General features: G+C 42.3%; 9 protein-coding genes across 20 annotated transcripts in view; 4 read left to right on the top strand and 5 right to left on the bottom strand.

The window, feature by feature from the left end:
• The window catches only part of lrrc3ca (leucine rich repeat containing 3Ca), a 5,355-nt gene extending 3,296 nt beyond the window's left edge, over positions 1 to 2,059 (bottom strand). The window contains exons 1-2 of the mRNA XM_053640617.1: positions 1,865 to 2,059; positions 1 to 66 (exon numbers count right to left, since the gene is read on the bottom strand). The exon at positions 1 to 66 is cut by the window's left edge and continues 3,296 nt beyond it. Of these exons, the coding sequence (XP_053496592.1) occupies positions 1 to 7 (7 nt within the window). The 5' untranslated portion in view covers positions 8 to 66; positions 1,865 to 2,059. The remainder of the gene's footprint in view (positions 67 to 1,864) is intronic.
• Positions 2,060 to 12,618: 10,559 nt separating this feature from the next.
• On the top strand, positions 12,619 to 18,276 carry LOC128617041 (putative C-type lectin domain family 20 member A). Its single transcript, XM_053640004.1, has 6 exons — positions 12,619 to 12,753; positions 12,879 to 12,966; positions 15,640 to 16,017; positions 16,557 to 16,889; positions 17,001 to 17,089; positions 17,215 to 18,276. Exons 2-6 carry the CDS (start codon positions 12,930 to 12,932, stop codon positions 17,323 to 17,325), a joined length of 948 nt encoding a protein of 315 aa, XP_053495979.1. The 5' UTR covers positions 12,619 to 12,753; positions 12,879 to 12,929; the 3' UTR covers positions 17,326 to 18,276.
• A 1,725-nt stretch (positions 18,277 to 20,001) lies between these two features.
• On the top strand, positions 20,002 to 24,075 carry emc9 (ER membrane protein complex subunit 9). 2 transcript variants are annotated; one of them, XM_053640170.1, is made up of 6 exons: positions 20,003 to 20,696; positions 21,121 to 21,343; positions 21,524 to 21,600; positions 21,730 to 21,799; positions 21,941 to 22,035; positions 23,590 to 24,075. In XM_053640170.1, exons 2-6 carry the CDS (start codon positions 21,128 to 21,130, stop codon positions 23,768 to 23,770), a joined length of 639 nt encoding a protein of 212 aa, XP_053496145.1. In that variant the 5' UTR covers positions 20,003 to 20,696; positions 21,121 to 21,127; the 3' UTR covers positions 23,771 to 24,075. The 2 variants fall into 2 exon arrangements, with proteins under 2 accessions (XP_053496146.1, XP_053496145.1); XM_053640171.1 differs by having other exon boundaries at positions 20,002 to 21,343.
• An 89-nt stretch (positions 24,076 to 24,164) lies between these two features.
• Positions 24,165 to 31,653, bottom strand: irf9 (interferon regulatory factor 9). Its single transcript, XM_053640169.1, has 10 exons — positions 31,558 to 31,653; positions 28,255 to 28,311; positions 27,809 to 27,931; positions 27,321 to 27,501; positions 27,059 to 27,210; positions 26,887 to 26,971; positions 26,723 to 26,785; positions 26,233 to 26,613; positions 24,673 to 24,785; positions 24,165 to 24,578 (listed from the first exon to the last, which is right to left on the bottom strand). The coding sequence occupies exons 2-10, from the start codon at positions 28,309 to 28,311 to the stop codon at positions 24,405 to 24,407; spliced, it is 1,329 nt and encodes a 442-aa protein (XP_053496144.1). The 5' UTR covers positions 31,558 to 31,653; the 3' UTR covers positions 24,165 to 24,404.
• Positions 31,654 to 33,354: 1,701 nt separating this feature from the next.
• On the top strand, positions 33,355 to 37,485 carry psme2 (proteasome activator subunit 2). The gene is made up of 11 exons (XM_053639501.1): positions 33,355 to 33,510; positions 34,419 to 34,451; positions 34,640 to 34,702; positions 35,219 to 35,305; positions 35,394 to 35,442; positions 35,567 to 35,664; positions 35,772 to 35,840; positions 36,694 to 36,761; positions 36,855 to 36,909; positions 37,000 to 37,086; positions 37,251 to 37,485. The coding sequence occupies exons 1-11, from the start codon at positions 33,472 to 33,474 to the stop codon at positions 37,329 to 37,331; spliced, it is 729 nt and encodes a 242-aa protein (XP_053495476.1). The 5' UTR covers positions 33,355 to 33,471; the 3' UTR covers positions 37,332 to 37,485.
• Positions 37,486 to 37,569: 84 nt separating this feature from the next.
• lsm5 (LSM5 homolog, U6 small nuclear RNA and mRNA degradation associated) lies at positions 37,570 to 40,433 on the bottom strand. Its single transcript, XM_053639502.1, has 5 exons — positions 40,347 to 40,433; positions 39,246 to 39,341; positions 39,117 to 39,144; positions 38,934 to 39,006; positions 37,570 to 37,849 (listed from the first exon to the last, which is right to left on the bottom strand). Exons 1-5 carry the CDS (start codon positions 40,390 to 40,392, stop codon positions 37,817 to 37,819), a joined length of 276 nt encoding a protein of 91 aa, XP_053495477.1. The 5' UTR covers positions 40,393 to 40,433; the 3' UTR covers positions 37,570 to 37,816.
• Positions 40,434 to 40,921: 488 nt separating this feature from the next.
• On the bottom strand, positions 40,922 to 48,966 carry avl9 (AVL9 homolog (S. cerevisiase)). 3 transcript variants are annotated; one of them, XM_053639491.1, is made up of 16 exons: positions 48,763 to 48,962; positions 47,176 to 47,293; positions 46,706 to 46,791; positions 46,493 to 46,564; positions 46,321 to 46,410; positions 46,148 to 46,214; positions 45,567 to 45,607; positions 45,386 to 45,424; positions 45,197 to 45,266; positions 44,620 to 45,050; positions 43,974 to 44,108; positions 43,617 to 43,836; positions 43,355 to 43,472; positions 42,375 to 42,428; positions 42,183 to 42,271; positions 40,922 to 42,083 (listed from the first exon to the last, which is right to left on the bottom strand). In XM_053639491.1, exons 1-16 carry the CDS (start codon positions 48,844 to 48,846, stop codon positions 41,965 to 41,967), a joined length of 1,833 nt encoding a protein of 610 aa, XP_053495466.1. In that variant the 5' UTR covers positions 48,847 to 48,962; the 3' UTR covers positions 40,922 to 41,964. The 3 variants fall into 3 exon arrangements, 1 of the variants encoding a protein (XP_053495466.1); XR_008387473.1 differs by lacking the exon at positions 43,355 to 43,472 and having other exon boundaries at positions 42,033 to 42,083; positions 48,763 to 48,966; XR_008387472.1 differs by lacking the exon at positions 40,922 to 42,083 and having other exon boundaries at positions 42,189 to 42,271; positions 43,074 to 43,472; positions 48,763 to 48,965.
• Positions 48,967 to 52,424: 3,458 nt separating this feature from the next.
• Positions 52,425 to 59,017, bottom strand: kbtbd2 (kelch repeat and BTB (POZ) domain containing 2). The gene is made up of 5 exons (XM_053639490.1): positions 58,970 to 59,017; positions 58,430 to 58,458; positions 56,894 to 57,238; positions 56,617 to 56,782; positions 52,425 to 54,889 (listed from the first exon to the last, which is right to left on the bottom strand). The coding sequence occupies exons 3-5, from the start codon at positions 57,064 to 57,066 to the stop codon at positions 53,258 to 53,260; spliced, it is 1,971 nt and encodes a 656-aa protein (XP_053495465.1). The 5' UTR covers positions 57,067 to 57,238; positions 58,430 to 58,458; positions 58,970 to 59,017; the 3' UTR covers positions 52,425 to 53,257.
• Positions 59,018 to 59,416: 399 nt separating this feature from the next.
• Positions 59,417 to 66,895, top strand: LOC128616724 (bucky ball-like). Of its 9 annotated transcripts, XM_053639496.1 has the most exons (8): positions 59,417 to 59,520; positions 63,379 to 63,528; positions 63,778 to 64,099; positions 64,293 to 64,391; positions 64,495 to 65,826; positions 66,064 to 66,150; positions 66,239 to 66,387; positions 66,554 to 66,895. In XM_053639496.1, the coding sequence occupies exons 5-8, from the start codon at positions 64,518 to 64,520 to the stop codon at positions 66,593 to 66,595; spliced, it is 1,587 nt and encodes a 528-aa protein (XP_053495471.1). In that variant the 5' UTR covers positions 59,417 to 59,520; positions 63,379 to 63,528; positions 63,778 to 64,099; positions 64,293 to 64,391; positions 64,495 to 64,517; the 3' UTR covers positions 66,596 to 66,895. The 9 variants fall into 9 exon arrangements, with proteins under 9 accessions (XP_053495471.1, XP_053495474.1, XP_053495472.1 ...); XM_053639499.1 differs by lacking the exon at positions 64,293 to 64,391 and having other exon boundaries at positions 63,778 to 64,051; XM_053639497.1 differs by having other exon boundaries at positions 63,778 to 64,051; positions 64,293 to 65,826.
• Positions 66,896 to 67,790: the final 895 nt, after the last annotated feature.

Genomic DNA, 67,790 nt, shown 5'->3' with positions numbered 1-67,790 from the left:
GCGCCATGGTCAAATGGGGGCATACTCCCTTCAGAGCACTAGCTGTGTGGGTCAAGACGAGGTGTCCTGGTAAAAAAAAAAAAGAAAAGAAATATATAATATTACAAGTTAAACAGGAATGTAGTGCTCCGAAATCATCACATTATTATTATTATTATTATTATTATTATTATTATTATTATTTGTTATTCATATGGTTTTACCATCTCGATATACTATACCATCTGATCACTGTCTATCTTTCTGAACTGGCTGCTGTATAAAATCTGCCTCTGTTGCCAGTTATTTCACAAACCACACTTACGTCTCTTTTAGTGTGTGTGTGTGTGTGTGTGTGTGTGTGTGTATACATAACCTACATTGATTGCCCTCTAATTAACACAGAATAAATTACATCCCTTATACCTACCAGCACACACACACACACACACACACACACGCACTCACGCGCACACACACACACACGTGCAGAATAACAAGCTGCCGATTGATGGCTGAAAGCTCCTCTGAGCTGGAGTGTGTTATTTCATGCACAGATGGAGGCTAGCTGCTCTAATTGCTGTAGGCAACAGGGATCTCTCTCCATCCCTTTCTCTCTCTCTCTCTCTCTCTCTCGTCTTCTCTTTGCTTTTTAACGTGGTACTGATCCAACAAACTTATGAAGCTGGTCTTGCATTTACATAAAGTACACGCAGAAACGTCCACTTTTAGCCGGAGGACATGAATTAATACTATCCCCTTGTTGACTGAAATCCCTGCTGCGCTGTCCTAATTCACAGCTCCACCTCAGGCGCTCGTACGTTCCAGGTTTGACGAGGTTCCAAAGCCACTAAACCCAGTCCTAAAAAATATCGTCTTGAACTTCATATCCTAGTCCTGAGGTCGTGAGGCACCGATAGAACAGTCCAGACTTATCTGTTATATTATGTTAGAACAGTCGCATGCAACAGTCACAAGTCTCGAGTTGGAATACTAGAGATTTCACCCGAAGAGCGCTTTGTAATTAGGCTCATCCTGTCCATTCTCGTCGTTTACTCTTGGTTTGTTTCCAAAGACGAAAACCAGACGGTACGTTGGGAGAAGTCATGACCGTAAGTCTGACTGCTATTCAAGCTGCGGCTGCCATTTTGGTCATCCTATCCCACCGTCTGCGAGGACTGTAATCCGTGATCGTTTCACGCAAGACGTGGCTCGCTTTGTCTTAAGTGCAAGTAACTGCGAGTGGCAAATTGTTCTGTCTTTCACACTGTCGGCCCGTAAAGAAAGCCGCTTCCACGTTCCACCTCAACTAATTAATAGTTACAAGACATGGAACAGCCTCATACAGCCTGGAAGACCTTCCCGTGATGGACACCGGAGACGGCGTACCTTTTTCCAATCCTTTTATACGGAGCGTCCGCCGTACGAGTTCCCTAGAACAAGCTGTTGCTATAGAAACGATAACGATACAGAGAGACGCTGTTAAGGAAAACGAATTTTCACCGATCGAGAGTTCGACAGCACTGTCGTGTGACTGGTTTTCAGCAGACAATCATGGGGACCGAAACCAAAAAGCTAAAATAGTTCAACATCTGGCAAGATAGAGCTCCTGGTGAATTCCTTCTCCCGGCTGAGACGAGATAAAGAAGTTCTGTGCGTCTTCGAAAGAGAAGACAAACGACCGAAGGCCCAACGAAATCCACTTACGCTGATTAAAAAAAAAGAAAAAAGAAAATCGATCTCTGAGTACTCCGAGTTAGCGTTAGCGGGGGCGATAATACTCGTAGCGCTACGAGACGCCAGGGAAATGAACCCCGTATAATGAAGCCTGAAAAACTGAGACGAAGACAGACAATGGAAGAAAGGAGAAAGAAACAGTCCTGACCTTAAAGCGCCGTATGGACTGCTCTGTATCAGCCGTCGCCAAAAAGGTCCACCAGGAAACAAGCCCAGATGTTTATCGCCTCTCGAGAGTGCCGGATCGAGACCGAACGGGCGTCGCAGGATATTTCTGGAAAAAAAAATGAGCAAAAGTGAGAATGAACACAAGACGCAATCGGAGGATGTCAGGTATACAGAGGAAGACACGGCAGGAACACAGGGGTTGAGTGCGAGTTTTTGGGAAGATAAGACAGGGTATGAGACCCAAGAGTACACTAAACGCACGTTGAAACCGTTAAGAGCGTTATTATATTCGTGTGATTGGTGCGATTTGTGACCCTGAGCTTTTATTCGCCACCATTAAAGCCTTTCAGGAGATTTGTGTTGTGAGAAGAACGTTTAATACCGATGAACATGGTTTAGGAATGTTTAGGCGTACTCGACCAAATCGAGTTTAAGTCAATTGGGGTTACATTGATTGTTTTCCTATAACACCGTCAACACAGTGTTTTCTTCCCACTGCTGTCGGATCGTTCTGACCAATCAGATTGCAAGCAAGATCGATCAAACAAGGCTTAGAGCATCGTTGTTGGTTTATTAGCAGTACCGATAGCAGGAATGAAACACTTGTTGGACACGGTGCTTTAGGAAAATAATTAGCCAGTAAAAAATAAACACAATGTCACATATTTGGCTATATGATGTCAATTGAGACATGACGCTTTACAATATTAAGAAGAAGAAGAATTACTCATTACATATACATTACAGCACAGTGAAATTCTTTTTCCACATATCCCAGCATGTCAGGAAGTTGGGGTCAGAGCGCAGGGTCAGCCATGATACAGCGCCCCCTGGAGCAGAGAGGGTTAAGGGCCTTGCTCAAGGGCCCAACAGTGGCAGCTTGGCAGTGCTGGGGCTTGAACCCCCGACCTTCTGATCAGTAACCCAGAGCCTCAACCGCCAAGCCTCCACTGCCCTATTATACAGTATATTATCATATGAATAATAAAATGGGTCTGTGACCATGGGTTTTATCGCTGAGTTGGTGCAAATTGTGGAAATACGCATTAGCATGAAATTGTCCAGTCATATAAAAGAGACTTTGGCATTTTGTTATGCAAATTAAAATGATTTGGAATTCAATTCTAAAACGGGTGGAAACATACAGTGTGCATGTTTAGGCCACCATGAAAAAACTGGTGTTCTGATATTATATAAGATCTATATGATCAGCATAAACAGTATAATAATAATAATAATAATAATAATAATAATAATAATAATAATAATGAGAGGAAACCCATAATGAAAAGCCAAGTTAGCCCATAGTTTGCATTCCACACACACACACACACACACACACACACACGCTTTAAGTTACATTAGCCTTAAACCACGCGCATGCCGCGGACTCACGTTTCCCTCGCGCTCGTGACCAGAGCCTTGGAAAAGTTCCCCTTCACATCTTCACTTCATGAAGCGCAACACAAGCACGAGCGCGTCGCACAAAACAGCGACAGCACGCGCGAGACAGCCTGTGTGTGCGCGAGGGAGAGATACAGTAGCTTATGTGTGTGTGTGTGTGTGAGAGAGAGAGAGAGAGAGAGAGAGAGAGTGTGTGTGTGTGAGAGAGAGAGAGAGAGAGAGAGAGTGTCGAGAATGAGGGAACCTCTCGCTCAGTTTCCACGCAACCAGAAGAGCGTCACTGGCGAAAGGCGCGAGCGGAGGGAGTCAGAGTTCCTGTCCAATCAGCGACCGCGACTCGCACTTCATCATCACGCGCTTCTTCTTCATCTCGGAGTGTGAGTTGGATTCAGTTGAGTTTTAGTTTCCTGCACAAATCTACAGCAGAGTTACACTATAGCATGATAACAATAATATCTCTCTCTCTCTCTCTCTCTCTCTCTCTCTCTCTCTATCTATCTATCTCTCTCTCTATCTGTCTATCTCTCTATCTATCTATCTATCTATCTATCTCTCTATCTATATATATCTCTCTCTATCTGTCTAGCTCTCTATCTATCTCTCTCTCTCTCTATCTATCTCTCTCTCTCTATCTATCTCTCTCTCTCTATATCTATCTATCTATCTCTCTATCTCTCTATCTATATATATCTCTCTCTATCTATCTATCTATCTATATATGTCTCTCTGTCTATCTATCTCTATCTATCTCTCTATCTATCTGTCTATCTATCTATCTATCTCTCTATCTATCTGTCTATCTGTCTATCTCTCTATCTATCTATCTCTCTATCTATCTATCTGTCTATCTATCTATCTATCTAATCAACTCTACACGTATTGGCATAATCTATCTATCTATCAGGGGTCGGATTGTGTAGGATTGTAGGATTGAAATGGCAAGCACCTGAATGGCCTCAGGATTTAAATGGTCAGATGTTAGGGTTAGGATTAGGGTTGGGGTTAGGATTAAGGTTGGGGTTGGGGTTTGGATTAGGGTTGGGGTTGGTGTTAGGATTAGGGCTGCGATTAGGATTAGGGTTGGGGTTAGGGTTAGGATTAGGGTTGGGGTTAGGATTAGGGTTGGGGTTAGGGTTAGGATTAGGGTTGGGGTTAGGGTTAGGGTTGGGGTTGGGGTTAGGATTAGGATTGGGGGTTAGGATTAGGGTTGGGGTTAGGATTGGGGTTGGGGTTAGGATTAGGGTGAGGATTGGGGTTGGGGTTAGGATTAGGGTTGGGGTTAGGATTAGGGTTGGGGTTAGGGTTGGGGTTGGGGTTAGGATTAGGGTTAGGGTTGGGGTTTGGGTTAGCGGTTAGGGTTGGGGTTAGGGTTGGGGTTAGGATTAGGGTTGGGGTTAGGGTTAGGATTAGGGTTGGGGTAGGGTTAGGATTAGGGTTGGGGTTATGGTTAGCGGTTAGGGTTAGGGTTAGGATTAGGGTTAGGGTTAGGGTTGGGGTTGAGGTTAGGATTAGGGTTGGGGTTATGGTTAGCGGTTAGGGTTAGGGTTAGGGTTTAGGGTTGGGGGTAGGGTTAAACCTGTGAACTGAGGCAGTTAACGATGTGAGGCAAGAAGGACAGTTGTTGGTCCAGGAGAACACTAAGGTTGCATGCCGTGAATATTCTGGTACTTAACAGTAATATTATACAGTGTGTATCAGGTACTTTTCCTTGTAGTCAGTCTCCATTTTGTCCCTGATGGTGTGTATGACCAAAGCTCCGTCTTCCTATTCCGTTCAGGATGTCGCTCCACCTCCCTGCTTTTCTGGATGGCACTGTAAAACTTTCATTCCGTCCCATTAGGAGGCAATAACCAACAGAACCAACGAAACAACAAAAGAAATAAAGCTAACCTGCCGGAAGAGCAGAATGAGACGCCTGTAAATAACCCCATAAAGCAGCTTCTTAGTTACGAGAGCTTTTTAATTAGACACGAACCTTCCTCTAGACATCAATTTCAATTACTTTTTTATTTCCTTTCAGGTGATAATGATCTCTATCAGCTCTTCTTTGAAGGTCAGGCTGTGAAAAGATCACGGGGACCTCCCAGTGAGCCGGAACGCTCCAGTGCTCTTTACCTTGCATTAAAATCCAATGCTGAGCTGGCGGCCATATTGCACGCTCACTTCCCGTCAGCACGACATTGTCATTTAACAAGATGTGATGACAGGTCCTGTCTGAGGCTTTTCTTCATTAGTGATGTAATGGTGGTAGCAGACATCTAATCCATGGTTATGCTCAACACACACACACACACACACACACACACACACACCACACTGGCAACATAGAGCTTCTAATCGGTCAGGTTTGGTACATTAGGACTTGGTGATACAGGGTGTATAAAACAAAGAAGAGACAAAAATGGTTTTCATGGTTTTGATCCGCTTCTCGTCCTCGTTATTTGATTCCTGCCTGAGCCTGGTTCATCCTGTGTGCCGATCTCCTGACCTTTGCCTGTTTTTCCACCAACTTATTGATTCACGTTTTGGATTTGTCTGCTCAATTTCCTTAATAAAGCTCTTCACTGCTCCTTGCTAATCGTGACAGAGACAGACTGCTGGGATGGAGATCATACATTTGTACAGGAATTAGATTTCATTCTGATAAAAGAGGAGGAGATCAATATCCAGATATAGCACAAAGTGATTAGAAGACAGAGACAGAGGGATATCGTAGCTGAATGAAACAGATATGTGTGTGTGTTTATGTACAGTACAGTCACATCCATAAATATAGATTTTTTTAAGGAACCAAATTCAATAACTGCTGGAAGTCTGGAACCCTGACACCTCACCCGACGCTGGGGTTCTTCCCTGTTGGTGCTCGGCCAAGCCTTTACTGCAGCTGTCTTCAGTTCCTGCTTGTTCTTCTGGCGTTTTTGCCTTCAGCAATTGAATTTGGATTCAGATCAGGTGACTGATGGTCTTCCATGGTCTTCCAGGCCTAAAGAATGTACACTATATGTCTGAAAATACGTGGAAGGCTTTCTTGTACATTTTGAAGCATGACTGTGAGGATCTCCGTGTTCATTCAGATACAGATCCGGTTCATCTCGAAGGTGTTCAGTGGCGTTGTGGTCAGGGCTCTGCGCAGGACACTCGAGTTCTTCTACGTCTTCACGGAGCTAGCATTGTCATGCTGGAAGGAAACCATTAATGCTAATATCTAGTGTGTTTGTCTAGCAGTAGGAATGACGTCAAGTGCGCAGTCCTGAGAACTGACACCGTAACCACGCCTAAGAATATTAATTTCTTTTCAGTTCCTCTGAAAGCGCACGTTAATGTGAGAGTTCTCCGTCGAGATTGACCTGGAAATGTGATCAAAGTGAAGCATTAACTCAGCATTCCTATTCAATCATCTTCCACCAAGAGGTTGTTTTTGCCTCCACCTGCCCACTGTGAGATCAAACACGCCGGTAAGAGCGACCTCAGGATTTTTTAACACGGAGCATGAAAGCAAATATTGCGCAGTCGCTGGCGCTCGGGAGCTGCGGCGACGCTGGGGGATTTTTTTTTTCCCAAGACGCATGGAATACAACCTGCTTAACGAGATCAAGGTCTTCCTCCTCTCTTTTCATCCTCTATAACCATCAAGCTATCTTATCTTTTACCCACACCTCTTTCGCGTTCCTAAAGAACATCAAAGAACGCCTCTGCGTTTTGAATGTGAACGTGACATTTTTATACCAGGTCTCTAAACCACAACGCGATAACAGGAACCAACTTGTCTCGCAGACGTTCCACTACATTAAAAGTAACTATAAACGGATAAAAAAAAAGTACGACGTGTCTGTCGTCGTAAAACATGTACATTTTAGTTCATTCTCCCAATGCTGTTACGTGAAAACGTTTACCGCTCTGGAATATTCGAATAAGTCACGTGTTCGAACAGGAAGTTGCATCATTCAGATCAAATTTACTGAAGATTCTCTCTGAAGAAGTTCTCGTATTCCTTCTCTTTTTTTTTTGTGAACATGTGCACGTTTGCCAGATGTCAGTCTCCTCGCACTTCCATTCGCACATCCGTTCCAGTCCCTCAGCCATGATGGACGAAATCACGTCGGCTGTCTGCTGTCCCCGTTCAACGTTTCCGCACATCTCTACCTCTTCTTTTATTCTATGCACGTCCTCTTATTTCTCTCCCTCTCTCGCTTGTTCCCTCATCAGTCAGTCTGCATTAGAGTCTGCGAAAAGAACTCCGGCATCAATAAATGAAAAGGACAGTGCATCTGTTTCTGTCTTGCTACTAATGCACTTAAATAACCTTACATTTACTCCTATTTTATAACAATGAGGGGTTTTAAACCCCAACAAAAAAAACAAAAGCAGAATGTTAATCAGTTATGGATTCATAAAGCATTGCTCTGAAATGTACAATGTTTGGTGTATGATGTGACCTATACAAATCTCTAGCTCCTGGTTGAAAATATATTTGAAATTTCTGCATAAAAGTGACCTAAGACATCATTAGATTATCACACATGTCCTAAAAGTCCTAAAAGTATGTGAACGTCTAGGATTAGCAGTTTAATCTGAAGGTGAGATTAGAGTCAGGTGTTTTCAGTCAGTGGGATGATGATCAGGTGTGAGTGAGTGAGTGTCCTGTTTTATTTAAAGAACAGGGATCTATCAGAGTCTGATCTTCACAACACGTGTCTGTGGAAGTGTATCATGGTACAAACAAAAGAGATTTCTGAGGACCTCAGAAAAAGAGTTGTTGAAGCTCATCTGGCTGGAAAAGGTCACAGAACCATCTCTAAAGAGGTTGGACTCCACCGATCCACAGTCAGACAGATTGTGTAGAAATGGAGGGAATTCAAGACCATTGTTCCCCTCATAAGGCGTGGAGACCAACAAAGATCACTCCAAGAGCAAGACGTGTGATAGTCCATGAGGTCTTGAACCCAGAGTAACTTCTAAGCAACTGAAGGAATCTCACATTGGCTAATGGTAATGTTCATGAAACCACCATCAGGAGAACACTGAACAACAACGGTGTGCATGGCAGGGCTGCAAGGAGAAAGCCACTGCTCTCCAAAAAGAACATTGCTGCTCTTCTGCAGTTCGTTAAAGATCACGTGGATGAGCCAGAAGACTAATGGAAATTTTTTGTGGATGGAGGAGACCAAAGTAGAATTTTTGGTTTAAATGTGAAGCGTTATGTTTGGAGAAATGAAAACACTGCATTCCAGCATAAGAACCTTATCCCATCTGTGAAACATGGTGGTGGTAGTGTCAGGGTTTGGGACTGTTTTGCTGCATCTGGACCAGGACGACTCGCCATCACTGATGGAACAATGAGTTCTGAATGATACCAGCGAATTCTAAAGGAAAATATCAGGACATCTGTTCATGATCTGAATCTGAAGAGAAAGTGGGTCATGCAGCAAGACAACGATCCTAAACACACGAGTTGTTCTACCAAAGAACGGTTAAAGAAGAATAAAGTGAATGTTTTGGAACGGCCGAGTTAAAGTCCTGACTTTAATCCAATAGAAATGTTGTGGAAGAACCTGAAGCAAGCAGTTCATGTGATGAAACACACCAACATCCCAGAGTTGAAGCTGTTCTGTACTGAGGAACGGGATAAAACTCCTCCGAGCCGATGTGCAGATGATCAACAGTTACCCCAAACGTTTATCTGCAGTTATTACTGCACAAGGGGCTCACACCACATACTGAAAGTAAAGGTGCACATACTTTTACCCCTCACAGATATGTAATACTGGATCATTTTCCTCAATAAATAAACAACCAAGTCTAATATTTTTGTCTTGTTTGTTTAATTCTGATCTCTTGATCTATTATTAGGACTTGTTTGGAAATCTGATGATGCTATAGGTCATACTTTTGCAGAAATATAGAAAATCCTAAAGGGTTCACAATCTTTCAAGTGCCAGTGTACCTGTACTACTACTACTGTAGATTGGGCATGGCTTCGATCCAAGGACAAGCCGATTGAGCCTATAAAGAAGCTCTCATGGCCAACGAGTAAAAATTACTCACAAGCTTTTCTGGGGTTTGCAGGGCAGGACGTTGTAAATATAATGATGTTTACTAAAGGAAACACTGGAGAGCATTCCTCTTCGATTTCTCCTCTCACTTGGTCAGCTGACTCACCACACAATCTCGTATTCCTTCTTGCACTCAGCAGAGTAATGTTCTCTTTCCTCTTCACTGTCAATAAATCCACCGTCTGGGACTGAGACCTGCCTCTTCACGTGAGCGTCTGTGTTCACGCTCAGCCCCATTTCCCCCCGCTGGCCTTGTCCCTACATCACACTTCTTACCAACCGCAGGCTTGATGATGGTGATGAGTATGGAATGATTGATGATGGAAATGAGGTTGACAGAGCTTCTGATATTTGAGCAATTTTATGGATTTATTTCCCCATAGAGGTCTTCTCTTTGTATTCAGATCTGTGTTTTTTCACTTGTAGGTCTACACTGGACCGACCCTTAGTGTTCATCCATCATTCTCATCCATCCACTGATTATTTACAGAAATTGAGGGAAAAAAGAATAAAAGACAGTGGAAATTGGTACCATAGAGTTGTACTGTTGTTTTAGGACCATCAGAGAAACAGCATGGATGTGTTCTTTAACCGAGCTACACTGCCATCTACAGTTTCTTTCGACTACGTGCACTGAGACAGTAGAATGACTGAGAAGGTAGTAATGAATTGATCCTACTAAATACTGAGAACTGAACACATTTTGCATTTCTTTAGAACCGAATGAGACCGTGTCAGATCATGAGACTGATTCTGTGAGCTGCTGTGGATTTTTATCAGTAGAGTAGTAAATGCCAAACCAGTTGGAAAGGAAATAAAGTAAGAGTGCTTGTTTAAGCATTAAAAAATATATATAAAGTCAGGATTGCCTTAGTCAGAATATCATTTTTTAGCTATAGCCTTTTTATATTTGTTTTAGGCCTCTTCGTTTCTTTTTTGTTTATTTTTTTTGGTTTTTTGTTTGCACATACAGTTGGGTCCATAAGTATTTGGACGGCGACGCAATTTTCATAAATATGCCTCCGTACACCGCCGCGACGGATTTGAAATGAAGCGATCGAAATATGATTTAGGGATTACAGCCATTTTCACAGGCTCAAAAGTAACTGGACAAACTTAACAGTCATACATGTTTAGGATTCTTTTTAATGGTAAGGACTGCCTGAAACCTGGAACCCACACACATGACTGAAATGCTGAGTTTCCTCCTTTGAGATGTTTTGATGCTCGTTTGTGGGTCTTTCCGCCTTCAGTTTTGCCTTCGGTAAGTGAAAAGCATGCTCGGTTTGATTGAGGTCATCGGACATTTAAGGAAATCGAATTTTTTTGCCTCATTAAAAAGGTCTTGGGTTGCTTTCACGGTACGATTTGGGTTATTATTCATCTCTACTGTGAAGAGCCGTCCCATCAGTTTTGCGGCATTTGACTGAATCTGAGCAGATAGTATAGCTCTATACACATCAGAATTCATCCTGCTACTTCTGTCATCTATAAACACCAGTGACACGGTTCCGTTTGCAGCCGTACAACCCCATGCTATAAAACCTCCTCCACCATGTTTGACAGATGCTGTGGTATGCTTTGGATCATAAGCCCTTAGTTTCCTTCTCCATACTCTTCTCATGGGCCCGAGTCCACCTTTGTCAAATTCAAGTCCTTAACCAATCGTACTTCTGTATAGCGAAGTGTACTAGAGGCAAAACTCTTTCATATGATTGATTTGACAACGATTAAACAATATAGTCACGGTAATCTGGGGAAGCTCTTACAAACAGCGAGTGTAATATGTCGTACTTTTCTTGTAAATTTTAGACACCTCAGAGGTTGCAAATGACATGCAACTAGGTTTGCTATCAGGCGCCAGAGAGGAGTGCGTCTTTCAAATGAAAAATTTGTGTATGTTTTGCTTGTTTGTCTTGGGTGTTTTTAACCTAAACGCACAAAATACAGTCGGCGTCTACCAGACCAGTCTATGACTTAGGTTAAAATAATCAAAATAATCCGAAATTTCTTAAAAGAATGACATAATATTAGTTGGTTTCGTGTTACAGTCCTGTCTGTGACTATCGGAACAGCAAGGCCAGTTCACTTGTTTTTTTGCTGTAGACTGAAGACATTTGGGTTTGAGATCAAAAGATGGACATGAGAAGAGAGTTTAGAATTTCATCTTTTATTTCTCTCACAATTTGGTCCATAATATGAAAAAAAAAAAAAAAGCTCAGAGGAGTAGTAGCCTTATCACCTCCAGTACCCATTATAGGTAACCCAGACTTTCTTCCTCCGATATGGACTAGTGTCTTTAGTAGATGGGAAAAGAGTGGTCTAAAGATCATTTATTTCGATGTTTGCAATTACGACACTATATCACAACTCATAGACATTCAGACATAATTAAAAGAACTCCAACAAATGTTGAAAAACAAAAATTTGATTCTTATAATTGATCATCACCTGCCTGCTAAAAATCATATCAGCTCATATTTACAGGAAACTAACGCTGGACCTGAAGATCTGATGACACGTCTCATGTCAAAGGAAACTGGGATTTAGAGTTAAAGGATGTACTAGAGGACGAGATGCGGATGAATATATATGCGCTTCTTGTCATAAGCCAAGTGTGGAAGGAATTTGATTGGAAAATGAAGTTCCATTGGTGGTTGCCAATTGTGATAGGACCTCCCCTTTATCACAAGATAGAGGACTACTGGAGAAGGACGTTATGATGGGACGCATCGAAGGAACAAGAAGAAGGGGAAGACCAGCAACCCGATGGCTCGACACCATCAAGACAACGACGGAGAAGACCTTGGCCCAACTTATCCAACTGGCACATGATCAATCTTCCTACAGATCGTTCATCCATCAAGTCGCCATGGCTCGGAATCGATCCTAGGGCCTTTAACTAACTGAGAGGACTACATACATATATTCTGGGAATGTTCCAAAAATACATTGGCAGGGGGTTGAAAGGGAACTCAGTAAAGTCTTAGGAAGGATTTTACCAATGGTCGTAGTGTTTTTTCTGCTTGACAGATTCCCCCAAGATCAGATTAGTAAATCCCAAACGCTTGTATTGCACTTGTATTATTAATGGCAGCCAGGAACTGGATGAAAAAGTGACAGAATGGACACAAAGACTGAAACAGATATAAATATATATATATATTTTAGAAGATGGCTGCAGATCTGCAGTCGAACTTGGACGTCTTTCAACAAAAACAACCTTTAAAGTGAATAAACAACTCAAGTGAGTCAGGGATCAGTTCCATTCCTTGGTTCTTGCAGCAGGGAAATAAGGACAGGTTTGCATAATCTCTGAGGGTTTTCAGAAAGTTTTTCAAGTTTTTCAGTAACTTGAGAAAGCTCTTTGAGGAAGACATAAGGGTACAAGACTGCATCCTTTACGTTTCAGGTATCCTTCAATGCTACTTATTTCCTCGATCTGAATAAGGGGGAACTCAGAACTTGAAATAAATTCTTCTTTTAATTATATTCATGTTCTTTAAACTAATTTGATGAATTTGGTGTTTCTGTCAGGACCGCTGAGGGATATCCATCGCACTTCTTATTTCTTACTGAGCGACAACGATGGAGCAGCATCTGTTGATAACCCTGCTTTTTACCGGTGAGAGAAAACATACCCGTGTATGAATTTACCTGTGTACTTTATAGTCACGTCTTAGGTTAATAACGTTGATTGTTTTTATTTGAGTTTAAAAAAAAAAAAAAAGTTTTATTGAATATTCATCAGCAAACACGACACGTTCTGTAAAGATGCCTCTTGAGCACCACAATAACTGTTCGAATCCAGCTGTAGCTTTTCCTTAATTGGTAGAAATCTGTTTATTTAAATATATTAAAATATTTTAGATCTCGATTTTGTATTTGAGCTCAAAACATCATGTAGTGTACAAAAATAGTGACGATGGTATTTCCCAGGAAAAATTCTGGTGCTGTGGAGACTGTCTTGGTGTCCTTCATATGGCAATTTTTTACTAAAATGATCACGTATGACAGTAATATAAAAGAGAAATAAAATAGAAATATAGTTAAAATAATTTATGAAGCACTGCAAACACCTGTTTAAAAAAACAAAAGTCATCAAACCGTCTAGAAACTTTCATTTTCTCAAAACTGAGGGGGAAAGAAAATCTTTTTTTTTTCAGGTCTTTCAGCCAATGAGGTGGTACAGTGTTTATATTTTGTAAAATATATAGCATACACTGCCCTCCATTAATATTGGCACCTTTGGTAAATATGAGCAAATAAGGCTGTGAAAAATTGTCTTTACAAAATCCTGAAAATGAATATAATAAAATAAAATCCTTCGTTGTAGCAGTACGATAATAAGAGTAATAACCTTTTAACCTTTAACCTTTTGATCTTTTGTTAAAAAAAATTCACAAAAACCAGTCGGGATGCTCGGTAAAATGTCACTAAATGTAAATAAGAGCAAACTGCAACGATTTGGAAATCTCATAAACCCGTATGCTATTCACAACAGAAGAGAGAAAACATATCGAATGTTTAAACTGTGTAAATGTACCATTTTAAGAAAAAAAAAAAAACTGGTAATTTTGAATTTGATGGCTTCATCACATCTCAAAAAAGCTGGGACGGGGCAACAAAAGGCGGGAAATGTAAGTGTTACTAAAAAGAAACAGCTGGTGGTTAATTTAGCAATTAATTAGGTTAATTGGAAACAGGTCAGTAACATGATTGTGTATAAAAAAAAATAGTGTCTTAGAGAGGCAGAGTCTCTCAGAAGTAAATATGGGATGGAATCTGGATGGAATTGTATGTTGCTTCCATCCATGCAGGTTTTCTATGGGATTCAGGTCAGGGGACTGGGATGGTCATGGCAGGACCTTGATTTTGTGGTCAGTAAACCATTTTTGTGTTGATTTTGATGTATTTTTGGATCAAAACATTAAAGATCCACCTCCATATTTAACCGTGGGCATGAGGTACTTTTCCATACAGCTACCTCTCTGTGTGTTCCAAAACCACCTCTGTGTTTATTACCAAAAAGCTCTATTTTGGTTTCATTTGACCATAGAACCCGATCCCATTTGAAGTTCCAGTAGTTGTTTTTGGATGAGAGTAGAGGCTTTTTTCTTCAAACCCTTCCAAACAGCTTGTGGTGATGTAGGTGACTTCAGATTGTAGTTCTAGAGACTTTCTGATCCCAAGACACAACTAACTTCTGCAGTTCTCCAGCTGTGATCCTTGGAGATGTTTTATCCACTCGAACCGTCCTCTTCACAGTGCGTTGAGACGATATAGACACCCGTCCAATTCCAGGTCGATTCATAACATTTCCAGTTGACTGGAACTTCTTAATTATTGCCCTGATGGTGGAAATGGGCGTTTTCAATGCTTGTGCTATTTTCTTATAGCCACGCCCCATTGTCTGAAGCTCAACAACCTTTTGCTGCACATCACAGCTATATTCCTCGCTCTTACCCATTGTTATGAATGACTACGGGAATTTGGTCTATGTGTTACCTCATATTTATACACCTGTGAAACAGGAAGTCATGGTTGAACAATTTCCTGTTCCTAGTCACCAAAAATATCAATAGGAATATACTTCAAATCTATTTTTCTCATATGAATTCATAGGGGTGCCAATAATTGTCACACACCTATATTTAAATAAAGATTTTTTTCTGTTTGTTGGATAAACCTGTCTTGCGTTTGCAATTGTTTGATATCCATGGGAGCAGAGTATTTTTGTGAATAGTTTTGAACAAAACGTTAACCAATAAAGACGATTCTTCACAGCCTTCTTTGCTCATATTCAACAAGGATGCCAATATTAGTGGAGAGCACTGTAAATAAAAGATTATGCATAGACCCAGCATAAAACTTTCACCTTTCAATGCACCTTTCCTGGTTATTTCAAGCTTATTTCATTTCACAATAATGGAGCCCACTCGGGTGGGACAGATGAAACTATCACTAGATCACTAAAGCAACTCCTTATCTGCCTGTAAGTGTGTATTCATTTCCCCTTATATTATTTACATTTAAAGCATTATTATTGGGAGATAATGTATGGGTTATTACATTTTCACACTCCCATCTAACATCCCCATCAGCCACTACAGTTTATACCCTTTCCCAGATCTACGACTCAAGACAATTTGTTCATGGCTTGGTTTTGGATGATTTGCACTGTGAACTGTAAGACCTTATAGACACACTGTGTTTGTCTTTCCAAATCATGTCCAGTCAGGTGAATTTGTCATATGAAAATGAAGACCTATTACTGTATAACCGATCTGTTCTACAGGTGTCATCCACCTCGTCCTGTCAGTCCCTCGCAAGTACTATCTGATCCAGCAGGGGGAAACGTGGGACAATGCTCAGGCTTACTGCCGAGCCAACCATGATGACCTGGCTGTCATTGAAAGTGATGACAACATGATCGATCTTCAGAGTGAAGCACAGATGCAAAAATTCATCTCCAGTGCTTGGATCGGAATGTACAATGACATTAACAGCTGGCGCTGGTCTCTTGGAAACGAGCCAGTAGGAAGTATAACAATGTGGGCTTTGTATTGGGAACAGCCTGACAACGGAATGGGAGATGAAGTGTGTGGCGGGATCGACGAATGGGGTTGGTTGGATGCGTCATGTGGCTTATTACTACCCCCTGTGTGCTTCGATGGTGAGGAACAACATGGTTCTACTTGACGTTTTGTGCGTTTGAACTATTTGTAAGTGTTTGTTTTCAGTGGGCGGGCCGAATTTACACCACATACACGCCAAGGTGTCGAAGATATTGAGCAGAAAATCTTACAGTGCTTTAAATGTCTTTAAAGGTCGATATAAACTGGCGAAACGTTGATCTTTAGATTTTTCAAGGCGTCTGAAAATCCCACAGTCAGTTCTTGTTGACGCACCATTGTATAGAGCAGAAATCCGTTTGTGTATTTAAGACGCATTTATCAGTGTAAAGGTCTGCTAAAGGCCGGTCCCCATGTCTTCCACCACTACTGCTGATTTAACACACCCTGGTTTTTTCTTTCATATTCTTTACACGCGTTCATTGAGGACGTTTTGAAGAATTTATCCTGGCCATAATGAGTACAGTGGTTATGCTAGTTTTTCAACTTAGCATTTTTTATCCTGCAACCTGCCTATCTTTGTTTCGTTGAACTTGAATATTTTTGGCAGAAAGGGTTTATATCATATATTTGCTCACAGACAGGTACAGTGGGACTGACGGGTACATTAGCATCCCTACTACGATGACGTGGTATGATGCTCAGCAATACTGCAGGCAACATCACACAGACCTGGCCAGCGCCAGAAACCAAACTGAGCAGTCAATTATACAGGGAAAGATCTCTAGGTTCTCTTGGATTGGCCTGTTCAGAGACTTCTGGAAGTGGGTGGATGGGAAAAACTTCTCCACTATTCCATGGATGGCTGGAAAACCTAATAATGCCCTGGGACATGAGAACTGTGGATATTTATATGATGGTCAAGCTTCTAGTGCACAGTGTACAGATATAAGGCCTTTCTTCTGTTATTCACGTAAGTTAAAGTTGTATCTAATCTCAGATTTAAACTACTTTAAATTGAAATTAGAAGGTTAATTGTGTGTGTGTGTGTGTGTGTGTGTGTGTGTGTGTGTTCTGCATACAGTAATCAAAAAAAAGCAACATGTTAAAGTGAAGCTCATGTCCAGTCAGGATTTGTCTGATCCTGGAGTACAGGCGACCATTTTGGAGAAGGTCTGTTTCATTCCTACATACGTATCATTTCAATATACAAGCGTCTTCATCCAAATGTGACCGTAATCTGACTGTTAATGTATACTTGCGTTATTTAATAAGCAACGTTCTGTTCTGTTCTTTAGATCAAGCAGAAACTGAAGGATCAAGGGATGGCAGAGAACATCATAGCTAAATGGAGAGAGCAACCGGATGGTCAGGTGTTTCACAAGGAGAAGAAAATCATAATGTTGTAGGATAATGGACTAGTGTCACGTCTTGGGCTTTCCTAGGTTTAAAATTGTGTACTACTCATAGGTATCTCTCACATAAACGTCTGTAAATATTTGCCTAAATGGTGATGTTAGCTCGCATTGGCTCAGTATAAGAACCGGTCCGAGTCTGATTGGGTGGTAGAACTGTTATTACTCTTACTATCGTACTGCTACAGCGAAGGATTTTATTTTATTATATTCATTTGCAGGATTTTGTAAAGCATTTAAGATTATGAATTCACTTTAAAGTCCATCTATCGGTCCATTATCCATACCGCTTATCCTAGTCAGGGTCTCGGGGAGCCTGGAGTATATCCCAGGGGACTCGGGGCACAGAGCGGGGGAAACCCTCAAAGTGCGCGAGGGGGGGCAATCCGACACACTATGAACAATTTGGAAACACCAATCAGCCTACTATGCGTGTCTTGAGCACCCAGAGGAATCCCATGAATCACAGGGAGAACAAGCAAACGCAGGATTCGAACCCGCAGCCCCGGCAGTACGAGGCAAATGTGATAACACTAAGCCACTGTTCGTTATTAATCAATTAATCTATCTATCTATCTATCTATCTATCTATCTATCTATTTGTTTGCTTGCTTGCTTGTTTGTTTATTTATTTATTTATTTATTTATTTATTTATTTATTATATATTATATATTATTTCTGGCAATCACAATATAAGTGTTGTTACTTTCTATAGTCATGTACGCATCTTCACTATGGTAGCTTGTTAGAAGGACAAAGAAAATAAAGTGAAGAATCATATTGTAACACAAAAAATAGAGAGTCATATCAATAAATGTAATGGTCTGATCATGTAAACGTGTGTGTTTGTTTTATTAGAGGAGGAATAGGAGGTTACATTTAACATTAATACTTTTAACAACTTTTCAAAGCAGCTTTCCAGAAACATATAAACACAGGATAGAGATTTTAAGTGTGTGAATTTATCTCTATTGAGCGAGACGGTGGTGACGGTGGTGAGGGAAAACTCCCTGAGATGATATGAGGAAGAAACCTTGAGAGGAACCGGACTCAGAAGGGAACCCGTCCTCATCTGGGTAACAACGGATAGTGTGAAAGTAAAAGAACGTTCATTATGGTTTAATATGAAGTCTGTTTGTTGAACTAGTCCACTGTTCACTAAAGGAGACCTGAGTGTAAAACTGCATGAGGTAATTGCAGTCTCAAGGCCATCGCAGCAACCGTAGTCCCAGAAAGCACAGCGAGAACGTCCATGTGGAATTGAAGTCCAAAACTATTATAGTATAGGCCACACCCACATCTAGTTTAATTTTTGAGCTACAAAGTGGGGAAAAACATGGATGCCTCCTTGAAAACTTTAGCAACATGCAAACCTAGCCAGCCCAGACTAGTGATCATGAGTACACCACGGTTAGTGTTCTAGATTTAATCAACAGATTTGTCTATTAGTTGATTAATTGAAGTCGAGGAGGTGTTTTCCTTGTTTTTTCCTAGTCGAAGATCACAAATTCAGAGCTTTACTCGAAAGCAGCATCCAGCCCAGGAGGCTTTTTCATTATTGCACCATTTTGATTCAACTCCAGAGAGTGTCGTGCGTGGAAATCCCATGCAGATCGGCAGGTCTAGAAATGCTCAAACCAGCCTGTCTGGCACCAACAATTGTTTTATTGGGTTTGAGATCGAAAGATGAAAAACGAGACGACGGATCAGAATTTCAGCTTTCATTTCCTGATATATACATCCGGATGTCTTAAACAGCTCAGAACGTGGCACCTTTTGTTTGACCCCACCCATTTTCCACGTGATCCAGACAAGTCATATCAGAACATGCGCCTGGCAGAAAGCGCATTTTTCACTTCTCTCCAGTGTTTGCCTTTCAAAATAGTTAACCAAATGAACAGTTCAAGAGTTAAAGCTTCTTTGTTCTTTGTTCGTTGTTAGAACTCGCTTTAAAGTGTGCATTTGTTTATAAAGTAAATGATTCAACATCCAAGTATTTAAGTGCATGATGTGAGTAGAACGTTTTTCTGTCTCTAGGATGCTTCGACAATCCTAGATATTCTCCTTGACACTGCTGATCAGGAGATTTACACGACCGGTCTATCAGGCCGTGTCTGAGACAGGTTCAGAGCCTACTTAAGCAGCAGAGAACGCTATATTGCACTGGGTACTTACCCCTTCAGGCATTATGCTATATCTTGTAGTGTCCCTTTTTTGAAGGCTCAGTTTTTGGGTTGGCTGGTGGACTGAATCAGTATAGCATTTCCTCAACTCCACTCAACTCTATTTGAAAGCATCAATTTGTGGATGTCACAGATGTTTCTACAGCTCAGTAAAGGAAAAGAAAGAAGTACTTGTCATCGGTTGTTTCATATCTTGACTCATTATCGATAAATTCCAGTAATCAAGTCAAGAATTTAGCAATCACGTTCGACAGTGACCTCATTAAATAAGTAAAATAGCATTTTTTCACCTTAGAAACGTCTCCAAAGTATATCACATTATCTCCCCTACTGACCATGAGAAACTGTAGACAAAACTGTAACAAAGAGTTCAAGATGCAGCTGCACGAATGCCGACTCGTACTAAAATGAGAAACCACATTACTCTCGGATCCCTTCATTGGCTGCCTGTATCATTCATAACTTATTTCAAGATCCTCTTATTTAGTTTAGTAGTTAGTGTTTTTACCTCACACCTCCAGGGTCGGGGTTCGATTCCCACCGTGGCCCTGTGTGTGTGTGGAGTTTGCATGTTCTCCCCGTGCTGTGGGGGTTCCCTCCGGGTACTCCGGTTTCCTCCCCCAGTCCAAAGACATGCACGGTAGGCGGATTGGCGTGTCTAAAGTGTCCGTAGTGCGTGCATGGGTTTTTTTTTTTTTTTTTTTTTTAAGGACAAAATTAGTTTTCTCCTCAGTTTGTGTTTGCCTTTCAAATAGCGAACCAAATGAGCAGTTCAGAGTTAAAGGTTACTGTCACTAATGTTAGTTGCTAATGTGAAGAGAAGGAAAAAAAAATGTTCACGCATCTCGTTTGATTCATTTATGGATCTCATGGATCTCATCACACGCTCGTCAATCACTTGAGGTAACTACACCTCCATATAAAAAAAAAAAAAAAAAGTACAGTCGGAACATCCGGCAATGCAGTACCCGTGTTTGACCGACAGGTGGCGGTAAGAGGGCGCAGTGTTTCCCTGACTGAAGAAGAAGGCGAAGAAGAACGCTCAGCTCTGTGAAAGATCATCCTCATTATTATCATTATATATTTTAGATCTTCTGGAACCTTCTCGGGTTTTTATTTTTTTGTTTAGTCTGATTTTTATTTAGATATTTATTTCATTTCCGCGAGGTTAAGAGGATAAAGTAAGTGTTTAAGTGTTTTCCCCCTCCTTTATGTAGCTTTAAACCCAGCTGCTGAGTGTGTTTTAGTTTATAACGCGTTATTAATTATTCATGCAGGTTTAAATACATTATAGCAAAATATACACTTATAAACGGGATGTAATCGCTTCCTACAGTGATTATAATATTTCTTCTTCTTTTTTTTATTTATTGTAATGTAGCTTAAGCAATCAGATTCTTCTTCTTAAGATTATTATTATTATTATTATTATTATTATTATTATTATTGCAATATCCTCAATAGACTATTAAAATCTGCCCTGAACCAGAATATTAAAATGATAATAATAATAATAATAATAATAATACTTAACAAATCATAAATGATACAGAATTGTGTGATATGATGATGATGATGATGATGGTGTGTGTATGTGTGTGTGAGATCAAGGATGTCTGAGGTGGAGCTGTCGTGCATGGCGTGTGTGAAGATGTTCCTGCACGCAAGTGTGTATCCTCGCTGCAGTGTGAACGGCCTGCTGTTAGCCCCTGCAGGAGGAGGAAGAGGAGGAGGAGTGTGTGAGGAAGGAGTGTGTGTGACGGACTGTGTCCCTCTACTGCACTCGCATCTTCCGCTGGCCATGATCGCTCAGCTCGCTCTCACACAGGTACACACACACACACACACAATACTAAAATTTGTTTCCGAGGAGTTTATTTTCGATCTAGGAGTTGGGGACAGATTTTTTTTTTTTGGGTTGCCTAGCAACACATTTACGTCCTTCTAACAACAGCGTTTAATTATTAGAGTAAAATCGTAAATGGGACGACGGACATTTCTCGTGCAGGTGGACGTGTGGTGTTCTCAGACGCAGCAGAGGATTGTGGGATATTATCAGGCTAACGCTACTCTGTCTGACAGCAGGTGATGATCTGTGGTTATCACGTCATGATTTAAAAAAGAAAATAAATAATAAAAGCCCAGTAGATGTCACACTGAATCTTGATCAGAATTCATGCATGTCTGTCTCTCATTCATGGTTATGTTTTTCAGTCCAACCGCGTGTGCTTTCAAAATGGCTGACAAAATCCTGGAGCAGAGCAGCAATGCCGTGTTACTGATGGTACACACACATACACACACACACACACACACACACACACACACGGCAGTACAGTAACTGTATTCGTTATTAACTGTTTACTACAGTTATGCCTTGTGGGTGTTATGGATATATATTCATGTATTTATGTCCATGTCTTAGATTGATGGGAAAAAAATGTCACCTGGATATCGTGTTCCTCCGATAGTGATGTACGAACATAAAGACTCGCGATGGACCTTAAAAGACAAGCGCACGTAAGTGCATTATTGTCCCATACTAAGTTTCCCAAGTTTAATAGTCATGTCCCAAACTCTCTCAACTCAAATGGACATGTCCCAAACTCTCTCAAGTCTAATGGACATGTCCCAAACTCTCTCAAGTCTAATGGACATGTCCCAAACTCTCTCAAGTCTAATGGACATGTCCCAAACTCTCTCAAGTCTAATGGACATGTCCTAAACGCTCCTAAGTCTAATGGACATGTCCTAAACGCTCCTAAGTCTAATGGACATGTATCAAACGCTCCTAAGTCTAATGGACATGTCCTAAACGCTCTCAAGTCTAATGGACATGTATCAAACGCTCCTAAGTCTAATGGACATGTCCTAAACGCTCTCAAGTCTAATGGACATGTCCTAAACGCTCTCAAGTCTAATGGACATGTTCTAAAACACTCTCAAGTCTAATGGACATGTTCTAAAACACTCTCAAGTCTAATGGACATGTCCTAAACACTCTCAAGTCTAATGGACATGTTCTAAAACACTCTCAAGTCTAATGGACATGTCCTAAACGCTCTCAAGTCTAATGGACATGTATCAAACGCTCCTAAGTCTAATGGACATGTCCTAAACGCTCTCAAGTCTAATGGACATGTCCTAAACGCTCTCAAGTCTAATGGACATGTTCTAAAACACTCTCAAGTCTAATGGACATGTTCTAAAACACTCTCAAGTCTAATGGACATGTCCTAAACACTCTCAAGTCTAATGGACATGTTCTAAAACACTCTCAAGTCTAATGGACATGTCCTAAACACTCTCAAGTCTAATGGACATGTTCTAAAACACTCTCAAGTCTAATGGACATGTCCTAAACACTCAATTCTAATGGACATGTCCTAAACACTCCTAAGTCTAATGGACATGTCCTGAATGCTCTCAAGTCTAATGGACATGTTCTAAAACACTCCTAAGTCTAATGGACATGTCCTAAACACTCTCAAGTCTAATGGACATGTTCTAAATGCTCCTAAGTCTAATGGACATGTCCTAAATGCTCCTAAGTCTAATGGACATGTCCCAAACTCTCTCAAGTCTAATGGACATGTCCCAAACTCTCTCAACTCTAATGGACATGTCCCAAACTCTCTCAAGTCTAATGGACATGTCCCAAACTCTCTCAAGTCTAATGGACATGTCCTAAACGCTCCTAAGTCTAATGGACATGTATCAAACGCTCCTAAGTCTAATGGACATGTCCTAAACGCTCTCAAGTCTAATGGACATGTATCAAACGCTCCTAAGTCTAATGGACATGTCCTAAACACTCTCAAGTCTAATGGACATGTTCTAAATGCTCTCAAGTCTAATGGACATGTCCTAAATGCTCCTAAGTCTAATGGACATGTCCTAAACGCTCCTAATTCCCAAACACTGCTTTATTATCCCTAATCCACTAATCAGGGATAAACTCTTTAACATTTGCAACAGAACCTTAAAATGACGGCCATTAAAGTTAGAACACTAGTCCGTTGTAACCCGTAGAACTCTTTGTGAGTGTTTTTTTATTATTTATTTGTCTTATAGAATAATGCTCCGTCAGTGGGAAGAAACCCGAGCGATCACCGCTCAGATACTAAACTCCAGAGATCACATGCTGTTGGTTGATTTCGACAGCCATTTGGACGACATCACGAAGGACTGGACCAATCAGAAACTCAACGCTAAAATCACGGAGCTCATCTGTCCGGCTAACGGCAACATGTGACGTAGTTACGTTTCAGAGAGTAGACTTACCATCCCGCTGCCTTCGTAACGCAACGAACATAAATAACGTCAACATCCCGTAAACGTCTTCCTGCTGTTCCATTTATTTATTTATTTTTAAATAATTAACACTTATTCGTTCTTTGTCCTGTTTTTATCTAAATCGATGTACAATAATGACTAATTATCGTTTTTTAATATTATAAAACTGTTATATATTTGAATTCATTTAAATTTTAGGTACGTTTTATCGTTCACGTGACCTTTTGAACAATCTACACCACAATAAAGCTAGATTTATATTTACTGCGCTGGCGTTTTTTTTGTTTTTTTTTATTGTTCTGAAAAAGTCATTATTAAAAATGACCTACCGTGTAAACATTCAACAAACAGACTTGTGTGTAAACATCGGTTTAATAGGTAACGTTGATGTTTTACGGTGTGATTAGTGTTTAACAATAGTAGAAGAAGTAGAAGATTCGAAATATTGTTCAGTAGAGAAACAGTGAAGAGAGTGTAATAACATAGTTTCACAGAATCTCTCAGGAGGAACCTGCAATGGTGCTCTGTGTAGTGCGTGCTTCGAATCCATCTCGAGCATGGCTTCAGACATTACATAGACTACAGGAGATACATTAGAGCATGGTGAGCGTCTGCTCGGATAACTCCACCAGACTGAGCGTGATTTCCCCTGACGGAGACTGCTGAGCTAAACTCTGCAGCAAGGAGATGGACTCTGTCCACGCGTTCTGTCCAAACTGGATGATCTGTTGATCCTTGATCTGTTTCTCAGCCCAGGGCAGACTGATCTGAGAGCGAGAGAGAGACAGAGATGGAGTAGTCCAATTCCACATGGAATCTGATTCACAGCAGCAAGTTTCTTGCTGATTTACTTGGATTTACCTTAATAATGATGAGCTTCTTCGAAATGTCGTCTCCTTCCAACAGCTCCTCTCCAAAACAAAACGTGATCTCGGTTTCAGGTTGTTTTCCTCCATTATGGAACTGCTCCAACTCTGAAAGTACAAACAAGGCTCATCCAGTTAGATATGAAGATGAAGATTGAATGAAGATGAGAAGAAGCTCCAAGTTTTAACAAACGAAATCTAGACTATAAGAAATAACCGATCCAAGAATCTGAACCTTCTCATCCACACATCGACTAGAGAAAGCAGGATGAAATAAAGAAAACTCACTCCACCTTTGAGCTGAAAACTCTTATTATACTTATACCTTTGTCTGATTTGGAAATAAAAGCATTGTTGTTTAGCCAGTCGTTATCGGGACACACCCACTTTAACTCAGGGAGGCCTGTTAACCCTTTATGGCATAGTGTTGCCATATGGCAACGGTTAATTGCTTTTAACAGGCAATAACAAAAAAAAGAACTATTTTCCTATGTATCTGGGGAAAAAAAGAGAATTGTAATCTCATACATTGCATTGTTTGTTCGTTTTGACAATACACACGATTTGCATGTTCTACCACTGTACGTTGTTGCCGTACGGCAACAGTTGTCCAAACTACCCCCCTAAAAACAAAACAACATTTTTAAACATATATATCGTATTACTTGAACTAATCTGAGGGTTAATTAGCTGCTTAGTTGAATCTAGAATCCGAGGAGGAATTACACCTGATTCCACTTGTTTAATCGGTTGTCCAATCAACCATGCGTGGTATTTGGCCGGTGTGAGAGCCTGGAGCCAGAGCAGAGCGTGGACAATAATACCACCATGGCGTCTCCAACTCTCCATCTACACGTGTATTCGCTCATTTCATCCAAAGCCAGGCGACCGGATCTGAGACAAATCCTGATGATGAGGTCATGCCTAAGGAAACAACTGTGGCCGCGATTTGATCTCACACCAAGCTGCAAAAAGCCACCAGTATTATGGATGACCCCTCCCGGCCCTCGTATGGACTCTTCACTTAATACCTGAGCATGCGTGCTACCTCCACCTGATTCTGCGACAGTTTCTTCCCTCAACAACTTGCTGCCTCCCAATGCTTACTCAGGCTAGTCAAAGCCTGTGGTCCTGGAGGAACGACGTTTCATTCGTACCAACTATATGGAGGAACGACAATAAACACCCACAAGACACGGCTTGACTTATGTGGCCCAAAGCCTTAACCACAGAGCCACAAGCTTCCAATCTGGCTGTGAAGGCTAAGCACCTGAAGTTAGCAAACACAATGATGGCACGGGTTCTTAGGACCGGACCCCGTACAAGCTTGTGACAGACCCATTATCTGTAAGGATCTTAATCCTCGACAGCTCCATGGTACTGACCCTAGTGTTCTTCCAACCTCCACGTCATAATAACTGACATTTAACACCTTTAATATCAAAAAATCACAACCTGAAACATTCCTGCGCCCGTCACCGTCACACGCCAAAGAGTCCTGACGAGACCAACGAGGAACACATTACATCGACTCCGCCCCTTGTTTTAGAATTACCTTGTTTGAAGAACTGTTTGTTGAAGATCAGTGTCGGTTTCACGCCTCTCTCCATCTTGCTCGCCGCGTTGGTGAGTGTGTGCGGTCCCCTCCAGAAAACCCGTCCCTGACACAGACGCTTAGCGTAAACGCCTCGACTCGACGTGGTCAGGACGATGCCGCTGTCCATGAACGGCAGCAGCGTGGAAATGGAGCTGATCTGACTGGGCGTGAGGTCGGCGGGAGGAGGAGGCAGAGGGACCCGAGGGAAACTCGCGCCGCTGATAGACGGCGGAGCCGTACACGGCGGGGGGTAAGCGATGCGAACGTCGTCGCTCATCACCTCCCTCCTCAGCACCTCCGCTCCCAGGTAATAAACCCTGATGAGGAACGACGGACACTCTGAGAAAGAGAGGAAGACGGAAGACGTTCTCATCAGAAATCTCGATTGACCGTAAACAACATCACTTATAAACGGACGAATCTTAACGGTGAATCAGTTATGAATTACCTCTGCTGTGTCCAGGAGGAGGGCCGGTTTCCACGGTGAGGTTTAAGTGAATCTCATCGATGACTGGAGACGAGACAAAAAACAAACAAACAATCGATCCGATGTTCTACATCTCAAGAGTCTCAACCTGAACGGAATAACTCCGAGAACAACGACTCTCTCACCTCCGTCGCTGTTCTCCATGTCGACGTGCTCCGTCTGGCCATCTAGGTGAAGAGCAAGGTCATTTCCTGTAGTGGCGTCAACTTCCTGCAAGTCATCAAAGCAGAAGGGATAAAAAAACACCTCAAAAACACCTGAACATTCATGTTTTTGGAATTGTACCAATCATCTCACCACGCTGATGCTCTGCACCGCGACCGACGCCTCCTCTTCCTTAATCCACTTCGTCGGACTGTCTCCGTTCGTCTCCGAGTTGCTCCTCCTCTTTCTGCGCTTGCTCCTCCTCACTTGTTTCCCCTCTTCTTCTTGCTTCACCTCAGTCAGTCCTGTGCGGAGATAAAAACGGTTTGCTGCGTGATACGGTTATAATATAGCCTAACTGGCGCCTCGGTGTTGGGATACTCGTGCGAGAGAGAGAGACAGACAGGCGTCTCACCCTGTTCGTCGAGCGGGACGAGCCGGTACACTTTGTAGGGTTCGGAGATGTCGAGCTGTGACCTCTCGGTGACCTCGCTGAACTCTGGACTTTTATTCAGAGCACAGCGCAGGCGTGTTTTCCATGACGCGGGACCGGCAGGGTCATTCTCACACAGCTTCCCCTTAAACTCAGCCCACGCCTACACCACGGGTCACACACACACACACACACACACACACACACACACAGTCACTATCTGTATCCTGGTCGAGTTCCTGTGTCTTCTTACCAGCTCATAACGATAGCCGCAAAAGCAGAAGTGGAGATTACTGAGTTCTTTTTTCACTACTGCGCAAAACTAAAACTTGAGACACGTCTTAACCGAGTGAGGGAATTTTCCGAATAAAGGATTTCGTTTCCCACAAAACTGTCGTGAATAGAAATACACGAGAGGATAAAACACTAATGACGTCAGTGTTACGACTCGAATAAGAACAGCAGGGGACCTTAAAGATAGCAGCGTCCTCGTCACTGCGGAAGTCGTGTTTGGCCGCGTGTTTCCACGGGATACGGAACATGGTCTTCTCCTCGTCTTCCCAGACAAGACCGCTGTATTTCCCACTGCTCACCTGCATACACACACACACACACACGCACGCAATAAATATTGCTCCCAGTACGATAAGAACTTGATAAGAAAGGAATGGTTATGTTTTTATGGAGTGTGTGATGTAAGACCAGCAGAAAGGGGAAAAGGAGTCAAAAATTATAACAGACAGATCAACAGGAAAGGAAGGAAGGAAGAAAGACAGAATAACAGAAAGGAAGAAAGAAAAAGGAAACAAAGGAAAAAGGAGACCAAAATAATAACAGACAGATTGACAGGAAAGAAAGAAAGACAGAAAGAAAAAAGGAAGACAGAAAGGAAGGAAGGAAGAAAGAAAGCACTCACCTGATCCACCAGCCAGGAGCGCAGGCGGCGCGTGCAGCGGATTTTCCCCGACGGCATCTGAATAAAAACAGAAGTGAATATTAATTTGAAGAAAGGTTCTGTACAGAACTCCTGAAGTTCAATGCAGGCTGTGAGAACTAAACAACCCTGTGTTATATAGTCCCTTTTAACCTTAGAGGTTCTACAAAGCACTTTACACTGTTTCACACACACACACACACACACACACGCGTGCTAGCCTGCCATCAGGAGCAACTTAGACACTTCAGTGGACACTTCCGCATGTGGAGTCACGTGGGCCGGGGATCAAACCGCCAACCCTGCAATTAGCAGGCAACCCACTCTACCACCTGAGCCACAGGTTCTGCTGTTCCACGCTGGGTCAGGAGAACCACGTCTGGGTCAGGAGAACTGCATCTGGGTCAGGAGAACCATGTCTGGGTCAGGAGAATTGCGTCTGAGACAGGAGAACCATGTCTGGGTCAGGAGAATTGCGTCTGAGACAGGAGAACCATGTCTGGGTCAGGAGAATTGCGTCTGAGACAGGAGAACCATGTCTGGGTCAGGAGAATTGCGTCTGAGACAGGAGAACCTCGTGTCTGGGTCAGGAGAATTGTCTCAGCAGACCACGCCTCAGCAGCAGGAACACAGAGTCGCCCTTCATTAAACACACACTTTTATCTGGGGTTTAGTTTTATCTCCTTCCTCCAGCACTCGGTTTACTGCAGTTATCAGACTCTGGGACTTTTTAATGCTTAATCAACAGAATTCAGCATTTGGGGGTTTTCATTTTTATTTCATTTTAATTTTAAGTCTCACGGATGACGAGGCACCAAAATAAATAAATAAACAAACAACATGCTGATGTCCCATTAACACACAACACTTACACAACACTTACACAACACTTATTAACACACTCTGTGCTTCGGATCTGAATGAAAGTTCACCAAACTAGAAACGAAAGAAAGTACGAAAGGCGCGGTCTGTAACTGCTACTTCCGTGCATGTGCCGTGTTTCCTCTGAGAAGAAAAACGTTCAACGCGACCCTGAGTTTGACTTCCTCTGCTGTAACCTGCGAGCTGATAATCACTGAATGATCTGTACAAGTCAACCAATCAGAAGTGTGACGCACTTAATCTACACACTTAACCAAACTCACCCGATTAACAGCCATGACTGTAGAAACGGACAGATACATGATCCTGATCGGTTCTTCCTGCCTCTCACCAAAGCGGCTGCTAGCCAATAAAATTCGACGAGGGAACTAAGGGACAGGTTCGATAATATGATGACACTGTTGACCATTTATGAGTGTCATTACAGTGTAGTTACTGTGCAAAACACTCATACATACAGGTGAACAGGTTATGTTAGCACTTTAACATAGAAATATCCTATAATAATAATAATAATAATAATAATAATAAAAATAATAATGCATTAAAAATTAACCATTTAGAAAAAGTTAGCAAAAATATTGATACACGTGACTGACAGCTGTTTCTTGTTACCCAGGTGTGTCCTGATAGATTGATTGTTTAAAGAATTAATAGCTCTGAACATCTACTCTTGGTTTGGGCGTTCAGTGTCACCTGTGAAGACTGCATTTATCATTAAAAAGGATAAACCAACATAAAGACCAGAGAGATGTCTATGGGAGGAAAGCGAGCCATTTTGAAGCTGAGAAAAGAGAGAAAATCTATCAGAGGCATTGCGTAAACATTGGGTATAACCAATAAAACAATTAGGAATGTCCTGAAAAAGAAAGAAACCCCTGGTGTACTGAGGAACAGACACAGACCGGGTCGACCAAGGAAAACTACAGCAGCTGATGACAAACATTGTGAGAGCTGTGAAGAAAAACCCACAAACAGTCAGTAACCTCACCAACATCCTCCACCGTTCGAGGCCTTATCGAGACTTATCGAGGCCATACCACAAGATGCAAACTGCTCATCAGCAGTAAGAATCAGAAAGCCAGACTGGAATACAGAGACGAGCCAAAACGAGATGAACCTCTACCAAAGTGTGGAGAAAGAAAGGATCCAGAAGATACGAGCCGTTCCTGTGAAACATGGTGGAGGTAGCGTCATGGCTTGTGCTTGCATGGCTGCTTCTGGAACATTCTCACTAATCTTTACTGATGATGGAACTCATGATGGGAGCAGCAGAACGAATTCAGAAGTCTGAGGAACAGTCTGTACGACAATTTACAGAGAAATGCGTCCAATCTCTAGCAAAAACAAAAGAATTGGCCATTCTGATACTTTCGGACGGGACTGCGTTTCTACCCTGTAACCTGTTGCCTTCGATACTTTGCAGTAATTAGTTCCCCCCATAATCAGATCTACCCAGTAATTGGTTCGCCCATTATCAGATCTACCCTGTAATTGGTTCGCCCATAATCAGATCTACCCTGTAATTGGTTCGCCCATTATCAGATCTACCCTGTAATTGGTTCGCCCATTATCAGGTCTACCCAGTAATTGGTTCGCCCATTATCAGATCTACCCTGTAATTTGTTCGCCCAAGTAAACAGGTTTGTCCTTTAATTGGTTCCTCATTTTTTGTCACAGTGTATAGACGACAGTTAGCACAGCCCATACACGGTTGAGTCAATATGAAGATTTTGGAGGGGGACACGACCACACACACATACACACACCCACACACACACACAAACAAACGCGCACAGAAAGTTGCACAACCAACACAAAAGAGCCATCGTTGGTAGCCAGTTTGTTTACAGAAGCGGGGACAAATGAATGTGTATTTAGAGAACGTTTGCTCGGAACCACTGTGAATGAGTACGGGACGAATCATCTAATCTAATCTAATCGCTCCTCTTACACACAAATGAGAAACTATGAAGAAATTCATACAAAACACTTCTGGTCATTTTTGGAAAAAATGTACATATATAAATTATACTGTTATTTTGTCTACAATACCAAAGGATTCATAAAAAATGCTATAAAACACCAGTTTTTGATTTTAATAGATACTTCAGGTACAATGATGCAGAACCACAGCTAATGGATCGTAAATCTTTCATGATCACTATGTAAAAGTCTGTTTTATTGACCGGATCTGTGGAAGGAGAAAGCAGAGAGATCTACAGATCACTCCATGACAGAAGCAACACCTGCAAATCTTCACTGTCAGTCTTCATGACACAGTAACCGTGTCACTTTAAGATCAAAAGAACATTAAATGTTAAAAGCTTTGATAAGATGTAACCGACGACACTTATTGAAAACCTGTGATGTGAAAGGAAGTAGATTTTAAGTTTCGTTTACCTTCTATCGGTGAGTCTGTACTGTTCCTGGGTGAAAGGGTGTGGGATACAGTCTCAGTGTGTGTGTGTGTGTGTGTGTGTGTGTGTGTGAGAGAGAGAGAGAGAGCTCTCCACTCCCCGTTCTCGTTTCCCAGAAATCACGTGATCACCGCAAACTGGGCTTGAACTTTTTCATTCTCTCCGCCAGAGGGCGACAACAAAAGGAATCTTTTATTTTTTAAAGTGACGTGGTAAACATTTTGTTTACAATTTATTCGCACAACGTATATGAAAGAGAAATAGATACGTAGGTTAGTATTTTATTCTTTTAAACCATGCTGGGGGGAAAACAACAACAACAACAACAAAAAAAAAATAGAAACCATCAGAGAAATTCTAATGAATTCAACTAGCTACAAATGCCAGTACAAACCATCGGATAACCGTTGAAACCATTACCGTTATTGGTCCTTAATGGTGTCCGGTAGACACTAAACATAACATATCACCAATAAAAGTCAACAAATTACCAGTAGAGACCCACTGGGATCATTACAGTTTCTATTAAAACCAATACAATTCCCATTATAACCATTAAAACCATTACAAATTCTATGAGGGTTTCTATTGTTTTGTTTGTTTGTATAGAGGTATTCTTATAAAGAAAATTTTACAACTCTATTTATTCTGGATTTGTTTTTTTTTTGTTTTTAATTATTATTATTATTATTCAGTTTGGGACCGACACCTAAATGTCTGAGTTTGACAAGTCTTGAAGAAATATAATGTTTGTTTTATTGCGTGTGTTACGCGTGTGTGCCTGAGATGTCCTGATGTGTGACTGATTACAAGATTGTGTTGCCATTTAGCACTTAAAAAATGAAAAGTTAATGAAAACTCATATTGATCAAACGTGTTAACCCATCTCATACATCAATCTTTGGTTCTTGTCAAGGCCGACATGCTGTATTTAAACGAGTAACAGGGTTGACACAAAATGTGGTTAATTAACATAAAAATGAAGGATATTCAGCTTTGCTTCAATGTTTTTTAAAGGAATGGTTTCCTTATGGCAACACGGCGGAACACAGGCTAGCCCCAGGATTCCTGGTTCGATCCTGAGCTAGAGTTAGAGGGTTACTGTTCTCCCTGTGTCCACGTGGGTTTCCTCTGAGATTTCCGGTTTCCTCCGACTGTCCAAGTAGGTGGATTAGATACGCTAAATTGCTGTAAGGGTGAGAATGGATATGTTGAACGGCTCCACAGTGACCCTGGACACAATAAAGCGCTTACTGACGATTACTGAATGAAAAAAATGTGCTTTCAATCTACACCAATGAGCCACAATATACAGATGAAGCAAATAACAGTGATTATCTCATAACAACGGTGCAAGGTCTGGGACATGTTAGGCTTGGGGCTGTTTTTGATGTCATAATATTTTGGCTCATCGGTGTATAATGTGAATAAAATCGTTATACTTGATATATGAGAGAACTTCCTTTTCTTCTTCCTATAACCTACAGATGATGTGGTATATGTCCAAGTATTACACACACACACACACACACACTTAGACAGACAGATGTAAACAGGTTTTCAAGGTGTTTTTTGTTGCATTTAAGGTGGAGTAGATGAATACCGAAAGCGTTACAGTTTTACACGTTTAAAATCAACACGAAATCGATTTCTCAGATTCTTACATGAACACTAACGGTGTTGGGAAAAGAATACGACGAGTACTGACAAACTAAATATCATTTTATGCACATGCATACATCAGGCGTGTTTATGAAAGTCCACCTTAAGAGGCACCTGGGCGGAGCTAAATGAAAGCGAAAGTGCAAGAGGAAACGGCCGGAAAAGTCCCGCAGCTCATCTCACCGCATTCATCTCACATCTAATCCAGACTTATACTCCGCGAAACTCGTCCAAAATGTCCAAGTTTAAGATCAGCCGCGAAAACGAGCTCAAGGTGAGACACACACACTCTCACACACACATTCACCTGCATGTTAGAGACTTTAATTAGCAGCGCAATTAACACCAGCAGCCGTCGGGCCGGATCAGTAGGCGGGATTTCATGTGTTTCTGGGGACTAGGCAAACATGTCCCCATAAGGACAGGACTAGGCGACAGGTTTGACCTTGTGAGGACATGGTGCTGGTCCCCACGTTTTTGTGGAACGCAGAAAGTCCTGGTTTACACACCTGGAGTACTTTAATAATCAAATAAAAACTGTATATAGGTTTAGTTTGGGTTTAGTTTATCAAAACACAGTGTGAATTTTCACTAAACTAGTAAAAGTTGTGTGTGTGTGTGTGTGTGTGTGTGTGTGTGTGTGTGTGGTTTAACTGTAAACCTACAGTGCAATTGTACATTTACAATTACAGACAAAATGTACTGAACCTACACTACAAAACTTCACTGAAACGTAACTCAACCTGGGCTTGTTCTTAAACCCCACAGTAAACTTAGAACAGAAACGAGACCTGGAATCAACCTTAAATCCAGATCTCATCAGGAACGATCTGTACGCGGCATTAAGACGCAGGGCCGAATTAAATCATCGTAAACCCTAAACTACACATTTCACTAAAACTCGGTCGTAAAACCTCACCGTTACACTTTTTATTATTTCTTTTTTCCTACAATGACTAGCAGTTTCGTGAAGTTTAGTTTTGCTTTCTATTGGAGACGCCACACACACTTAAACACTATAAAATCTCGGCTTTTAAACATCAAGTGTATGTGTGTGTCAGCCATTTTACTCGCCAAATCAAATCACGTAAGTTAAAATAATTGATAAACGAACAATTATGGTTGATCTTCTGTATTAATTCATTAACTCTGGTTAATTATTGTGTTTTATTTTCTCTGCAGGTTCAGAAATACCGCCATTCACTGTATCAGAAGGTAGAACATCTTCAGAACATTTACATGGACTTATACTAAACATATACTATATATATATATATATATATATATATATATATATATATATATATATATATATATATATATATTCTGGAAGTTGGATGATATTCATTTGCTTGTACATGTCCCTGTAGTTCTATATGTTTATTTTATATATTTACATTCAGGCAGAAGATCTTTTCTCTAATCATATTCCAAAGAAGATTTCTCAGCTGGACAATCTGATTCAGGTAAATACCGCTTTAATAAAGTGATGTGGACCTCAAGTTGATTATTTTCCTACAAGAGCACGTCCCGACGCCAACGATTACGATTTTCTACTCCTTAAATAAAAACACGTCATACTTTTTATCCATTTATAGTTATATATACATATTATATAATAATTCATATTATATTGTATTATATTATATACATAAAACGGTATGAAACATCCACGAATCAAGTTATGACTATCCATGTTATAGTGTTTATGTGGCACAAAAGAGCTGTTACTATAGAAACGCTAACATATTAGAACGAGCGCATTAATATAAAACGGCCAATCTTCTTCTGACCAATCACAGTCCAGAATTCAGCAGCGCTGCCGTATATAGAGCGATACGATGACAGCGATGTGACGTTATCACAAAATATATCAGTTATACAATAGGGTACTTTGATACCGGTGGTGTAGCAGTAGTAGTATTAATATTAGGGTTGTATATTGTTCCAGCGTCCAGCACTGATGTCGTTCTTTGTTTCAGGAGGAAGAACTGTGCGTCTCGGATCTCTCTTCCCTCCACGCGGCGCTCGATATTCCCATTCCCGATCCTCCAAGCCCGGAAGAGGAGGTTCGTCTTCGGCTATAAGAGTTATCTCATGTCATGTCATTTGTTTTATTTCTCCGTTTAAATTCTCATTTTGTTTTTCTCCAAACAGGAAATGGAGACGGATAAAAATGAAGAAGAGGAGAAGAAGAAGAAGAAACGTACGAATTCCCGCGTATTCCAACATACCCGCGGCGCTATATAACGTTCTCCTGGTTTTAAATGTTAGTAAAATCTAATTAGTTTAGTTCAGGTGTGTTGTTTGTTTGTTTTTTTCCTGTAAAGGTCCTGTGTGTGGCTTCATCAAAGGAAACGAGAAGATCATGAAGCTGCTGGACATGGTGAAGCCTGAAATCACGGGTCTTAAAGAGACCTGCATCACTGTGAGTCAAAAAACATATCAACCAGATATCCAATCAGATAGAGCTGAAACACCTGTCACAGCGCGTCCGTGAATTCAGGACGTCATTCACGTGTCTTTACCGTGCAGGTGTCCTGCTGGATTTCGCTGCTGATTCCTAAGATCGAGGACGGGAACGACTTCGGAGTCGCGATTCAGGTCTGTTCACACGCCATCGTTACGAACCATAGGGTAACTAACGGGGATAGAGCGCATGGGCGCGGTTCTTCGTACACAGATTACAGAGTTATAGCAGGATTGAATTTCGATACCATCCTGGATTTTACATGTGTACACTGAAGTGGGTGTGGCCTAAACTGGACATGGTTTTCTTTCACTTGGAAAACAACTGAGATAAATCCCCAGATGTAGAAATATCAACAGTGTGTGGATTCTGGCTCTGACAGTTCTTCGACCTCAGCTACACCACCCCAGTTCATACATAATTATGCATAGTCTCCCAGTGCGTGGGAACGACCGCAACCCAGACCAGGCCGTTACTAAGGATGAACGAATGCTGTAAATACGTCACGCGGCACTCACGTTAGGGTTTCTGTGCCCCCGCGAGCGTCGCACACCTCTAGTCTCAGCCAGCTGCCTTGCGAACCGTTCAGGCAAGCTTTCTTTTCAGAACGTATTATGTATTCGTATTTTAAAATGTCCATAATAACGGCCGTGTACACCAGTAAAGATTCTGGATATGGTGTAAAAAAGTGCTTCTGATGCTGTAGAACGTGAAACCAGTCGATATTCCAGTTGAGTTGGACATGAGCAGAGGGTTGGGGGGGATCCCGACCAATCAGGTTGTATGTTCTGGGGCGAGCGTGAAAAACAAACATGGAGGACATGGTGCTGGTGAAAAGTCTCCATAGTCAGCGAATATCAGAAGATTTACAAGGGAAAATATTTTACTGCCAACGTCCCAAGGCGCCGTATTTTTAAGACGTTCACTTTTCACTATTGTACATTATTCATTTCTTAATGATCCATGTTTGTTTGTTTGTTTTTCCAGGAGAAGATCCTGGAGCGAATTACAGCTGTGAAAACTAAACTGGAGGGATTTCAAACCAACATTAACAAGTAGAAATTTGTTAACATTTACACATATATACATCATGTTTAGCAAAATATACAGCACTATAGTGACTGCGGTGTGTGTGTGTGTGTGTGTAGGTATTTCACAGAGAGAGGCGACGCAGTAGCCAAAGCCTCCAAAGACACGCATGTGGTGAGGAAAACAGCTGCGTATTGTGTAGTAATGTTCACTGTGTCATTAATAACACACATAAACGAACCTGTCTTGCGTGCACAATTACAGATGGACTACCGCTCGCTCGTCCACGAGAAAGACGAAGCTGCGTACTGCGAGATCCGGGTCATCTTACTCGACATCCGCGGATATTACGTCTGTACTCCGTTATTATACTAAATACATACAACGTTATCATTTCATTGACACTGTCCCATTTCTTACGACACGTTCACTTACGTCTGTGTTTTATTCTAAACAACTTTTCTTTGACATAAATGAGTATATAACAGTATGACACCCTGTGCCCGTGTGTGCAGGCGGAGCTCTACGATATCATCAGTAAGAACCTGGAGAAGGTGGTGAACCCAAAGGGAGAAGAGAAACCCTGCATGTACTGAGAGCGAGACGCGTCATCGTCACACACCTGTCTCACCCCACACCCGTTTCTTTCCAGAAATGCTGTTTTTGTTGAATAGATCTGACCAATCACAACTACACACTGTAATAATGACACTCATGTCGATAGAAATAAACCGGAGTGTTTGATACTAATCTCGTGACGCCGCCTCTTTTTTTTCCTTTAAAGAGCCAATCATGTTTTTTAAAAAAAAAACAAAAAAAACTCTCACAGGAAAGTTCAGCCTCCACGGGTCTTTATTGTTTATTTATTTATTTATTAACAACAAGAGAACCGTGCTCGCTGTGAAGCACGGCTAACCCAACTCTCCGTTCTGATACACAATCAGACGGCATGCTAACTCAGACAGAGAACGTGTTTTACATTGAAACGAAATAATACATCACTCAAACACATGACATTTCTGTGAAAAAAAATAATAAAACAAAATATAATATAATAATAAAAAAAAGAAAGCTGTTGTGATCAGACTTCTGGTCCTTCTCCTCCTGGGATTAACTGTAAACACACCATTTTATCATCACATATCCACTCCATCACTTTAATTATTCACAGTTAATTACTGTTCTCCGTCCCAAACACCAGTGCTCCCCCCTAATCAGTGTTCTTACTAGTACAGCAGCCATTTTAGGGCTCCATCCCTAATTAACACTCTTACTAGAGAGTCGGCCATTTTAGAGCTCTGTCCTAAAATTCTACTTCTCGCATTCCCCCCCCCCCCCCCCCCCCCATTAGTCATCTTACTAGAACCGCAGATATTTTAGGGCTCCATCCCAAACACTGGCTTTCTTCTCTAATTAGTGTTCCTACTAGAACGTTTGCCATTTTAGGGCTTCCATCCCTAATTAACGTTCTTACTAGAATGCTGGCCATTTTGGGGCTCCTAGCATTTTTCCCTAACTAGCGTTCTTATACGGCTCTGTCCCAAATGCTAGCATTCTCCCCTAATTAGTGATCTTACTAGAAACACACTGTCCCCAACACTAGTATGCTTCCCTAATTCTTACTAGAATATCAGCCATTTTAGGGATCTGTCCCAAACACTAGCTTTCTTCGACAACTAATTTACTTACTAGAATGGCGGCCATTTTGAGTCTGCATCCCAACTATTAGCATTTTTCCTTAACGTGTTCTTACTAGAATTTTGACCCTTATACGGATCTGTCCCAAATGCTAGCATTCTCCCCTCATTTGTGATGTTACTAGAAACACAGATAATTTAGGACTTTGTCCCAAACACTAGCTGTGTTCTCTAGGTAATTTTCATAGTAGTGCGGTAGCCACTTTAGGGCCCCGTTCCAAATTAATTTTCCTACAAGAGTGTCGGCCATTTTGGGGCTCCGTAAAAACATTCTAGTTCTCGCATTCTCCCCTGAAATGGTCATCTTACTAGAACCTCAGCTATTTTAGGGTCATTTTAGGGCTCTGTCCCAAAATGTAGCGTTCTTCCATAATTAACGTTCTTATTAAAACATCAATTTTATGGGTTCTGTCCTAAACGGCAGGTTTTTTTTCCCCTTCGTTATTGTTCTTATTGGAACGTCAGCCATTTTAAGACTCCGCCCAAACCTCCAGAACCTACCATGGTGATGTTGTTTCCATTGAGGAGGATCTGATCCAGTTTTGTTATCCGTCGTCCCTCAGGTGTGATCTCGCTGCACAACGACAAACATGTTAACAACGTGAAACAAAACTGTTTGAGCTTGTACGCTAAAAATTTGCTTTTTTTAAATCTGTAAAAAAAATATATATACATTATACGTACAATTCAGTGACGTCCTCGAGCACCATGTCTGATTACACGCTGGTGAAGGACAAACCGTACAACAAAAAAAAACAACAAAAAAGGCAAATTCTGAATTAGCAAACTCGCGTAACTCAGGAGAAAGGATACTGACAAAATCGTCGAACCCGAGCAAGGTTCCCACGATCTCTTTATCGTTCTTCATGACGATGTGAATTCGTGAGCCGATACATTTATCCACCAGCTCTGTAAAAAAAATAATAAATAAATGAAGGAAAAAAAAAAAAGCAAAACTAGCAATGCTAACTTTACGTTACGCTAGAAATGCTAGAATTAACTGGCGCAATCTGATTGGTTAAATAGATTTTACGTTCAAAACACCTGTATCGTGCATCAGTTCAACATATTGAGAGATTGTATGTTTTCAAAAATGTAAAAGATAAAACTGTAGTTAAAAAAAATTTCCATTCGACCAATCAGATTCCACCGTTTCATTCGGGAAATTTACTCTGTAGCTATAAAATGCAGTGGCTTTGAATTTCTTTCCACAGTTTGTTAGTTTTTACTTGTATATTTCATTACAGTTAGCTTTATTCTATATAGTGTTATAAAATCTGTATATATTTTGTAAGACTTTTTCCCCAAAATAGTTTTTAAGTCATAATGTAAACTAACCTAAAAAAGAATCGTAAATAAGTCAATTTATTAAAAAAAATATTAATGGGTGATAAACAAGAGTAACAAAACCTTAAATATTAAAAAAATGAACACGCAAATATTTTACCTCAGCTACCTGAAGTAAAACCTGAGGTAACACCACTTATATATAAAAACACACTTCTATATATTTCTTTTAAAAAAAAAAGTAAAGCATTTGAAAGTGCCTTAAAGAACCCAAATCCACACAATAAGACACTTTTAAAGTCGAAATTCGAGTTTAATTATCAGGTAAACATTACTTTAAACAGTATTAATACAAATAGCTAAGCATGCGTTCATCTGGTTCCGTCCCAAACACCACGCTGGAGCACTACATAGTGCGTAGTGCTACTGGTCTATATGTGCTATTTAGACAGCCTGTGTAGTGCACTAATAAGGGACGCGACCAGTCATTTGTCCTTCGTTAGAACAAAGCAGGCGGAAAATAAAACACCGCCACGTGAGGACATAATATTTATATATTTATAACATGGTTACACAGAGTCAACGAGCTAGATAAAATGCTAACAAAGTTTAACACCGCGCTCTTACCGAGGGGTAGCAACTGTGAGGGGTTTGAAGCTGGTGTTGCCGCCATTTTGCAAACAACGCAACCCGGAACTGGAATTGACGGAGTTGAGACGTGCACCGGAAGTAGAATTGAGAAACTGTAGCCGCTTCTGATTAGATTTTTTTTTTAAAGCTTGCATTAAATACTTAAATAACTTATTAAATATTTAACAAGGAGCGAGTTAAGTTTAAAAAAAAAAAAAAAAACGGTGACCAAAAATGTAGTAAATTACGTACTACATACTTGAATTGAACACGGAAAATAATTGTCTTTCCACAACGGACAGGGAAGGCTGATAACGTGCTAAAAGTCATTAAAGTGAAGGAAGGAGTCTCCAGTGTCAGTACACAGGAAAGTCTTCATGACAGTAATGTTTACACTTTGCAGTTTCTCTCTAACTTCACACAACTGAAAGAAGAAGAGATTCTGGAGAGGGAACTCTCTGTTTATAAAAAAAAAATGATATGTCTAAACAATTTATTTTTCACAGCCGGTAAATATACAACGTAGATACGAATAAATAAATAGCACAAAAACTGAAAGACGAGCGCTGGAGTCGTAGAAAATAATCCTTTCAGATTTATTAAGACTAAAAAAAACCCCACAAAAACAAAACTGAAGGTGCATCGAAGAAATGTGTACAACAATGACGAAACTGGAGGGGAAGCCCCCCCCCCAGCTACACAGAAACCCTTCAAAAACAAATTGTACGGCTAAATTAACAGAGCACATGGATGTACAGCTTGTAATAAACAGTCCCAGATCACAACGAGGGCGGAGCTCTCGATTTGTGTCGGAGCAGCCAATCAGAAAGCAGAAAGGTGTCACGGTTTCATGAAACCCTCGTGGTGATGTGATCAAATCTGACTTACGCCCTTATAGTGCCAGGGACCATTTTTAGACAAACGTTTATAATCTCATGCCTAACAGCCCACTCACATTCTAAACTACATGCTAGTTACACCGATGCACTGTAGGCTTAGACGTAAGGACGAGACACCAAACGATGGACGTTGGTAAACAAGGCGTGGTCTCTGTGATGGAGAACGCTAGGACTAGTGAAAAAAAAAAAACACTCAGCATTCGTGTTTATTGATGCATGCGATCAGTTATCACTTCCTGTTACAGGTGTCGCGACTTCTAATCTGCTAGATCTCAGTTTTCATTAATATAATTTAATATATTACGCTTTTATCTTATTATACGCAGCATTTCTGATTGGACGTTTTAACATCAGACAGACGTGACGTGACAGATGGACACAAAGAAATGAATAGATAATGGATGCATGGATACAGTCTGCTATACGTATCCCCATATAGCAGACACCGCACAATAGAGTTACAATTATGTATATTTTATATCATTTATATTTTTTTATATATATAGATAATACACGTATTTGACATCCATCCAGAACTCTCGACGAGAGACGTTAAGGCCGCTGATTTCAGGTAAACACGCTCAGGTCAGGGTGAGGCAGCGCTAAATGCTGATTGGTCAGACAGTGAAGACACACCAGACACTGGAAGAGTAGTGTGTTAGATCTAAGAGTGCACAAAATGATGACGGAGTGTGTGTGTGTGAGGAAAGATGCAGTCACTGCTTGGTTGTTGTCGTAGACTGTGGGTTCGATATTAACGCTGGCTGAGAAAGTGTCGAGAACCACGATGACATCACCGTCTTGGCGCTGTTCAAGGCTCCGCCCACAGACTGACCTAAAGCAAGAGATTATATATACAGTATATATTATATATCATCGGACTGAGGAAATGGAGCCAACATGAAGTAGGTGTTCGTGATTGGTCGGTACTGACCTACAGCTCTGCCGGTCTGCACTACACTCCTGCTGGTGCTCATCACCGCGCTGCCGAGTCTCCGCCCTCTTTCGCTGTTCTGTACCGAGCTACACAACGCGCTCAAGGTTACATTCGTAGTGTGTGTGTTTGTGCTTTTAGATGACTGCAGATGGAATGATAAAAAGGAAAGAAGAGCTTGAGCGGACTCACTGTGAGAAACGCAGCTTCACGTCCGCCACGCTGTACTGCCCCTGGAACGGGTGTCTGTGGACACACAGGACACGCCCCCATTTATTCACCTCACACCTTACTGATTACTTTAAATGTATGAGAAAGAGTTCCGGGTTTTTTTTCCCCAAACACAAAACATTAATTTAAATAAAAAACTGCAAAAAAAAAAACAAAAAAACACACAACCTCAGCAGTGCCGCTGATTTTATTCATTTGTTTTTTCATTTATTCTTTCTCTTTCTTTTTTTGTTCAATCCTTACTTTTTTCTCTCTCTTTCCATTTCCTGTTTTGGTTTGTTCTTTTTATTCATAAAGATATTTCTATCTTTATTTTTCTCCTTTTGTTATTTTACCCTCCTTTATATCTTTCCTCCGTTATGCGCATCACTTCTTTCTTTCTTCCACCCCACTTTTTCATCTTTCTCCCTTCTTCTCATATTTCTTTCTCTCGCTCTCCTTTTCATCTTTCATTTTCTCCCTTCTTTTCGTCTCCCCCCATTCTCCCTTTTCATCTTTACTTCTCCCATTATCTTTCTTTCGTTATCTATATCTCTTTTTCTTTCTTCCGCCCCCTTTTTTTTTTTTACATTTTTCTCCACCCTTTTCAACTTCTCTCCTCTTTTCATCTTTCTTTCTTTGTTTCCTTCTCATCTCTTTTCATCTTTCCTTCTTTCTCACCGTTTCATCTTTTCTTTCTTTTCCCTCTTTTCAACTTTCGTTTTCTCCCTTCTTATATCTTTCTTTCCTTCTCATCTCCTTTTCATCTTTTGTTCCTTCTCTCTTCTTTTCATCTCTATTCGTCTTTTTTATTCCCCTCCTTTCTATCTATCTTTCTTTCTTCCTCTCCTTCCTTCCTTCCACGTCCAGTTGTTATTAAGGGTAGCGTTCTCTTCGTCACCGCTGCATGTAAACCAGACCCTGATTTGTCCCTGATTTGGGACACAGCCCCGTCTTCTCACCCCGGGGTGACCTCGGCGATGGTCGGGTGGTGTGTGCTGGACCATGCCCTATAGTTGTGTGTGACCCTCCAGGTGGAGATGAACGCAGAGCCGTAATCTGCCAGCAGCTTCTCGTTGTCTGACAGAGACAGTTCACACAGGGACAACCATCAGCGATACACACACACACACACACACACACACACACACACACACACATATACACACATACACGCACACACAGCATATCAGGCATAATCAACTGTGTACATGGCGTGTGTACCTTGCTGTAGTGTGGATGCAAGGAGCGTGTGCATGTAGTGTGTGAACTGAGCCCGGATCCATTCGTCCCCTCCCTCCCAGCCGGTTCCGTCCAGAAACACGTCCTCGCTGTGCTCACTCACGCTCTTCAACAGGAAGTCACAGAAACGCAGGTCAGCCGTGGTCAGGCTGAGGACACGCCGTAACTCCGGGTCAGCGATGTGGATCACACCCTCCTCCACCTGTGTGTTTGCATGCACGCACACACACACACACACACACACACACCATAAATGAGATCTATGCCATCAGGTTATTCTAGTCAATCAAATTACAATGTGTGTGTGTGTGTGTGTGTGTGTGTGTGTGTATGTCTCACGTCTACGATAGCATCACTCAGGTGTCTCTGCTGACGGAACAGGATGTTGGTTGCTCCGGCAACGAACCCCCGAACTCTGACATCACAGAGCAGGTGATGCTGCTGAAGCGCCATGTAAGGTAAACACAGGTAACCCTACACACACACACACACACACACACACACACACACACACACACAGAAAGTATACGGATATTAAGTAAGAACAAAGTGTCACATTGGGATTTCCAGCAGCTGAAAAAAAACAGCATTTTTTCCCCTTTAGGGGTCTTTCCTGCTTTGTTTCCCCTCTTTCTTTTCCTTCTCTTGTTTGTCTTTCTATCATCGTCTTTGTTCTATGTTTAGATTCGACAGGGCCGGCGTTAATTAACCCCGGGTGTGTCCAGTCTAGTCAAACGGAACCCAATTAGTGATTAGATCGGGGTAACTGAATAACTAAGGGTGCAATTACTTTTTCACACAGGCCCGGTTTTTGTTGGATTACATTTTTTTCTCCTTTCAGTAAATAAAAACAACAACAACAATGATTTAAAAACGGTATCTTGCGTTTCCTCAGCTTGTCTTGGGACAAATATGTAAATAAAAGAAAGAAATCAGGAAGGGGGCGAATACTTTTTCACAGCACTCTGTGTGTGCGCGCGAGTACCTTGGTGAAGATGGCGAGCGGCAGGCCGCACCGGTCCTCCTCCAGCAGGGGTGTGTGTTGGTGTGCATCACTGTGTGTGTCAGTGTGTGTGTGTTGGGCAGTCTGAGCAGGCGTGGCTTTGGGTTGGACAGTGATGGGCGTGTTCGACTCGGGCTCTATACACTCCGCCTGTGCACTTCTTCCTCCGTCTTGCTCCTCCTCCTCCTCCAGCACGCTCGGGTCCAGACTCTCCCACTCGCTATCCGGCCAATCAGGAGGGCTCGAATTCGCCTTGGTACCAGTGAAGCCGTCTGATTGGCTGGCTGCGGGCTCGGCGACAAACACTTCGGTATTCTGTGTGAGGTCTACGCTCTTGATGATGTCAGTAGTCTCTGATTGGCTGCTTTTAGGATGGTAGTGGGAGGAGTCAGGCAGGCCACGCTCGATCATACCTACACACACACACGCAGCATCAGAAACAAAGTGGCTAACAAAATTAATGCATATGTATGAATGCCAGTCAATATATGGACTCATTAGACACGCCTATCTATTTCATATTCATCATATTAGCAATGCGTGTGTGTGTGTGTCTCACCAGGGAACAGTGAGAGAACTGTCATCAGGGTCCCCACTAATCTGTTAACAGGAGAGACATAGAACAGCACCTACACTCACACACACACACACACACACACACACAGTTTCATTTCATTACACTGCACATTTAGACACACATGAGAGAGAAAGTGTGTGTTTGTGTGTGTGTGTGTGCATGTGTGCAGACCTTCTTCTCCAGCAGAATCAACTTAAACAGAACCAGGACCTAAAACACACAGTGTAATTATTATGATGATGATTATTATTATAATGATTATTATTATTATTATTATTACAGTGGTTATAAGTTAGATGTAATAACGAGAGGTGAAGTGCGAATGTTAAAAAGGTCACAGTTACTGGGTTACCTTGTGTTTAAAGTGCAGTATTAAATCTCGTGCAGATAAACCTGCAGCAGAGAGAGAGAGACAGGAGAGAGAAAGAGACGAGAGAGAGAGAGAGACGAGAAAGAGACAGGAGAGAGAGAGAGAGAGACGAGAGAGATAAAGAGAGACGAGAGACAGGAGAGAGAGAGAGACGAGAGAGAGACACAGAGAGAGAGAGAGACAGGAGAGAGAGACACGAGAGAGAGAGACAGGAGAGAGAGACACGAGAGAGAAAGAGAGAGAGAGAGAGAGACGAGAGAGAGAGAGACACACACACACACACAGAGAGAGACAGGAGAGAGAAAGAGAGAGAGACACACACAGAGAGAGAGAGAGAGACAGGAGAGAGACCTTTCCATCATTTCGGTTCATCTGAATTCCAGAACTTTTGAGGCTCATCTCTGTATATACATTTTTTAAAAAATATTTCGGACTTGACCTTTTGTTTTGCTTCCTCTCTGCTCACACAGCCAGTGTGAAACGTAACCCATAACTTAGGCTAGTGAGAACCAGAAATGACTTGACTATTGTGTATGATGTAGAGATGGTGCCTGATTGTTTACCCAGATACACCTGGGAGCCCTCCAGAGTCGGGAACCGTAGAGAACCATTCATGTGATCATACAGCTCCTACACACACACACAGAGGGAGGAGCGAATAGTGAACAACAGAGACCTCTCTCTCACACACACACACACACACGTAGAATTATTCAGATAGAAACGTGGACTTTACCTTTAGGATGGAGATCTGAGAGAAGTCCTTCTCCTCAAAGTAGGCGTGAGTGATGAGCTGTAGCTTGGCCGCAATCAGACCGAACACCGGCTAAAGAAAACACGATACTGTCTGTGTTCTAAAACAAACGCTAGCATGGCCACACGCTAGAAAGGCTAGAAGTGTTGCTTACCACTCTGCTGAGCACACACACACTCTTCTGCACGGTCTCTCTGGTCACGTCGGCCTGTCTCACCTTCAGCGCCTGAAACGGACACACGCCTGAGACGGCTAACCCACACTGCAAATTTCTCCTGAGGCTTATACACCCAACCCGACCCAGCTAGCATTACACCAATTAACAGTTCTGCGTTGGCGCCTGTTCACCGTAACGAAGAATACAGACCTTGGCTTCGATCTGTCTGTAGCAGGAAACGCCGTACACACACTTCATCTCCTCGCTCAGAGGGGGCAGGAGGAAGTACACCGTGTCTGACGAAGCAGAAACAAGGAAGAAAAAAAAAAACAACATCCTGTAATATATTATAATTATATATAAGATCTTGGAATACATGAATGTGCAGGTGTTCCTAATAAAGTGGATAGTGAGTGCATATTGCAGTTTGAGTGTCTAGAACCTCCTGGTAGCTGTATAGTGTGATGTATAGTGTGTGTATAGTGTATATATATTGTGATTTATTAGTATTATATATTGTGATGTATAGTGTGTGTATAGTGTATATATATTGTGATTTATTAGTATTATATATTGTGATGTATAGTGTGTGTAATATATATATATATATATATATAGAGAGAGAGAGAGAGAGAGATATCTCTAGAGTGTGATGTATATGGTGTGTCGAGTGTCTGTACCCTCCTGATAGTTGTGCGCTCCATCAGGCAGAGCGAGGAATGGCAGGTACTTCCACTGATCAGGCAACGAGTTACTGTCATGACCTTCATCACTTATGGGGGGGTATGAGAATTCCACCTACACACACACACACACACACACACTTCGCTCTGATAAGACAGCTTGGAATTTCTCAATGTTATCGAAACCAAACAATTAGAATGTCTCAACCAATCAGAACATTCGGAATGTTGCAACACAGCGTCCAATTAAAAACGATCACAATGCCACAAAATGGCGTCCGATCAAAACAGTCGGAATGTCTCAACACGTCGTCCGATCAAAGTGTTAGGAATGTCTGAACGGGGCGTCCGATCAAAACGTTTGGAATGTGTGAACACGGCGTCCGATCAAAACGTTTGGAATGTGTGAACACGGCGTCCGATCAAAACGTTCGCAATGTGTGAACACGGCGTCCGATCAAAATGTTCGGAATGTCTCAACACGCCGTCCAATCAAAATGTTCGGAATGTATCAATGCGGCATCCAATCAAAACGTTCGGAATGTCTCAACACGGCGTACGATCAAAACGTTCGGAATGCATCAACGCAGCACCGATCAAAATGTTCGGAATGTCTCAACACGGCGTACGATCAAAATGTTCGGAATATCTCAATGCAGCGTCCAATCAAAACATTCGGAATGTCCCAATGCAGCGTCCAATCAAAACATTCGGAATGTCTCAATGCAGCGTCCAATCAAAACAACCGGAATGTCCCAATGCAGCGTCCAATCAAAACATTCGGAATGTCTCAACGCAGCGTCCAATCAAAACAACCGAATGTCCCAATGCAGCGTCCAATCAAAACATTCGGAATGTCTCAATGCAGCGTCCAATCAAAACAACCGGAATGTCCCAATGCAGCGTCCAATCAAAACATTCGAAATGTCTCAACGCAGCGTCCAATCAAAATGTTCGGAATGTCTCAACGCGGCGTCCGATCAAAACGTTCGGAATGTCTCGACACGGCGTCCAATCAAAATACTCGGAATGTTTCGACGTGCCATCCGATCAAACGTTTGAATTTCCATAGCACAGCACCCCGATGAGAACTTTCGGAATGCCACAGTTCAGGTGCTTGGTTGATAGGCGATCCGGAATAAAGTTCAGGGTGGGACAGGTGTATGTGGGCGGGGCATATAAGTGCGTTAATAGAGTAAAGGGGCGGGGCTATGGGGATCACTACATTTGTTACACAGCATCAGAAGATGAACAAAAAAGCACGAATAAACACACTAATCTCTCTCTCTCTCTCTCTCTCTCACACACACACACACACACACACACACAGAACTGCAGTATCTTGTTACACTGCAGCTCTTTAAACATTTAACAACCATTAAATATTTAGATATTTTACCACACGCTTCTTTCTCTTTCCAATTACTTTTGCATACGTGTACTACTGGCTTCTTTGACATTTATTTCTGAACATATATAACATATATAACATGTATAATATATATAACCGACAGCCAGCGTGTGTCACACTGCTAGTCAGATAACGCACCTGTGTTTGGCTAGCTTGCATTAGCATTAGCTTACCTGGCAGCCCCTCTTGTGGTGGAAGCCGACCACCACGATGTGCAGCACGGCTCCTTTAACCTCGTCCTTACCGCCGGACTCCATGGCCGTGTGTGTGAGGGAACCGCTAACTTTTAGTCACGATTAAAAACAATAAAAACACGCCACCTCTGCTCCTCTCACAGACAAACACAAACAGACACAACTTCCGCTTCCGCCCTTGTGACCATGACGTCATTGGTGACGCCTCCACCGTTCTCCTCACACAAAGCTAAGCTAATCAGAACCAGACCTCATCGTTATACATCTTGAATTAAACCTTAATGTGAAGGTTTTAATATCATCATTTAAATAAATATAATTTCACACATTTACCTTAGTTTCTGTATATATGCGGTCTCATGCAGCTACACGAAACAACCCATAAAATTGACGTGAAAGAGAAAAAAAATACATTATATATAGTTTGCAAAATTAGTAAATTAAAATTAATTTCAAAATGAATTTCAAATTAATAATGAAATTATTACCCAAGTATATTCAACCCCGTTACGTGAAACCTTTATATTAGAACAGTAGAATAAAACCACACCTGTTCGTGGAAGAACCCGGAGTTTGTTTGAGAACATACAGGGACACAGCTGTGGAAACATATCGATCAGGGTTTGGCTTTAAAAAAAAGAAAGAAAGAAAGAAAGAAACTTAAACGAAGAATAAAGTACGACCACAACTCGAAATATAGGACGGCGTGCACTAAAACTCTGTGACCGAGTAAAGACGGCGTGATCCTACCGCCACCGTGTTTCGTAGTACGTTCGTTAGTATTCGCAGTTAATCCGTGCGCTCTTAAACGTGGAAATACGCTAATCAGAAGGAAAAAAAAAACCTACAAAAGAAAAGGGAGAAAAAAAATTGATTACGCACGGATAAGAAATGTCAGGAATATTCGATGTTTTGAGAAACATGCTATTAAGACAATTTTAAGAAATAACAGAGCAGGCAGAAGAACTATAGGAGGTTATCGCATGACAAGGTGGCTCTCTTTTCACCGAGTAAATGAAAAACGAAGCACCTTAACGAATCAGATACGGATGCAGAGATTACAGTATGTGCGCATTAGCCGTGCCCTGCTGACTTTTATTATCGATTATTAAACTGATTGTAATTAGAAGGTAGAACTCATTAAAAAGCGTCCACCCTGAATCTGCAAAGACGGACAAAATACCAGTGGTCAGAATATATTAGGAGGAGAAAGGGTCTAGTCTTACTGAGTCAAATGATCCGACTTACTTAAAGAGACGAACGCATATTCTTAATTTCCTGTCAGAACCCCCCCCCCCCCAGCAGGTTTGTTGAGATGTTTTTGTTTGTACCTGTAAGTCAGAACAGGAACTAACTTCTGCAGAACATTAAATGCATAAAGATAAATGGATTAAACCGTGTTGTTCTTAGATTTAAATTAAATAAATAAATGTTCGTGTTAATTTGCTGTGGTGCAAGAGGAGTCAAACACTTGCGGGTGTGCTGTGAAATAATGAGGACAATAAAATCAACGGTTGCATCATACCACTCTATCACTCACTATTTCATTTTTTTTAAAAATGTTCTTCACTGTTCTCATCAAACATTAATCTTTTAATTTCCTTTTCCATGTTTGTGCCAAGGTCAAAGGTCGGCGTTTTGGATCCGAGAGCGGTTCTCTCGACTCCCGCCGACACCGACGCTTGAGTGTTTGCGCTTGTTTCAGAAACCGAGGGGTGCGCAAACTTTTGCACCCAGCTGTGTTATGAATAAAGACAGAGGCAGGGTGTTTGTGAGGTGTTTAATAATAAATTAAATGTGTGTGTGTAGTACAGTGCTGAGGGACAGGCTGAGTGTATGTCGGAAATCTACATCCTCACACTCGGGAACCAGTTAAACCGCACGTTACCCATAATCCCTCTGTTATAGTGGCAAAGGCTCTGACAACAAAACCATCAAACCCCCCCACCCCACCCCACCCCCAAAACAGAACATACACACACACACACACACGATCGTTCTTACACACTACGGTAACAGTTATCTTACAGAAAAGTGTTTCCATCAACTGCTGCTTTGTAGAACGTTCTAGAGAGGATCTCATCGGCTTCGTCCCAAACGAGGGGTCAAGTTACACTAACGACAACCTGCCTGCCACAGTCATGGGCTGCGTCCCAAACCACACTCGCTTGCACTAAATAACAGAAGCGAAGACAGCCGAGTGTCTGGCGAACAAAAGTGTTTTGGTCTGAGGACTCGGACGTGGGCTGCGTCCCGGATCGTGCCTCAAAACAACGTGCCACTGCAAGCATGCTAGTTTTCAGCCGACCGCCAACCGCAACCAAAAAGCTTGCTAAACAGGCTAGCTAAACAGATTAGCCTTTCTCGTTACCATGGCAACCTGTAGGAGTCGCGTTTAAATCTTTGCTTTGGCAGTCGAGCGGGTAACACTGGGTTGGTTTATTAGTACTTCGCTGTTGGTTACGGATGCTATCCGGTTCTTGGAGAGGCAATGAAATTAGATTCTAAAAGGCGCGGTGCTGTTTTACCCAAGCAAATAGTAACGCGGCCTGATGAAGGTGATTTGCCTGTAAAAATAGTCTTCCTCTGCGTCGTCTCGAGCCCCGACCGAGGACAAAGTCGGAAACGTGTCCCTTTTGTTGGACACGAATCTAAATCACAGCAGATTTAGCTGGTATCTCCACCTCACCTTTATAGTTTACTGTAGAGTGCTGCCATTGTGCTAGACTACCGGTTTGGGACGCGGCCGGAACGCGTCACGTTTGTTACGCTTACTTTACCCACTCCAATTTGGCCGAGTGACGGGTTTCTCAGCGTGAAGATGGGCGAGGCTTAAACAAGTCGTTCAAAGTGACATCACCGCTAGCTTCTGCCTAGCACAAACCACTCGTTTTAATTGCACAATACATTCACTTAGTGTTAGCCTGCATGCTAGAGAATCTAAAGCTACTTACCGTTACGTGCTGGAACATCGCAAGTCAGTTTTCAGGAGTTTGAATCTGGAGAATTTGGTACTTTTAAGTCACTAAACAGGGCCTAAAGCCACCAGTGTTTCGATTCAAACGAGTAAAGATGTGACGTGTGAACCCGCTTCACTCCAGCGACTAGACGGCGGAAGGAAAAGTTCACGAGGTCGGCTTGACAAAGCTCGCTCACTCAGCGTCTAAGTGAGCTGACGTAGGTAAAACCGTTCTCTTGTAGTAATTAAAAAAGATCAGTTATTTTAAAACACAGATAAAAAAAAAGAGAAAGCTAGTCATGATGTCACAATCAACTTCTTTTGATTGGTCGATTTAATTTAAGCTTAAGCCCCTCCCCCTTCCAACTGTGTATATTTGCGTAAATGAGCATTTGATGGAAATGTGATACCGTTAGACGAAGTGTGCAAGTCCACTCAGTCCGTTAGACTCACACACACACACACGCGCACACACACACACACACACACTGAGGTTGGTGTAGACGCAGTAAGGATCAGAGCTGACAGGTTTACCTATTTTTAAAAAAAAAAAAAAAAGAAAAAAAATTGTACATGACCGAACCTGCAGTCACACTCTGATTGCTTAAAAAAAAAAAAAAAAGCCCTACACACACACACACACACACACACACACACACTCCTGTACACGGCAGCCATATTGTGGAAGATTTGAAAGCAAGTGCATCATCATCATCATCATCATCAGAACCATTGAGAAAGGAGAAATAGTAACGACGCATTAATGAACAGTAGAAATCAGTCTGTGGAGCGACGATGAGCTCGGCTCAACACCATCGATTACATCGTCATGTACACATGGTCAGTGGTGACATCACAGGTGTGGGGGGGGCGTCCCGGCGGACACCCGGTTCCACGGTAAAGTCTCAAAGTCGTGACTTTTTCTTTTTACAGTTCCTCTAATGTTAACGGACGGTTTAAATCCGGAACATTCTCTGTACGCGCACGTCATAGTCTTTCCGTGGATTCAAGATGGCCGTCGCTCGCTGCACAACGATCCTCCAGCCGTTTGCTACCTCGGATGATTATTATTTTCCCTATGTGTCCCCCCAGCAAACCTGTTGAACAAAAACACTATATGCTTTGATGCTACAAATCCCGGCCATGTTGGATGTTTGTTACCGTTTCTCTTCACCTCACAAATAAGTTAAACACCACGGGGTGCGAAATAAAGATTGATGCCATGAGTACTGCTTCCTGGTTAAACGGTCCACCTGGGATTCTAACAGAACGCAGATCACTGTGCGTTTAAAACACCTGGGCTATCTTTTATCGCTAGGACGGCTGCGCACTGATTACCTTGCACGTCGTTAATGGCTCTGATTTGAAACACCCAGCCTTTACTTAAAAAGGTAAACATCCAAACGTTTCAAAACGGATACCGTTACTGGACACGCCTCTACGCTCGGATTGAAGACGGCCGCCGTTTGGAGCAGTCTCTCTGTCCGGGTTTTAAAATGGCCGGCCGCCGTTTCTTTATAAATCTGGTAGCTCTAGGGTTTCTCCGTCCGTGCTAAACTCTTCCTCGTCGTCAGGGGGGAATGGGCATGCTGGTGGTTTCCAGGGCAACTCGGTGAGGCAGGACGGGTAGAGCTTGGCGACGGCAAGGCGGAAGCGACTGCTGAGGCGGCCTAGGGCACGGCGGGGAATTGGCTGGGGGCGGAGCCAGCGCTCTCGCGTCACATCGTAACGTATTAGCGCGTAGTCTCCGTGACGTTCGCGCATGAACACGCACAACGTATCGAGTAGAACCACCGCCCGCACGCACACCTCCGATACAGCTGCACCGTCGACGTCAGGGACGGGCACCGCGGAAATCGTGCGCCACTCGTCCCGACTCGTATCATAAATCTCGGCCGCGCTGTCTCCTCCTCCTCCGCTGACGTAGAATATGAGGTCACCGAGAACAGCAGCGGTGGCGGTGCCTGAAAAAAAGCAGGCGGAGCCTAAACAGATTCTCCTCCTCTGCGCCGTTATTTCTGTCCAGACGTCGTTACGTGGCGAGTAGCAAAACATAGCGTCGCGGATAACCACGTAAACACGGTCGTTAACAGCTACGGCCGCCATGTTGTTCTGCCTCAAAGAGCTATGAGTTGGCATCGGGCTTGTTGCGCTCCATTCGTCTCGACTGCGATCGTAACGCTCCATCGTGACATCGTCATCATGGCTTCCACCCATGTCGTCGTAGCCGCCGCCGCCGCCACCTCCTCCGATGGCGTAGACGAACCCGTGGCAGAAGACGAGCGTGGGGCGTGTGCGTGCGCTCAACATGGCTGCTTTCGCCACCCATGCGTTCTGCTGTGCATCCAACCAATAGAAACTCTGCACTGCCTTCCATTTGCCATTCTTGACCGGCTGTTCACCTCCGGCAACAAACACATCGTTCTCAGGCGTGACGAGGATCCCGAACCTGCGCAGGTCATCTGGAGGGCTAGTCAGCTTGTAGACTTTTTCAGCTTGGGGGCTGTAGCATGTGATGGAGCGCTGGGAATCATCGTTACTGCTGGGCAAGTGATGTAAAGGCAAATCGTTGTCGTTGCTAGGCGAGCGGCGCAAATGCAGATTGTTAAACTCGCTAGGAGGACGGTGTAAGTCGTGATTGTTATAATCGCTTGCCGAGTCGGTGTCTAGAAAAATGAGCATTTCCTCTTTCGTCATGCCTAATCGCGGCTTAAAGAACTTGGGCATGGATTTGTACAGTCCCTGGATCACGATGGACTTGTGGTTTTGCGGCAAGCCGCGGAACCAGGCGCGCTGCGTGATCTCGGCCAAGGCGTCGACGCGCACGAGGCTAAGCACGGCCGACAGGTGGCGCTCTCGGTGCGCGGCGTCGTGCTCGAGCCACAGCGCGGCTGCCTGTCGCACGGTCTCCTCGCGCTCTACGTCCAGCGCGTCGCTGCCCAGCAGTTCCAGCAGCAGAGTGTGAGAGAGCTGCAGGAAGGCCTCGCCCCGACACACGTGTCGAAAGTTCAGTTCCACTACGCGCTGGGCACTGCGCTTCAGCTCGGCACAGCCGAACGCGTCGGCCAGACTTAGTATACGCACGCAGTTATCCACCGAGAGTGAGCGCAGGAGAAAGTCCCGGCAAGCGCATACCACGCCGTCCACCTTAGAGACAGAAACAGGACACAGAGTGAGCATTCTTAGTTCACGTGTATGGATTTTACATAATTACTTGAATAAGAAACAGTCATTTAATTCATTAAGCAAGCAGATAAAGGAGCCATAAAAGACAGTCCCTAGATCAGTAACAGCAAGGTAAGGAACCAAGCCAGGCAGTCCCTAGTAGGGATGTCACGATACCAAAAATCTAGTAGTCGGTACAGATACCACCAAAAGTACACGAAACTCCATACCAAAGTCGATACCTCTGTGTGGTTCAAAAATAAAATAAATAAATAAACCATTAAAAAAGAATAATTTTTAATTAAAAACTCCTGGAGGACATCCTCCTCTGGCTAATACTGGCAAAAAGAGACAGAGAGGGAGAGAGAGAGAGAGATTTAAGTTATCAAACACTGTCTGACAATGACTAACAAAACAGTGCTAATAATAAGTGATAAGGTGCACACCTAAAACCATGCACACGCACACACACACACACCCCTTATACTCTGAATGCAAGCATTAGCTTAAATTCCCTGATATGGTGGCAGGCCAAAAAGATTCATTTAAACCATTAACAGTTCAACAATTATTAGTGACATGAGGCTACATTTATCTGACAGGACACTGGCTGAATGGCGATGCATGGTGGAACATTCGGAGGTAGTTTAGAACAGTGCAATGCGTTAGCATCGTTAACAAATAACTGTCTATCGCTAACATTACATGGAGCATAACGTTAGCTGGTTTCACGGCTACAATGCAGCTGCCTCAAACAAACATAACATAGGACAGTCTTTCAGGTGCTTCACCAAATTCCAGGTGTTTCCTCGCTTTGTTTGAAATGAACGATGGCAACTACGACACTACCTTTCCTTTCTTTTCATCTAAATGGGTCGGGCGGAGCTAAAATTGTCGCTATCTTCTGTAGTTTTTCCCGCGTGCTTGCAGGCGTTATTCTTCTTCTTCACCACTTGTGGACCGACTAAAACACTTGCGCGTATTTGCTGCCCCCTTCAGTTCTGGAAGAATTGCAACCTCGGTACATTCATTACCAACCGTACCTACGCCACTGCAGAAAAACAAGTACCGTCACATTTTTAAAATGTTGGTACCAACTTGGTCATAAAAAGTGTCGGTTCTCGTGACATCCCTAGTCCCTAGGCAAGTAAACAGAACAGAATCTCTATTGGGTGACCAGGTCAGACAGACCAGTAATGAGAAAAGACAGGCCCTAGACAAGTCCCTAGACCAGTATTTAGGTCAGACAGTCCCTGGGAAGGTAACCAGAACAGACAGTCCCTGGGAAGGTAACCAGAACAGACAGTCCCTAGGCATGTATTTAGGTCAGACAGTCCCTGGGAAGGTAACCAGAACAGACAGTCCCTAGGAAGGTAACCAGAACAGACAGTCCCTAGGCATGTATTTAGGTCAGAAAGTCCCTAAGCAGGTGACCAGTCCCTAGGGAAGTAACCAAGCCAGTCTCTAAGGAAGTGATCAGAGCAGACAGTCCCTAGCTAAGTCGCAAGTAACCAAGTCATACAGTCCCTAGGTGAGTAACCAGTACAGACTGGCCTGACGCAAGGAACCAGTACAGACCATTCCTAGGCAACTAACTGGAATAGACGATTAATCAATCATTCACTGGGAATCACAGTCTGTTATTAGGCTAACTGACCAGGTTAGTCAGTCAGTGGGTAAGTAACTGTGTGTGTGTGTGTGCGTTGTACCTGTAGAAAACAAGCCGTTTCATACAGTAACTCCACTGTACTGTGTGTAATTTCCAGGTTTCCCGTATAAGCATATGCAATGATGGTCTGCAGTGTTATGGGATCCACGTTCCTCAAGTGGACGTGTGACTGTTTGCTCTCGCTCAGTCCACTCATGAACATCGCCCTGAAAAACACAAAGCACAAATGTATTCTACAGCACCCTGTCCCACCGGACACAGCCGAGAACCTTCTACTGTCGTAAACATCAGGAACACACATTTCCCTACCATCCTACCTGAAATAAGAGCTGCACGTGGCCAGGATGATCTTATGGCAGTGGAACTCATGGTCCTCCACCAGCAGCGTGATGTCAGTTAGTAATTTCTCCTCGTAGAACAACTTCAGCTGGTCGAGAACAGAGACGGCGAACTGCGAGTTCACCGAGCAAGATTCCCCTTCCTCCGTCATCCTCACGTCCCATCAGTCACAAACCCAGAAAATCTTCACGCTTCGACTCTCAACCGTCACAGCAACAAAGCGAAACCAAGGGAAGTCTGTCTACCTGTCGTCGCTCCCAAGTGTATGAGGTAGGGGGCGAGATGACGACTACTACATCGGTGTCGCGTGAGGTCCGTTGTGTCTGTAAAGAAAACAATCGGGATCAGAAAAACGCTCATAAACACACAAACACGTACATAATTCCCGTAGACGTTCTCTATCGGTAACACGCCTTACAGCTGCACTGCACACATTCTACACTGACTAACACACACCTGATTCACCTGCACAGGTGTAGAACAGGTGTGTGGGGGGGATCTCAGACAGACAGAAAGAGACGGAACACAGAAAGAGAGCGAGACAGACAGACAGAAGAGAGAGAAACAGGAAGAGAGACAGAACACAGAAAGAGAGAGAGAGAGAATGATGGTGAGAGACAGGGAAGATAGAGAAACAGAGACAAAGAGAAAGAAAGAGAGAGACAGAACGACAGAGACTGACAGTGGTGAATGAATTTCCAAACTCAATCCGGACCGCAGAATGTGCCACTAAAAAAACAGCTACAGACACACCTCTTCCATGAGCGCGTAACTAACCCCTAAAACACCAACCCCACATTATTTATTAATTATTTAATAAAATAAATAAAAACTGAGTCTGGCTCTTACAGCTCGACTCTGCTTCTCTAGAACTCAGTTATAAACCTGGTACAGTAGCACTACTCGTACTGTTCTCCGCTGGATATACATCACCGTGCTCCTGTCTCCTCACTCATAAACCACTTCACATACAAGAGTCCTCTCAACTAATACAGGAGAGACAAAGACAGACAGAGAGAGAGACAGAGAGACAGACAGACACAAATAGGAAGACAGAAACAGATACAGAGAGAAAGACAGATAGACAGATAAAGAGACAGACATACAGAAAGAGAGACAGAAAGAAAGACAGACAGACATAGCGACAGAGAGAACGACAGACAGACGCTCTCTGATATTAAAGACATGTTTTAGGCCTCAGTCGGTTTAACTCGATAATAAACCCAATGATAAACATGTATTGAGGATATTGGGGACCAGACCCCTGAACCCGGGTCTCTGTTACATAACCCTGTACCGCTGTGACCCGAAAACTAAACCCATACCCGCTGTCTGTAATCATCTTTATCATCGATTCAATGTGTATAACTCCAACATGAAAATATAAACATATTCAACTCGGCGTTCTCACCGGATTTCCCCGAGATTAGCTTCAGGAGGCGCGGCTAGTCAGTTAGCTTAGCTTCATTAAACACACACACACACACACACACACACACACCACGTAATCTTACCTCAGTGATCCTGAAAGCGGGTCAAATCTCTGAACAAAAAATAAAACAAATAACGTTTCAAATCCAAACAAGAAATAAACCTATTTTTACGCCCAATCGGCCCGCACAAGCTAGCAATAACAGCTAATACAAAACCGTTAGCGCGCTAGCTATTTGCTAGCAAACAATTGACAATTAAAAAAATAACTAATGCTAGCTAAGCACAACCCGTCCATCTATAGGAGTTTTAACCAGTATCACTAACCTTAGACTGTACATGTTTTAAATAAACTATGATTAACCAACCGCAAAAAGAGTATTTTTATTTATATTTATTCTTTCAGGAAGTGCTAACGCTAGACATGTAGCTAACTCGGGTTAGCTTGGGGGGGGAAGACCCCGTAAACGATATCGTGATCCGGTGAACTATTCTGCGTTTTTTTGTATTGTGTTTGTATTTACGTTCCAGAATGTAAACTTGCCCGAGTAACAAACGAAGTAAACGGATAAAGTGAGCTAAATTAACGACACAATTATCAATAATAACAATAATAATATTACGCTAGAACGCGGTGACTCGCGGAGTCGAGCAAAACGAGTCGATTCCTGGCGTGCTGGAGTAGTGCGCATGCGTGGAGCGAAAAGGGGGCCAAGCACTGCAGTCATGACTCGGTATTTTCGAACAGTTTCGTAACAACAGCAACAACAGCGCTAGTTATGTGTTTAATTTTGTTTAGGGAAGGTGAATATTACCTAGATACTTTGTATGTATGCATACTAAGACCTTCAACAAAGTCACAAAATGACACAGTATTTCATAAACAGTCTTTATACAGCCATAGTTTCCCTGGAACCTTTTTACAGTAGGCAGGAATTCCGCTTCATCACACACAACACCCTGTCACTCATTATTGTACAGTACTTTATACCACATGGCTCGTACAGTAGTTTCAGTTTTATTCATGCGTTTGTTCTTACATGTTTCTATAGTAACCACTCAAACACAGGGCTTTGTATGGCTGACATGCCATATAATCAAAAGCCCTGTTCGGATTGGATTAGTTTATCAGGGGCCATCGCATCTGGACGGCAATAAAATGACCACAGGAGCAGTGAGTTTCAAGTGGGTTGTGTTTTCTACGAACCTGTATGTTTAGGTCATCACGCTCCATTCACAACATTAGGTCTGGGGCCTGTACCATGAAGGTACAGCAGCTGAACAAACTCAGGTTATGGGAAACCAAACCAATCCAATCCAATCCGTCTTTATTTTGTTTAAGGAATTTAAACCTAGACTAACCAAAAAGCAACACCGTCGCGGCTGCCAAAGCTCGGGAATATTGCTGATTGTGTAAATGCGTAAGTTTACTTTTATAGGCTCACAATGAGAATAAACGGATTTAAAACTTATTATGAACACATTTGACATACCGTAGTTTGTCTGGTAAACTGTTTATCATAATGTAACTAAACTAGCTTGAAGCATCTGTCATGTTAGCTTTAGCTAACATTATGTTACTTGCTCAGTTTACACTGAAAAGTGATTCAGCAGTTCAGTTCCCCAGTTAATTTGACTAAAACAAATATGGGACGTTTACTCAAAAGCGTAAATGATTATAATTGCACCTGCCCATGGCAGAAGTGGAAGCCCAGATACCATACTTCCACCTGTCCAATTGCACACTTCCTTGGGTCTCAAGGATCTCAGGACAGCTCTCAAATGGTGTAAATGCTGCTGTCAATCATTATGTCATCTAAATAAGGAATGGCATACACATTGTATGGGTAGAGTAATCTGTCCATGAGACTTTGACACATTGCTGGGGCCCTAAACCAACACTGAGCTGCTCCAGTCACTGTAGGACTCCTCGAGTCAAGCCTAGCCTTCAGCTCACACCAAACTACCTTTTTGCTGCATACCACCACCCCTGAGGTTTTGCGACTGGGTAGAGGTGAAAACAGATAGAAAAATTCTGCTTGTATGGCAATCTGTGCTCTCTGGGATGGTGAGAGATGGTCTCCACAAGGGACTCGGGTGGAATGAGCTGGGGTTTCAATGGCACCTCCAGTTCCAGCTCCTCTCTCTCTGTGACCATTGTCGCCAGAGCCACAGGAACCACCTCTCTGACTGAAGTGATATTGCCTCTAACCGTTCGCCTCACTTCATAGCTGACTTCCCCAAATCGCCACGTGACCTCAAAGGGCCCTTGCCACTTTGCGAGTAATTTAGAGCTTAACGTGGGAAGTAATACAAGTTCTTTATCTCCTGGTGTGAATTACAGTAGCGAAGCTCCCATGTTAAATAATTGAGACTGTCATTCCTGGGCACAATCTAAATTCTCCTGTGTTGTGTGACTTTAGGTATGGAATTTTGCTCTCAGGTCCAGAACATACTGAATGTCGTCCTGTAGGACCCATTCACAAACATAATGCCTGAAACCCTGGCCTATTTCTAACAAGAGTTAGTGTTAGTTGGGTGGGGCGAGGATTAACCGCCACCTCTACTCTATGCTTTTGCCCCCAGAATTTAATAGTGACTGGCATTTCCCAATGCCCTGCATTGAATCAGGCTTTGATGGACAGTCGTCTGGGTACACACCGAGTCCACCAAGGCCTGATGTGTACTCCCATACTCATTAACACACTGTACGTTCCTGGATCCAGGAACGAGACTGTACCATTTAATTTCTCCCAACAGGGGGCGCCACTCCCTCATAGTTAAATATCTAGACAACCTTTATATGCATTTTCGTTTAAGTATGATTACAAAGGTCATTCTTTGATCATTGTTTATTAAAAAAAAAATGTATTGTACATTTCTCACTGCTTTAGTAATGAGCACAATAGGAGCAAAAAAAGACAGTACAGCAATGTTTTTTTTTATATAGTGGTTGAGATTTCAACTCTTTTCATTGAGTCAGATCATTTGGATCAGCTCACCAATAAGTGTCGACTCTTTCTCAAAACCGACAAAGTTTAAGCTATTTCAACCACTGTTTGACTAACGTGGCTGTACTTGTTCTTTTAACAACGAACAATTGTTCTAATTAACAAAACATGACTTAGCGTTGCATTTAGTCGGCTTTCAAAGTTCACCCAAAAGAACAGATTCAAAGAGCCGACTCATTCACGAACGACACATTACCCATTTTTGGTCTATTCCAGCTATAAAAAAAAAAAAGAAGAGGATTTTCTATGCACATTATTGACATTAATGATTAATAATAGATTTAACACTCGTGTGGTGTTTATTAAAGCTTTAGGAGAATCACACGGATGAATAATAATGCACAAACGTAACATTTTTTATTATTTTTATTCGAGAATATTAGCTGAAATAATTACTTGCCTGTAATTTAACTGATATAATCTGCCCATACAGAGTGTATTTACAATGTGTTTGTGAATACGCTTCTCAGAGCTGTGGTTAAGTCGGAGAGACGAGGCTCGGTGTATTCATTAGCACTCACAGGTGGACATAATAAACTCAACACACCTTTCCGGACTCGGTTACCTGTGTGCGCTTTTTTACACGATAATTAGCAAATAATTTCAATTTTTGGATTGGTTTGGACCTGGTGGGAAAACTTTCGTTCCTATGTGGGATTTGTAACTTTCTTTTCTTCTAAAGAGAACTTATTTTTCAGTGTTTTGAGTCATGGACGGTAAATACTATGGTTTGCTACTCATTAGCTAGTTTCTCACTCATTCTTTCTTACATTCTTTTATTTTTTTTTTTAAAAGAGTTATGATTAGTGTACGTACACGTTTAAGTTAGTAATGAGAAAAAAATGATTTGTAAAAACTTCTCTTTGTTTAAATTCTTAATATTTCAGTGTGAAGGTGTAAGAAATTGAGTGCGGTCTGTGGTACCGTGGAATCTCGCGAGATTTTGTAGCCAGCATTTCTCTTTACTGGAAGTAAATGAAAGTTATGAGTTAACAGTGTTTGGACAGTGTCCTGGATTCAATATAGAAACACTAAGTGTTTATTATATTCATCTATTTTTTAATTAATTAATTGTTTTCATACAACTTCATGTGTGAAATTTATGAAGGCCCTTGTGGAAAAATATTCTGGGACACTTTGCTGGTTTTAGCTGGAAGCCTTGGCTGTTCTGGCATTCGAGGAGTTTTGGAGACTTGCAGACATTAGTTGTTTTGGTTATCTACAGGCTGGTTGGTAAGATGTCAGGTCGTCAGGCTCATCCTGGCTGGTCAGGCTTGTTTAGTGTGGTGGTGATTCCGGGCATTTACAGGTTGGGTCCTAGCAGATCCAGTTGACTAGTCCGGTTGGTCAGGCTGGTTCTAGCAAGTCAGGCTTGTTTGATTTAATGGTGTTTGAGGGATTTGACACATATAGGCAGATTCTAGCTAGTCAGGTTTGTTTGGTCTGAAGGTATTAGAGGTTTTACACACCTATAGGTTGGTTCTAGCTCATTCAAGCTGGCGAGGCTGGTTCTGGCTGGTCAGACCTGCTTCGTTGAATGGTTTTAGAGGAGTATTGGACACTTATGGGTTGGTTCTTGCTGGTCCAGTTGGCTAGTTTGTTTGGTCAGGTTAGTTCTAGCTTGTCAGGCCTGTTTGATTTGATGGGGTTTGACAGTTTTTGGACACCTACAGGCTGGTTCAAGCTGGGCAGACTGGTTCTACCTGAAAGACCAACTAATGACCCTGTTAGGCTGAGAGGCAACCAACTAGCACTGGCTGGAAGAGTAGCTTAACCATTTTAGACCAACGAAGCATATTATGGTGGTCTAAGTTGGGATTTATTTTTTTCAGACCAGGGATCAAGAATGGAAAAATAAATAAATAAGTAAACTTGAACGTCAGAAAATGTTATTCAGAAATCAGATATAACCAAGAGCTGAGAAATAATATATAATATTTTCATAAGGTACATCACAGTATGCTTTTGTAAGAGTACCAAAGGTATATTTAGTACTTTTTTTGTGTGTGTTTGTACAACAGAGCCTAGCAAACCCTCGCAACCCGCGGCAAATGAACGTTCCAGCAGTCATCCCAGGCCATTCTTCTATGTTCAACCAGCGGTGCAGCCGTTTTATACTTATCAATGGCACATGAATCACCCTTACAGCCAGCATGGCTTCCCTGGACCTGGTAAGAAATGGCAAACCATGTCCCTACAAAGTGCATTAGGAGATGTTTACCATCTAAGGCACGTTATTTCAACACTAACCTACTGGTGGATCTGTTGGTTCATTATACTTTACACGTTACAAAAGGAAATCCACCTGAATGTCTTGCGTATTAATTGTTATAATTAACATGTGATCTTCAGCGACATCAAAGAACTATTTTACAGTGATGGGTAGTATTCTCTCTCTCTCTCTCCTCAATCAATCACAGCGACACTAGAAAATCATGGTCGTCTGTGAGCTCAGGAATGCGGAAGTGGGCGGATAGCAGTTTGAAAAAGATGCGGTCGGCTGGCTTCACGTTCCTTCGGAGGAAGCGAGTGATAGCTTTTGCCTTCCCTGGTTTGGTAGCTGTGATAGGGAGGAGCTTCCTGATGGATGGGAATCTGATTCTGAACTAGCTGAGTGATATAGAAGATAGTGATGTGCAACCCGCGGCTCTGAAAGCGCTCTTTTACACACCGCCGGACGTGACGCGTGCCACGGTTCGAGGACTTTCAATTTATCTAATCTAAGAAGAAGAAGCAGCAGGAGTGGGTCTCGCGCACATCTGTGTACTTCATACATAGTCATTAAAGCAAGAAAAAATATTCACAGCATAGTCTTACACAGTGTGCAGTTGACTGTAGAAATGGCCTCATTTGGTCTGAAATATTTTTAAACGAATGAAGTGCCTAATGTATCCTGATTTAAATAATTTTTCCCCCATCTAACCATTTTCCTTAGAATTTTTCACCACCCCGAGTCGTGACTTCCACACATTGGCAAAGGCCACATGCTACAGTATTTGAGGCTTGAAGGAATTTGCTGGATCTTTGAACTTCAGTGTGGCTTTTAACCTTTAATCATAGAGACAGCTCTCAGCCTGCCTGTTAAAATGTGTTTTCTAAATATGGTTTCTGATGATTGCTGTCATTTACTTCCCCAGCCTTCCATTTTGGTCGTCCCTACATGCTCCCTTATTCCTACCTGCAGTATCCAGGTTATGTCATGCCTCACGCCCCCATGCATCCTATTGATTACCGCAGGGTACACGAGCGAAACTTCCCCCACGCCCCAGGATGTGACGCTTCTCTCCGACAGTACCAACATGACCAGGCCGCTCCACGAGAGACGACGTGCGTAGGAGCCCAAACGGACCCGAGCGAGGCCTTAAATAAACTCATTGAATGTTTGGAACAACTGCGTGCCAGCGACAGTTCCCAAATGTCTGGAAGCATGTCACCATTAACCAAGAAACCAAGGTGTGAGGAAGAAAGTGGAACCATGGGAAAGACACTGATTAGCAACTCCAACATGGCGGATGACGATAGAGAGATGAGATGTAGTCATGTCGAACACGTGACTCGAGAGGAGGACTCATCTTTGGCTTCAGGGAAAGAAGAAGAAGAAGAGGAAAAAGAAAAGAACGAGGCAGTGTACCACGACTGCTCAGAGTGTCACTCGGACTTGTCTCAAAACCATTCGCGAAGTGGTAGCTGTGAAGAGAAAAACCAGGATGAGCAGGTCCAAGATGAAGAGGTGGTACAAACCACTGAGAAGATAGAGTGGGACAATTGTATCGCCAGTCGCCCTTCATCCCAGTCCTCTCCTGCACGTTCTTCTTTAACCAGAAAGGCTGAAGATCAAAGTCTAAACCAGAAATCGCAAGATTATTCGTGCTGTATCCTCCACTTGCCGTTTGAGAAGGTGCTGTCTTCTGGTGTTTACGGAGCCAGCATTACTCCTCCCTCGCTTGGGTCTCCGTTAAGTTATACTTACCATCCTCCTCAGCTGGCTCACGAGCGTGTCAGCGTCTTAAGTCCGTCCCTGGACGAGCTCTCGTCGCACGATGAGCTTCTCTCCACCGATTTAGACGACATTGACCTGTTTCCAACACGAATCTACGCAGGCGGGAAGCTCGCCGAGGTCACGTCCAGGAGATGCCACAGTTCCGATCTGTGCTTGCTCTATCCGAAGAGACTGACGTGCGCTACATGCGGATCGCGCACCTTCAAGGAGCTGAGCAGGAACAAAGCGCACCGTTACGAAGACGCGGAAGACTCGGATGGGGTCGAGGGCGAATATCGCCTCCGAAGTGCAGCAGGGAAGGCTCACACGACCAGGAAAACACACTCGATGGTAAAACACAAAGTCAGGGCCGCGCATCACCGAGAGAAGGCGGAAAGTCAGCACGAATCGTCACGTTCTGAGCATTTATGCTGCGAGGCGTGCATGTGCTCAACAGAGAAGAGTGCCAGAGCAGCTAACGCCCACCCAGGTAAAGCTAATTCTGAGTGTATTTGTGAGAAAGTAAGGGTTCTTGGATGCTAATGAAGCAGCTCATAGCTTGCTATACTATGTGATGACCATTAACCCTTTTTTCACCCAATGATTCACAACTTGATTTGTAGTAAAAAAAAAAAAACAACTCTAGTCTGAGCAGTGGTGGATTAAAATGGAAGATTTAGTTCATAAAGTCTGGCTAGTGATTGATTTGAGTCTCGTTATTTGGCAGAGCGACGGTGCAGGCCGACGTCAGATCGTGTTGGAGTGAACACCAGAGCAAAAGCATACAGAGCTCAACCCTTACCACAAAGACCACGTAAATCTGACGGTTACTCTTACTTCATCTTGAACGTAAAGAATTTTTATTTATATATATAATATTTCATTGTTTATGTTTTATACAGAAAGACAGGGACAGAGAAAAGCTCGCTTTAAGCCAGAGGTGTGTAAGGGCTCCAGAAATGAGGAAGATGATGATGATGATGAGGATGAAGAGGACGAACAGGAAGTGCTTCAGTACCACAGGCCAAAAGGCAGGTGTGATTTTCACAATGTATGATTATCTTTCTGATTTTATTTATTTATAACTTTCATAAAGCCCTGTTGGGTTGGCTCTTTCTTTCTTTCTTTCTTTCTTTCTTTCTTTCTTGTAATTTGCTGTAACTTATAATCCTTTACATTGTGATATAAACTTTAATGTGTTTCTTCATCTTTTACAGGACCCACTAAAAGAGGAGGAGCACGATGCTAAATGTCGCTAAAGTTCACGTCATCATCCAGAGAGACTGTAAACACACGCGTTGTTTTTGTGTTCGGATTTGAAGAAAGCGAGTTTTGGGTTGCACAGTCGCCATGGTTACAGTTCACCGCATTAAATCTACCTGCACCTTCTGCACCCACGTTCATATCAAACCCTGTTCTTCTTTTTGCCGCTTTATTTCGCCACTGTCCCTGCAGGTGGAGTGCTTCAAAATGAACATCACAACTGTTATTATTAATAATAATAATAATAATAATAATAATAATAATAATAATGTGTTGATTCTCAGTACATATTCCAATAAAGCATTTATATGGGTGACACTGATGACTCTGACTGTTAATTTGCATACTTTGTTCTAAGCGTAAACAAACTCGGTATGTGATGCATGAGAGAACAGAAAAAGGAAGTTAAACAATTAAAAATGCTAATAAAACAGATTCCTTAGACACTCAGAAATAAAGATACTAAACTGTACTTTTCTGTATTGCTGGGTTGGTACCATCAAAGGGACTTTTTAGTATCAGCACTCCCTAAGGTCTAATTATGTACCCTACATGAGGTTTTTATGTTAGAAAGATACCCACTTAAGGCACAAAAGATGTGCCATGTTCAGTAGAAACAAGGAAAAGTCGAGTTTGGTATGTTTATTTCTTTATCCACAGATGTGGATTTAGATCCATAATGAGCAAGCCAGAGGCAACAACGAAGAGGGGGGAAAAACCCCTGAGAAGTCATGAGGAAGCACACTCAAAAGCGAATCCATCCTTGTCTGGGTGACACTGGAGAGTGCGATTATAAATCATTACAATATACAGGATGTTCAGTATGAGCAGATTGGGGATAAAAGTCCTGGGATGAGCACAAGGCAGTCTTTATGATTATATAAACAGCTCTTTAGTGTCCAGGTGAGATTATTTTTGCCTGTGAACTTTTAATGTACTACTTATTTATCTAGATGAAATCATACTTCACTCTGTTAAGCTATAATGTGTGATCAAGTATGATTTCTTAAAAATAATGATAGTCTTTATTGGTCACATATACATCACAGTGAAATTCTTCACATCAGAGCATAGGGTCTGCACTGATACAGTGTCCCTTGAGCAGAGAGGGTTAAGGGCCTTGCTCAACAGCTCAACAGTGGCAGCGCTGGGTCTTGAACCCACAACCGTCCAATCAGTAACCCAGAGCCT

Source organism: Ictalurus furcatus, chromosome 13 (assembly GCF_023375685.1).
Source record: "Ictalurus furcatus strain D&B chromosome 13, Billie_1.0, whole genome shotgun sequence".
NCBI lineage: Eukaryota > Metazoa > Chordata > Actinopteri > Siluriformes > Ictaluridae > Ictalurus > Ictalurus furcatus.
The sequence above is the reverse complement of the archived record's forward strand: the minus strand, read 5'-3'. Positions and strand labels throughout refer to the sequence as shown.

What these genes read in the sequence shown, in the direction of transcription:
- LOC128617041 (XM_053640004.1), top strand. Translation starts at nt 12,930, where the DNA reads ATGGAGCAGCATCTGTTGATAACCCTGCTTTTTACCG. An exon ending in GCCTTTCTTCTGTTATTCAC is followed by an intron (nt 16,890 to 17,000) that starts GTAAGTTAAAGT and finishes TTCTGCATACAG; the next exon opens with TAATCAAAAAAAAGCAACAT. An exon ending in AGGCGACCATTTTGGAGAAG is followed by an intron (nt 17,090 to 17,214) that starts GTCTGTTTCATT and finishes TCTGTTCTTTAG; the next exon opens with ATCAAGCAGAAACTGAAGGA.
- emc9 (XM_053640171.1), top strand. Translation starts at nt 21,128, where the DNA reads ATGTCTGAGGTGGAGCTGTCGTGCATGGCGTGTGTGAAGATGTTCCTG. An exon ending in GCTACTCTGTCTGACAGCAG is followed by an intron (nt 21,601 to 21,729) that starts GTGATGATCTGT and finishes TATGTTTTTCAG; the next exon opens with TCCAACCGCGTGTGCTTTCA. An exon ending in GCAATGCCGTGTTACTGATG is followed by an intron (nt 21,800 to 21,940) that starts GTACACACACAT and finishes TCCATGTCTTAG; the next exon opens with ATTGATGGGAAAAAAATGTC.
- irf9 (XM_053640169.1), bottom strand. Translation starts at nt 28,311, where the DNA reads ATGCCGTCGGGGAAAATCCGCTGCACGCGCCGCCTGCGCTCCTGGCTG. An exon ending in GCTCCTGGCTGGTGGATCAG is followed by an intron (nt 27,932 to 28,254) that starts GTGAGTGCTTTC and finishes GTGTGTATGCAG; the next exon opens with GTGAGCAGTGGGAAATACAG. An exon ending in AGAAGCTCATCATTATTAAG is followed by an intron (nt 24,579 to 24,672) that starts GTAAATCCAAGT and finishes TCTCGCTCTCAG; the next exon opens with ATCAGTCTGCCCTGGGCTGA.
- psme2 (XM_053639501.1), top strand. Translation starts at nt 33,472, where the DNA reads ATGTCCAAGTTTAAGATCAGCCGCGAAAACGAGCTCAAG. An exon ending in GCCGCGAAAACGAGCTCAAG is followed by an intron (nt 33,511 to 34,418) that starts GTGAGACACACA and finishes TTTTCTCTGCAG; the next exon opens with GTTCAGAAATACCGCCATTC. An exon ending in AGCTGGACAATCTGATTCAG is followed by an intron (nt 34,703 to 35,218) that starts GTAAATACCGCT and finishes TCTTTGTTTCAG; the next exon opens with GAGGAAGAACTGTGCGTCTC.
- lsm5 (XM_053639502.1), bottom strand. Translation starts at nt 40,392, where the DNA reads ATGGCGGCAACACCAGCTTCAAACCCCTCACAGTTGCTACCCCTCG. An exon ending in CTCACAGTTGCTACCCCTCG is followed by an intron (nt 39,342 to 40,346) that starts GTAAGAGCGCGG and finishes TTTTTTTTACAG; the next exon opens with AGCTGGTGGATAAATGTATC. An exon ending in ATGGAAACAACATCACCATG is followed by an intron (nt 37,850 to 38,933) that starts GTAGGTTCTGGA and finishes GTGTGTTTACAG; the next exon opens with TTAATCCCAGGAGGAGAAGG.
- avl9 (XM_053639491.1), bottom strand. Translation starts at nt 48,846, where the DNA reads ATGGAGTCCGGCGGTAAGGACGAGGTTAAAGGAGCCGTGCTGCACATC. An exon ending in TACTGCACTTTAAACACAAG is followed by an intron (nt 45,425 to 45,566) that starts GTAACCCAGTAA and finishes TGTGTGTTTTAG; the next exon opens with GTCCTGGTTCTGTTTAAGTT. An exon ending in CGCTCGCCATCTTCACCAAG is followed by an intron (nt 44,109 to 44,619) that starts GTACTCGCGCGC and finishes GTGTGTGTGTAG; the next exon opens with GGTTACCTGTGTTTACCTTA.
- kbtbd2 (XM_053639490.1), bottom strand. Translation starts at nt 57,066, where the DNA reads ATGACGGAGGAAGGGGAATCTTGCTCGGTGAACTCGCAGTTCGCCGTC. An exon ending in ACGTGCAGCTCTTATTTCAG is followed by an intron (nt 56,783 to 56,893) that starts GTAGGATGGTAG and finishes TGTGTTTTTCAG; the next exon opens with GGCGATGTTCATGAGTGGAC. An exon ending in AAACGGCTTGTTTTCTACAG is followed by an intron (nt 54,890 to 56,616) that starts GTACAACGCACA and finishes TCTGTCTCTAAG; the next exon opens with GTGGACGGCGTGGTATGCGC.
- LOC128616724 (XM_053639492.1), top strand. An exon ending in GCATGGCTTCCCTGGACCTG is followed by an intron (nt 63,529 to 64,494) that starts GTAAGAAATGGC and finishes TTACTTCCCCAG; the next exon opens with CCTTCCATTTTGGTCGTCCC. An exon ending in AGCAGCTAACGCCCACCCAG is followed by an intron (nt 65,827 to 66,063) that starts GTAAAGCTAATT and finishes GTTATTTGGCAG; the next exon opens with AGCGACGGTGCAGGCCGACG.